The 66,073-nt window shown below is 44.9% G+C and overlaps 4 protein-coding genes across 5 annotated transcripts in view; 2 read left to right on the forward strand and 2 right to left on the reverse strand.

Annotated features, from left to right (window-relative positions):
- Nucleotides 1-372: 372 nt before the first annotated feature.
- Nucleotides 373-3,456, forward strand: LOC118394972 (stonustoxin subunit beta-like). The gene is made up of 3 exons (XM_035788691.2): nucleotides 373-502; nucleotides 733-906; nucleotides 2,960-3,456. Exons 2-3 carry the CDS (start codon nucleotides 801-803, stop codon nucleotides 3,454-3,456), a joined length of 603 nt encoding a protein of 200 aa, XP_035644584.1. The 5' UTR covers nucleotides 373-502; nucleotides 733-800.
- A 112-nt stretch (nucleotides 3,457-3,568) lies between these two features.
- Nucleotides 3,569-16,599, reverse strand: LOC118394970 (nuclear factor of activated T-cells, cytoplasmic 4-like). The gene is made up of 13 exons (XM_035788690.2): nucleotides 15,816-16,599; nucleotides 14,464-14,627; nucleotides 13,060-13,569; nucleotides 12,804-12,979; nucleotides 12,522-12,684; nucleotides 6,268-6,368; nucleotides 6,058-6,159; nucleotides 5,688-5,875; nucleotides 5,402-5,542; nucleotides 5,121-5,176; nucleotides 4,887-5,013; nucleotides 4,039-4,734; nucleotides 3,569-3,878 (listed from the first exon to the last, which is right to left on the reverse strand). The coding sequence occupies exons 1-13, from the start codon at nucleotides 15,994-15,996 to the stop codon at nucleotides 3,808-3,810; spliced, it is 2,676 nt and encodes an 891-aa protein (XP_035644583.1). The 5' UTR covers nucleotides 15,997-16,599; the 3' UTR covers nucleotides 3,569-3,807.
- Nucleotides 16,600-19,031: 2,432 nt separating this feature from the next.
- On the forward strand, nucleotides 19,032-23,339 carry LOC118394973 (leukotriene B4 receptor 1-like). Its single transcript, XM_035788692.2, has 5 exons — nucleotides 19,032-19,267; nucleotides 20,459-21,117; nucleotides 21,379-21,579; nucleotides 21,708-21,751; nucleotides 21,870-23,339. Exons 2-5 carry the CDS (start codon nucleotides 20,476-20,478, stop codon nucleotides 22,132-22,134), a joined length of 1,152 nt encoding a protein of 383 aa, XP_035644585.1. The 5' UTR covers nucleotides 19,032-19,267; nucleotides 20,459-20,475; the 3' UTR covers nucleotides 22,135-23,339.
- Nucleotides 23,340-53,145: 29,806 nt separating this feature from the next.
- Nucleotides 53,146-66,073, reverse strand: part of LOC118394974 (E3 ubiquitin-protein ligase ZNRF1-like) — a 21,166-nt gene continuing 8,238 nt past the window's right edge. Inside the window, exons 4-5 of one of the 2 annotated variants that reach the window (XM_035788693.1) lie at nucleotides 57,735-57,834; nucleotides 53,146-53,413 (exon numbers count right to left, since the gene is read on the reverse strand). In XM_035788693.1, the coding sequence (XP_035644586.1) occupies nucleotides 57,777-57,834 (58 nt within the window). In that variant the 3' untranslated portion in view covers nucleotides 53,146-53,413; nucleotides 57,735-57,776. Of the gene's footprint in view, nucleotides 57,576-57,734; nucleotides 57,835-66,073 lie in introns of both variants that reach the window. The other variant, XM_035788695.2, reaches the window with a different exon arrangement.

Raw genomic sequence — 66,073 nt, forward strand, 5'->3', positions numbered from 1 at the left:
TGTGCTAATTAGATTTCCGCAGGGGCGCAGACATCAATCCTCAGGGAGTTTCATATGGTTACCAATAGACTTGAGAAAGAAGCATATGAGTTGAAGAACATCGTTTATACAACCCTTGTGGAATTCCAAAGTACATTTCTGTCTAAAATCTACAGTAGTAATCTTTTAACATGATAGTCACAGCTTGCCTGTCCTGATCTCTATTTTTATTTTCAATAGAGACGGTTGGAGAGAATTTGTGACCAATCCCAGGAGAAAATCCCAGGTAGAGAGAAGAAGGTTCAGGAGCTGAGGGAGGCTTTGGAATCTCTGTTCACTGAGCCACAATGTAGGGAGGAAACTCTGTTCATCACAGAACGTTCTTGACAAAAGCAAAGGCTTAATCATCGCTGTGACTCTTCTCTGTGTCTCCCACCAGCACTCTGCACAGACAGCAATGGAGGACGTTGAGAGGATCTTTAAAGTGAGGGGGATCGGATTCGCTCCTTAGAGGTGCTGTGAGGTGAGAGAGCCGATCAGAGTCCAGGAGTAGACTGGAGCAAGAGGTAGCTTAGCTGAGGAAGAAAGACTGAGCTGGAGAAGCTTTTGGAGGAATCTGATGTGATCCTGTGTGTGTAAAAGCTTCTCCAGCTCAGTCTTTCTTCCTCAGCTTCCTCAAGTATATTTGATCATAAAACTATATGGTTTTTGATCTGGATTTCGAATTTCTATCATTTTGTATCCTTCGCTCAGTGTTCCCTCTCTAGATATGCCCATTCCTACCCCCCAGTCCTGGGACTACAGATATATCCAGCATCCCGATGGGTCAGACCTGTTGTTTTGGAGCGGTGTCAAAAGCCACCTCTGAACTAACAGAGAGACTGGAAGACGTCTGGAAAGAGAATTGGTTACAGATTCTAAGAGCAGGTCCGACACTGATATGTAAAATATTCAACACCAGCACTTAGAGTGAGCTTCACTTAGAGTGAGCTTCACTTAGAGTGAGCTTCACTTAGAGCTTCACTACCTGCCACCTGGCGGTGGTATATGACCTATTTCATCAAACTGACAAAAATGTGTATTGCTCTTCAATCGTTTTATGAAATGGATTAGTGCATAATTGTTGATAGCCGTTTGTTGTTATTCATTGAGCATTTCCCATATGCAGTCAATACAGTGGAGATTGTCCACACACCAGAGCCCCAGACAAGATTGGAATTCTTACAATGTATCTGTCCTCTCAGAGCAATACTTCAAAAATCTATCTAATATCAAAAATCTATCTCACTCAATTGGGCATCCATTTCTTTCTTTATGGTGACCAGGACACATTGTTGCTAAAGTATACAGTTGTGGCCAAAAGTTTGAAAATGACACAAATATTAATTTTCACAAAGTTTGCTGCTTCAGTGTCTTTAGATATTTTTTGTCAGATGTTACTATGGAATACTGGAATATAATTACAAGCATTTCATAAGTGGCTAATTATTTTATTCACAATTACATGAAGTTGATGCATAGTCAACATTTGCAGTGCTGACTCTTCTTTTTCAAGACCTCTGCAATCTGCCCTGCCATGTTGTCAATTAACTTTTGGGCCACATCCTGACTGATGGCAGCCCATTCTTGCATAATCAATCCTTGGAGTTTGTCAGAATTAGTGGGTTTTTGTTTGTCCACCCGCCTCTTGAGGATTGACCACAAGTTCTCAATGGGATTAAGTTCTGGGGAGTTTCCTGGCCATGGACCCAAAATATCAATGTTTTGTTCCCCGAGTCAATTAGTTATCACTTTTGCCTTACGGCAAGGTGCTCCATCATGCTGGAAAAGGCATTGTTCGTCACCAAACTGTTTCTGGATGGTTGGGAGAAGTTGCTCTCGGAGGATGTCTTGGTACCATTCTTTATTCATGGCTGTGTTCTTAGGCAAAATTGTGAGTGAGCCCACTCCCTTGGCTGAGAAGCAAACCCACACATGAATGGTCTCAGGATGCTTTACTGTTGGAATGACACAGGACTGATGGTAGCACTCACCTTGTCTTCTCCGGACAAGCTTTTTTTCCGGAAAGGGGATTGATCAGAGAAAATGACTTTACCCCAGTCCCCAGCAGTCCAATCCCTGTACCCGTTGCAGAATATCAATTCGTCCCTGATGTTTTTCCTGTAGAGAAGTGGCTTCTTTGCTGCCCTTCTTGACACCAGGCCATCCTCCAAAAGTCTTCACCTCACTGTGCGTGCAGATGCACTCACACCTGCCTGCTGCCATTCCTGAGCAAGCTCTGTACTGGTGGTGCCCCGATCCCGCAGCTGAATCAACTTTAGGAGACGGTCCTGGCGCTTGCTGGACTTTCTTGGGCGCCCTGAAGCCTTTCTTCACAACAATTGAACCGCTCTCCTTGAAGTTCTTGGTGATCCGATAAATGGTTGATTTAGGTGCAGTCTTACTGGCAGCAATATCCTTGCCTGTGAAGCCCTTTTTGTGCAAAGCAATGATGACGGCACATGTTTCCTTGCAGGTAACCATGGTTGACAGAGGAAGAACAATGATTCCAAGCACCACCCTCCTTTTGAAGCTTCCAGTCTGTTATTCAAACTCAATCAGCATGACAGAGTGATCTCCAGCCTTGTCCTCGTCAACACTCACCTGTGTTAACGAGAGAATCACTGACATGATGTCAGCTGGTCCTTTTGTGGCAGGGCTGAAATGCAGTGGAAATATTTTTGGGAGATTCAGTTCATTTGGATGGCAAAGAGGGACTTTGCAATTCATCTGATCACTCTTCATAACATTCTGGGGTATATGCAAATTTCCATCATACAAACTGAGGCAGCAGACTATGTGAAAATGTATATTTGTGTCATTCTCAAAACTTTTGGCCACGACTGTACATTTATGTTATCGCACAAGGTAAGGTCTATTCTACACCAATCACACATCCTAATCATATCTGCTGTTTTCTCCCTCTCCCCTCTATCCACAGATTTCTGTCAGCTCACACTAAACCCAAACACAGGCTTCTACAACATCCACCTGACTGAGGGAGACCAGGAAGTGACAATGAAGGAACCCAAACTGTGCCTCAACCATCCAGAGATGTTCCACATTCTCCAGGTGCTGTGTAAGAATGGTCTGTCTGGGGCCCACTTTAACTGGGAGGTAGAGTGGAGAGGGAAGAAGGCCTACATAGCAGTCTCTTACAACAACGTCAGCAGGATGGGCTTTGGTCCAGAAGCCCAGTTTGGCCTCAATGATAAGTACTGGGGTTTACTTTGCACCAAAGAAGCCTGTAGTTTCCTACATAACAACATAGCGACTAAACTACCTGCCCCTGAGTCCTGTAGTAGGGTAGGGGTGTACCTGGATCACAGGGCTGGAGATCTGTCCTTCTACAGCGTCTCTGAAACAATTACCCTCCTCCATACTGTCCAGACTGTATTCACTCGGGCCACTCAACCAAGGGGCTTTGGGCAGAGCTAAATTTATTTTGCTCCAGTGATAACAGATATTAGACTCCCAGGTGGAGAGAAAGGCAATCTATTCAAGCACACACAAGCACACTAAAGCGATATACACAAACAGACCCATAACAGACATTTACTTGTATAATTTATATTGAAAACAGGTTAAAAACATTAGTCTCCCTTATATAAACTGTAACAGTGACCTTCGATCATACTTACAACCGTGCCCTTTTATTTAATCCCCATTCAGTATTGCCATACTTGAGCAATACATCAGAAACCAAGTGCATAGGAAAAGGTGTGATATGATATCAATAACGCACTTCATACTATAAAAACAGAACAAGACAGGACAGTACGGAGCTTGTCATCCCGGTTGGCTGTCCATCTGTGAGCCCGAATGGAAGGATCTGATGTCTTCTCCTATGAACTCATTCACTGCAGGCAAAAAGACACAGCAACCAGTCAGACATTTATACATGAATTCATGCTGTATACTGTATCAATAAATCTATACAAACAAACATGGTACAAATGTATTGTTACTGTTGTAACGATGCAGACCAACACCAATGAGAACCTCCCATAAACTTCTCACCTTCCTCTAATGTAATGTGGTGAAAGGATGATGAGCTGGCAAATTCCAGGGGGCTCTCCTGCATTTTAGGTCCAGCCTGAGCTTCCCTTTCCCCAGGTCCCCTGCCCTGGTGGTCCCATACCTCATAGTGGGAGTACGGTGGTGGGTAGAAGTCCTGATAAGGGCTAGGGTTGGAAGGGGGCGAGGGGCAAACCTCATGAGGGTACGGGTAGTGGGGGAAGGGAGAGGTAGTCATGGGGGGACGAGGGGAGGAGGAGATGGGGCTGCTGGAGGGGAAGGGACTCAGAGAGGAGGAGTGGGAGGGAGAGGGGGAAGAGGACAGGTATGGGGAGTCCAGCCAAGGGGAGGGGGAGGGAGGCTGGGGGACTCTGGGGTAAAAGGGAGGCAGTAGCTCAGTGAAGCCCAGCTCCAAGTTCTCAAAGCTGGGGTGTCTCTCCGACAGAGAACCTCTGCTCTCCTCCACAGCTTCCGGCTTGTGGCAGTACTCCTGGTAGCTCTGGCCGGGGTAGGGGGGAGAGCAGGCTGAAGGGTAGGGGGGAAGGTGGAAGGCCAGTCCTCCCTCCTCGAGCATGGGATCATTCCCCCGGTGCACACCGCTGTCCACCCTGCTGGGCCCCCTCATGGAGCAGAGTGTCACCCCCTCCAGGGGCAAGGCAGAGGGATGCGACAGCAGAGGGTCCTCCTCTTTAAACATGACTGAGGGTGAAAAATAAGTGGTAATATGTAGTCTGGTCCCTGACCACATAGATAAATACCATGGAGATGAATTGTTCAAAATGAACCAAAAACAACAAAGATAGTTCCAGTCTCAGCTGAGAGGCTGATGGATGAAGTGAGGCGAGACTCACCGGGCAGATACTTGAAACAGTGAGTGCTGCTCCTTTTTCTCTTCCCGTTGGAGACGTAAAGGCACACAGATACTGGGCGGCTCACTGAGAGGTCACTATAGGCTGGAACTCGCACACACAGCAAGCACTGGGGGAGGACAACATGAACAATATACATTACAATTCTCGTACATGTGCATGAACACTTATGCTCGCACACTCAAACACACATACACCTAGAAACATATTATTTACCTCACTACTGTTGTCACGGTCAACATGTGCCTCCTCTTCCCACTGTAGCTTTCCATCTGGTAAATAAGGATATCAATTATACCTTATTTAATGGATGGTGCACATTGAACATTGAAGAATTGTACACAATCATGCTTACACACACACACACACACACACACACACACACACACACACACACACACACACACACACACACACACACACACACACACACACACACACACACACACACACACACACACACACACACACACACACACACACACACGCATCATTACCTGTCCCTCTTTCCATAAAAAGCACTCTGGACATGGGCAGGAAGTTAGACCCACCCAACAGTAGCTCCTCCCCTCCTTCCACAGAGCAGGATGTAAGACTGACCGACTCCACCACTGGCAGCTCCTGAGCAGAGCGCTGGGCTGAGGAGAGAGATTGAGAGGAGAGAGAGAGAGAGAGAGATAGAGAGAGAAAGAGAAGACAGATGATTCGCTAGGATATTGCTAAATACTCAAAGAAAGTGTCAGGACAGGGAGAGTTGACTGTGACTGTTGGCTGGCTACTCACAGCACTCTATAGGAAGGGAGGCGACCTGCAGGGCCAGCACCCGTCCAGGCGGGGCCACGTGAGGGGCCAGGGGGAGGTGGGTACGGAACACGAGGCGCACACGCGTGTTCTTCCTCCCTACGTCCGTCTCTCCTTTCCTCAGCTCGATGTCCGAGTTCCTCAGCTTCAGAATGCCAGCACAGTCAATGCTGAGAGACAGAAAGGCTGTCTTATTCGCCACATAGACACACACTCACACCGTACAAAATACCATCTACACACTTACTTAGTACACACACATATACATACACAGGAAAGCTACTCTTTCTGCCTACTCTGTTACTCCATACAAACCTTTTGTGTCCATTCTCTTTGTTTCTCTGTTACTCACAGCGCAGTCATGTTGGTATCTGGGTTGAGGGGGATGTCCAGTATTTTGGTGCCAGCTTGGACGCTCTCCTGACTGGCAGTGCCCACCATCTTCCCTGTCACCCTGAGGATCAGAAGAAACGCTTTTACAATAAATACAAAAACACACCAAAACACTGAGGAGGCACATACAATCACAGATTCACTGCAGTATTGTCGCACGGTCGCCTACCTGTGAATCTGATAGAAAGGATGAGGCCGGATGGACCTGTCATCAGCTGTTCCCACAAACACCTGCAAAGAGAGTGGCTGTCTCTCTGTGTACCCAGTCAGCTGGGAGAGACAGAAAAGAGAGTTATTGTTTAGATATATACTGAGGGTATAAAACATTAAGAACACCTTCCTAATATTGAGTTGCAACCCCCCTTTTGCCCTCAGAACGGCCTCAGTTCGTCGGGGAATGGACTACAAGGTGTCGAAAGCGTTCTACAGGGATTTTTTTATTTTTTATATTTATTTATTTCACCTTTATTTAACCAGGTAGGCCAGTCGAGAACAAGTTCTCATTTACAACTGCGACCTGGCCAAGATAAAGCAAAGCAGTGCGACACAAACAACAACACAGAGTTACACATGGAATAAACAAGCGTACAGTCAATAACACAATAGAAAAAAAGAAAGTCTATATACAGTGTGTGCAAATGGCATGAAGAGGTTAGGCAATAAATAGGCCATAGTAGCAAAGTAATTACAATTTAGCAGACTAACACTGGAGTGATTGATGAGCAGATGATGGTGTGTAAATAGTGATACTGGTGTACAAAAGAGCAGCAAAGTAAATAAAAACAATATGGGGATGAGGTAGGTAGACTGGGTGGGTTATTTACAGATGGACTATGTGCAGCTGCGGCGATCGGTTAGCTGCTCAGATAGCTGATGCTTAAAGTTAGTGAGGGAAATGTAAGTCTACAGATTCAGCGATTTTTGCAATTTGTTCCAGTCACTGGCAGCAGAGAACTGGAAGGAAAGGCGACCAAAAGAGGTGTTGGCTTTGGGGATGACCAGTGAGATATATCTGCTGGAGCGCATGCTACGGGTGGGTGTTGCTATCGTGACCAGTGAGCTGAGATAAGGCGGAGCTTTTACCGAGCATAGACTTCTAGATGACCTGGGGCCAGTGGGTCTGGCAACGAATATGTAGCGAGGGCCAGCCGACTAGAGCATACAGGTCGCAGTGGTGGGTGGTATAAGGCGCTTTGGTAACAAAACGGATGGCACTGTGATAGACTGCATCCAATTCGCTGAGTAGAGTATTGGAAGCTATTTTGTAGATGACATCGCCGAAGTCGAGGATCGGTAGGATAGTCAGTTTTACTAGGGTAAGTTTGGCGGCGTGAGTGAAGGAGGCTTTGTTGCGAAATAGAAAGCCGATTCTAGATTGGAGATGTTTGATATGAGTCTGGAAGGAGAGTTTACAGTCTAGCCAGACACCTAGGTATGCAGTGGGGCAAAATAGTATTTAGTCAGCCACCAATTGTGCAAGTTCTCCCACTTAAAAAAATGAGAGAGGCCTGTAATTTTCATCATAGGTACACTTCAACTATGACAGACAAAATTAGGGAAAAAAATCCAGAAAATCACATTGTAGGATTTTTTTTAAATGAATTTATTTGCAAATTATGGTGGAAAATAAGTATTTGGTCACCTACAAACAAGCAAGATTTCTGGCTCTCACAGACCTGTAACTTCTTCTTTAAGAGGCTCCTCTGTCCTCCACTCGTTACCTGTATTAATGGCACCTGTTTGAACTTGTTATCAGTATAAAAGACACCTGTCCACAACCTCAACCAGTTACACTCCAAACTTCACTATGGCCAAGACCAAAGAGCTGTCAAAGGACACCAGAAACAAAATTGTAGACCTGCACCAGGCTGGGAAGACTGCATCTGCAATAGGTAAGCAGCTTGGTTTGAAGAAATCAACTGTGGGAGCAATTATTAGGAAAAGGAAGTAACAAAGCCTACCATCAGTAACACACTACGCCGCCAGGGACTCAAATCCTGCAGTGCCAGATGTGTCCCCCTGCTTAAGCCAGTACATGTCCAGGCCCGTCTGAAGTTTGCTAGAGAGCATTTGGATGATCCAGAAGAAGATTGGGAGAATGTCATATGGTCAGATGAAACCAAAATAGAACTTTTTGGTAAAAACTCAACTCGTCGTGTTTGGAGGACAAAGAATGCTGAGTTGCATCCAAAGAACACCATACCTACTGTGAAGCATGGGGGTGGAAACATCATGCTTTGGGTCTGTTTTTCTGCAAAGGGACCAGGACGATTGATCCGTGTAAAGGAAAGAATGAATGGGGCCATGTATCGTGAGATTTTGAGTGAAAACCTCCTTCCATCAGCAAGGGCATTGAAGATGAAACGTGGCTGGGTCTTTCAGCATGACAATGATCCCAAACACACCGCCCGGGCAACGAAGGAGTGGCTTCGTAAGAAGCATTTCAAGGTCCTGGAGTAGCCTAGCCAGTCTCCAGATCTCAACCCCATAGAAGATCTTTGGAGGGAGTTGAAAGTCCGTGTTGCCCAACAACAGCCACAAAACATCACTGCTCTAGAGGAGATCTGCATGGAGGAATGCGCCAAAATACCAGCAACAGTGTGTGAAAACCTTGTTAAGACTTACAGAAAACGTTTGACCTCTGTCATTGCCAACAAAGGGTATATAACAAAGTATTGAGATAAACGTTTGTTATTGACCAAATACTTATTTTGCAAATCAATTTATTAAAAATCCTACAATGTGATTTTCTGGATTTCTTTCTTCTAATTTTGTCTGTCATAGTTGAAGTGTACCTATGATGAAAATTACAGGCCTCTCTCATCTTTTTAAGTGGGAGAACTTGCACAATTGGTGGCTGACTAAATACTTTTTTGCCCCACTGTATGTAGTTGTCCACGTATTCTAGGTCAGAACCGTCCAGAGTTGTGATGCTAGTCGGGCAGGCGGGTGCGGGCAGCGAACGGTTGAAAAGCATGCATTTAGTTTTACCAGCGTTTAATAGCAGTTGGAGGCCACAGAAGGAGTATGGCATTGAAGCTTGTTTGGAGATTAGTTAACAAAGTGTCCAAAGAAGGGCCAGATGTATACAGAATGGTGTCGTCTGCGTAGAGGTGGATCAGGGAATCACCCGCAGCAAAAGCGACATTGTTGATATATACAAAGAAAAGAGTTGGCCCGAGAATTGAACCCTGTGGTACCCCCATAGGGACTGCCAGAGGTCCGGACAACAGGCCCTCCGATTTGGCACACTGAACTCTGTCTGCGAAGTAGGTGAACCAGGCGAGGCAGTAATTTGAGAAACCAAGGCTATTGAGTCTGCCGATAAGAATACGTTGATTGACAGAGTCGAAAGCCTTAGCCAGGTCGATGAAGACGGCTGCACAGTAAGGTTTTTTATCGATGGTGGTTATGATGTCGTTTAGTACCTTGAGCGTGGCTGAGGTGAACCCATGACCAGCTCGGAAACCGGATTGCACAGCGGAGAAGGTACGATGGCATTCGAAATGGTCAGTGATCTGTTTATTAACTTGGCTTTCAAAGACTTTAGAAAGGCAGGGCAGGATGGATATAGGTCTATAACAGTTTGGGTCTAGAATATCAGGGGAATGACCGCGGCAGCTTTCCAATCTTTAGGGATCTTGGACGATACGAAAGAGAGGTTGAACAAACTGGTAATAGGGGTTGCAACAATGGTGGCGGATAATTTTAGAAAGAGAGGTCCAGATTGTCTAGCCCAGCTGATTTGTAGGTTTTGCAGCTCTTTCAGAACATCTGAGATCTGGATTTGGGTGAAGGAGAATCTGGGGAGGCTCGGGCAAGTAGCTGCGGGGTGTCCAGAGCTGTTGGCAGGGGTTGGGGTAGCAAGGAGGAAAGCATGGCCAGCCGTAGAGAAATGCTTATTGAAAATTTAGATTATCATGGATTTATCGGTGGTGACAGTGTTACCTAGCCTCAGTGCAGTGGGCAGCTGGGAGGAGGTGCTCTTGTTCTCCATGGACTTTACAGTGTCCCCAACTTTTTGGAGTGAGAGCTACAGGTTGCAAATTTCTGTTTGAAAAAGCTAGCCTTTGCTTTCCTGACTGACTGTGTGTATTGGTTCCTGACTTCCCTGAACAGTTGCATACTATTCGATGCTATTGCAGTCCGCCACAGGGTGTTTTTTTGCTGGTCAAGGGCAGTCAGGTCTGGAGTGAACCAAGGGCTATATATATATATCTGTTCTTAGTTCTACATTGTTTGAAAGGGGCATGCTTATTTAAGCTGGTGAGAAAATGACTTTTAAAGAACGACCAGGCATCCTCGACTGACGGGATGAGGTCAATATCCTTCCAGGATACCCGGAACTGGTTGATTAGAAAGGCCTGCTCGCAGAAGTGTTTTAGGGAGCATTTAACAGTGATGAGTGGTGGTCGTTTTACCGCGGACCCATAGCGGATGCAGGCAATGAGGCAGTGATCACTGAGATCCTGATTGAAAACAGCAGAGGTGTATTTGGAGGACAAGTTGGTCAGGCTAATATCTATGAGGGTGCCCATGCTTACGGATTTAGGGTTGTACCTGGTGGTTTCCTTGATGATTTGTGTGAGGGCATCTATTGAGGGCATCTATCTTATATTGTAGTACTTCTGGGGTGTTAAGCATATCCCAGTATAGGTTACCTAACAGAACGAACTCTGAAGATAGATGGTGGGCAATCAATTTACATATGGTGTCCAGGGCACAGCTGGGAGCTGAGGGGGGTCTATAACAGGCGGCAACAGTGAGAGACTTATTTCTGGAGAGATTCATTTTTTAAATTAGATGCTTGAACTGTTTGGGCAGAGACCTGGGAAGTATGACAGAACTTTGCAGGCTGTCTCTGCAGTAGATTGCAACTCCTCCCCCTTTGGCAGTTCTATCTTGACGGAAATGTTGTAGTTGGGTATGGAAATCTCAGAATTTTTAGTGGCCTTCCTAAGCCAGGATTCATACACGGCAAGGACATCAGGGTTGGCGGAGTGTGCTAAAGCAGTGAGTAAAACAAACTTAGGGAGGAGGCTTCTGATGTTAACATGCATGAAACCAAGGCTTTTTCGATTACAGAAGTCAACAAATGAGAGTGCCTTGGGACACGCAGGGCCTGGGTTAACCTCCACATCCCCGAAGAACAAAGGAGGAGTAGGATGAGGGTACGGCTAAAGGCTAGCAAAACTGGTTGTCTAGTGCGTTGGGGACAGAGAATAAAAGGAGCAGATTTATGGGCGTGGTAGAAAAGATTCAGGGCATAATGTGCAGACAGGGGTATGGTGGGGTGCGGGTACAGTGGAGGTAAGCCCAGGCACTGAGTGATGATAAGAGAGGTTGCATCTCTGGACATGCTGGTTATACTGGGTGAGGTCACCGCATGTGTGGGAGATGGGACAAAGGAGGTATCTAAGGCATGTTGATTGTGGCTAGGGGCTCCACATTAAACTAAAACAATGATAACTATCCTAAACAACAGTATACAAGGCATATTGACATTTGAGAGAGACATAAAGCGAGGCATAAAGCAATCACAGGTGTTGATTGGGAGAGCTAGCTAAGACAACAACGGGTAAGACAACAACAGCTAATCAGCTAAGACAACAACAACAGGTAAAATGGTGATGAATGGGCTGAGAGGGTCGGTTAACTACACACAGGGCCTGAGTTTGGGGCTAGGGCCGACAGATAAACAAAGGTAAACAAAGTGGAGTACCGTGTTAAATGAACAGTCCATCAGGCATCAGCTATGTAGCCAAGTGATCATAGGATCCAGTGTACAGCAATAGATGGAACAGGGAAGTCGCGGGTAGTCGTTGCTACGCTAGCACGCGGGAGACATGGCGTTTAAAGTTAGCAGGCCGGGGTAAGTAGAAGCGTCTGCTCTGACGTCCAGCAAAGGCCGGTTGAAGGCACAGCTGATGGAATTACATCTGCGGACCAGTCGTGGTGGTACGGCGGTGTGCCGTTTCGACGAAGGGACCGGGCCAGATGGCGAAAGAGGTGCTGGCCCATGTTGACTCCAATGCTTCCCATAGTTGTGTTAAGTTGTCTGGAAGTCCTTTGGGTGGTGGACCATTCTTGATACACATACCTACTACCTAGCTACTACCATACCCCGTTCAAAGGCACTTAAATCTTTTGTCTTGCCCATTCACCCTCTGAATGGCACCCATCCATGTCTCGACTTCTCAAGGCTTAAAAATCCTTCCTTGACCTGTCTCCTCCCCTTCGTCTACACTGATTGAAGTGGATTTAACAAGTGACATCAATAAGGGATCATAGCTTTCACCTGGATTCACCTGGTCAGTCTATGTCATGGAAAGAGCAGGTGTCCTTAATGTTTTGTACACTCAGTTCATACAGTATGTGTTAGTTTGGGATTGAAACCATAATAATATAATTGACTTATTATACCTTAACAACCGGATGTCCCCCTGGTGATGCCTTGACGGCTCCTCTGCTTCCCTCCGTCTCGTAGTGGGCTCGGTGGTGTGGGCGGGGCTGCACCTCGATACGCAGTTCATATTGGTCAAACTGAGTTGGCAGAGGCCAATCAAGTGGTGGCAGAGCATTGGATCTGTAAGAACAATGGACCAGTCAGATGTGTGGGTGGGGCTGAGGGGAACATCCTGGCCATCCAAAGAATAATAATGGCAACACACTATTGAGGGATACTGTATAAACACATTGTGTAACCTGAACAGAGGGCTGTGGGCGCTGGCTCTGGTCCTCCCCCAGCCCAGAGCAGGGGGCACAGACAGGTAGTCCATGCCCATGGAAGGGGCCTCTCTTCTCTGCTGCAGCGGCTCTGGGAGTGGGCAGTGGGAGCTATGGGCTGGAGCCTGCACTTGCTCCACCTCCCTGGGGGAAACCTGGAGGACACAAGCCAGGGACTTCTGGTTGAGCATGAAAACAAACTATGGAACTTAAGATCTACAAACCACCAGCTGACCTGCTCCAGTGACGTCTTCCTGGTCTTCTGTGGGATGCTCAGCTCAAAGCTGCTGTTGGGACCCTGTGACTGAGAGGTGGAGTCTCCTTCCTCCTGGTTACAGGAGTGGTCCTCAGAGTAGCTGCTCCTGCGGGAGGTGCAGGGGGAGGCCAGGGGGGAGTTCCTGCGCTTCTTACCCCCAGGGGAGGTTGGCCGGGAGGAGGGCGACAGGCAGAAATGGGAAGTGACCTCATTGAGATCCTCCTCCTCTACTAGCAGCGAATCACAGCTGGACGCAGGACTGAGCCAGCCGCGAGAAGAGGGGCTGGAGGCAGGGCTTGGGCTCAGGGAGCCAGTGCCGGTGCCGCCGTCGCGGTAGCAGAATGGGTCCAGTAGGGGGAGGTAGAGGCGCTCCCTCTCCCAGCCACCTCCTGTGTCCCAGTAGTTACTTCCTGCTGGGGCAGTGTCATCCTCTGGAGAGATAGTAGTGATCTGGATGCTAGGGCACTCCAACACACGGGACTCTGAGACCTGGGAGAGAGAGAGAGATGGAGAAAACCAGACATACAGACAGACATAACATTGACCCAGTGAGTCCCACTGCAACGCCGGTGCGATTTGGACTTCTAACCCCTTTAACATTGTGCGTTTTGAGCTACAGACCTCTTGTACCAATGAATGTGTCTATTTCTTCTGCATCTGTTGGTAACAACCATTAGTCTGTGTGATTAACCGGGGCTAAGCTAGAGCGGTGTTTGTGAGACAAGGGCAGATCCCAGAAGCGGTCCAGGGACGGGTCTTTTTACAGAAACATCTGTAGAGTCCGAATGGTTAGAGCTACAAACTATTAAACATATCTATGAAAAGCTGAGACTCTCAGAAACATGGACACATTTTGCTCTATGACTCCCACAAGCTACATAGGAGTTGCTGGAAGGTAAGGGGTATTTCTACATAGAAGATCATAGCACATCTGAAGGACATAGCATCTATAATGCCGTAAAAAGCTCACATCGTTGCTGTCACATACTCCACACGGTTGTCACTGACTAGGTGGATATTCATTTCCCACTGAGAAAATCATTTCTGTACTTACAGCATTATTTTGTTACCTTTTTTGTGTTGACATTTTGAAGGCGACAGTTTATGTCAAATGTTTTTTGTGTTGTACTTGTAGCCCTTGTTGTCCTTAGAATGAAATGGTAAAACACTTGGTTGTCTGGCTAAATATAACGGATAGACATGCAGATCAATGAAAGTCATGTAAAATGAAAAGCTGATTTTTGCTGGGGTCTCGGGACTGATAGGGTCAACAATAGAGACATGTACAGTAGGGACCATACTGTAAGGACAGGTATGGCTTCCAGCATCTCTGTCCCACTCTCACTGACCAGGAGAGTAACTGGCCCATCTCTGACCACTCACTTGTACAGATCGCGCTGGAAGACTCTCATAAGTCCCGCTGAACTCCCTCACCAAGGCACGCCTGGGGGGCGGGGAATGCATCCCAGCCCTTTGACTGGCTGAAGAAGACGGTGGGGTAGGGATGCCGATTGGCTGGCCTACATGAGTGGCAGCCAGGTGGCTGTCTGTGACCAAACACAAAAGGTGGAACAAGTGTCAGAAGTCTCTCAGTTACAGTTGACATGGTAAGCTGTATCCTACTGAGTTCACTGTTAAGAGAGTAGAGACCAAATACATTCACGTTGAAGAGTGCAACTACTACTAGAAAAAGTATCCCCTAACTCTCATGAATGGTAATAAAATAAGTAAGGAAATGTCCCTTACTGGTGTTTTAACTGCACATTACACTAAACATTACCCTGCTGTGGTGTGGTGGTGCAGTAGACAGTACCAGGGAGTTAGGGTCACTGTAAAGCACGGTGTCCACCACTGTCCAGTGTCCATTATGGATCACTGGTCAGCCGAGTGCAGCAGTGAAGAGGAACAGTACGCACCGTGGTAACTTCTCTTGTAGTACGTTTAAGGCTAGGGTGTGGTATGACTATTTTATGCCCAGTGTGGGCGGCAAAGAGATGCGTGGGTGGGTGAGAGGGGTGTGTATGAAAGCTGAAAGGGGGGGTTAGAAGAAAAGGGGTGAAGGAGAGGGAGGGAGAAAGTAAAGGAGGGAGAACGGAGGGAGGGAGGTGTGGTGCATGCTCGGTAAACAGAGATTGAGGTTTCAATCCAGATGGCAGCTGTTAACTTCACTCACACGCACAGCTGATTAGAACCACATTGAATGCTGCCCTTACACACACACACACACACACACACACACACACACACACACACACACACACACACACACACACACACACACACACACACACACACACACACACACACACACACACACACACACACACACAGGCAAGCACAAGCATGCAATACACAGCACGCAAACTCCATACACACGAACACACACACATCCCCCACACGCAGACAAGCACACACTAGGCCTACATCCAGACACATAATTTATCTATATCCAGGTAGAGAGAGAGAGAGAGAGAGAGACAGAGAGAGAGATAGAGAGAGAGAGAGGGCAGAGAGAAGAGGAGGCCTCATACTTTACCAATGATGAACATACTCAGATCAAGTCAAACTAAATAATTCTCATGACATACACCACACAGAGACAAATCACTACAGTGTGGATTAGACATCATTTACCATTGACCATCTTCTTTTCCCCTTTCTGTCATTCTCTCTCTGTCAATCTCTCTCTCACTGTCACACACATTCACACACACTATCCAAGAAAGTGTTCTAACCAGTATTGCTCGACGTTGGGAGCGACAGGGAGCTCTCTGTCCTCTCCCCTGCGACTGTGTGCTCCTGGTCCGCGTTGCGCAGCGGGGATGGGCCCCGGAGTTGGCGCGGCGGGTCCTCCTCAAAAACCAACTTGAACTCGAACTCCCCCTCCTCCCAGCCCGAACCCGGAGCGGCCCCCATCCCCTCAGCACGCGGAATAAATCAGAGAGACTGATGAAGAGAGCACCCTCGCTGAAAAGATTGAGATCTACCTAAGTGTGATCCAATAATAATAATACTTTCCTTGGTCCTTTAAAAAAAAAAACATCGACGTTTTCGCAAAATGTATACGTTCAAGGGTAGGTCCAACATTCGTTCTTGTGGTCCAACATTCGTTCTTGTGGTCGTTCTTGCTCAGAAACTCTCTCTGTAACTTTTTACAATGTCTTCCGCCGATAAGACATCTTTTTGGACCACCGATTCATCTATTTCATTCGAAGTTTTGGAGAAGACAAATGTTATGCGTAGGCTAGCCTATATCGTTGAGTTCTTTGAAATTTGTAAACGATCGGACCGTTATCTATCTATTCCACCACAGGCTATCAGTGTTTCATTCTATTGCTCTCTCGCCATCCTTTCTTCTATTCGACCAGAAAAAAAGTGTATCAAATATTTTTGTAGTACTTTACCCTTAATTGCCTTTGGGTGGGTTTCTCAGCACAGTTGGACCGTTACTGGAATTCCATAGGACATTTGGGTTGTCAGTCAAGGAGACCCCCTCCCCTCTCCCCCTGCCTATGTCCATGAGCTGAGGAGGTTTGCTTGCTTTGAGATTTTTTACCAAGTTCTCATAAATAATGAATCAGTTATGTGGCATATACTGTAGATTATTGCATACATTTCCTCTGACAGTTTGACATCACATCCTTGTATTTCCAGGCGTTTTCTGCCTTCTCTCCCTCCCCCATCACCAAACTTTTTAAATGGCATCAACTCGAGTGTAATACAAGTAATGAACTGGCCCTCTTGAGCCAGATGTTTGGCTGGTGGGCTGTTCTTCCCTGCTGTGGCCTCACTGAATGTCCCAGTGCTCTCAGTCACAAGAACGACAATGATGCTTCGCTGTCACTCAGAGAGCATGAAGAGGCCAGGCTGTTTCCTGTGGTGTTTTACATGACAGCCCCCACCCCTCTTCTGTTTTCTTCCCTTTCTCCTCCCATTACCCCTCTCCCCCTTTCTCTTTTCCCTCCTCCAGCTCTCCCAGGCTCACCCCCTCCCTCTCTTCCTCCCTTCCTCGCCTTGCCTTGCGAGATCTGTTTCTGATTATCCTCTGTAGTCTGTCTGCACTCTGTCTGAGACGGGAGACGAAAAGCTTAAATAAACATGCTCCCTCCCTCTCTTTCTCTACCCCCCCTTCTCTCCATCACTCACCCCTCCTCCAGTTCTCACAATCATTATGCTGTACAGGAGTTGGATACTTTTTTATAGTTTCTATAGTTCATACTCTTGGGGATGTGGGTACTGGTATCTTTTATCTTTTATCCAAATTAAGATTAATTAAGATTAAGATTAAATTTGGTGAATGTTGTGGCACAATCAAGATTGAGCATTGCCTAAAGACTGCTTATTATTTAGGGTTATAGTTTAAATTAGGGGGGATTGGGATAATTCAGTAGGATTATGGCCTTCATGGAGTTTTGGCAAGAAATTAAAAAAGAGCTCTTTAGAGTTGATATAATCAGTAGCGTTTTATTTGGGAGGCAAATGAGTGTTACAAATTAGAAGGGTGATATGTGGGTCAAATCCTCAGGCTGGGTTTCAGCTGATGTCAACAGTTGAATGTCATACTCATTGACGGAGGAAGATTATGTGGATATGTTGCCACCATGTGGTAAAAAGGTAGAACAGTCTTTCCATAACATTCCCAGAAAAGGGAATACATACAGGACAGGGGTATTATAATCCTACCCTGGAGGTCCGGAGAACCGGCTGTTTTTTTGTTCTACCTGATAATTAACTGCATCCACCAGGTGTCACAGGTCTAAATTAGTCTCTGATTAGAGGGGAAGAATGAAAAAACTGACTTCGAGTTCCAGATTTGAATTTGAGAGGTATAGGAGATGAAAGAGTGTGGCAGGTAGCCTCGCGGTTAAGAGAGTTGGGCCAGTAACCGAAAGGTCGCTGGTTCTAATCCCTGAGCCATCTAGGTAAAAAAAAAATCTGTTGATGTGCCCTTGAGCAAAGCACTTAACCCTAGTTGCTCTGGATAAGAGAGTTTGCTAAAAACTCATATCATATATTCAGTCTATCCAAACACCAGGGGGAAGGAAGTGTTTATGATAACACATTTATATTTCAACGACAGAGCTAAAATCAGAAAAGAGAGTGGCTGGATGCATGTTTTGGTGGTGAGTGTGTTAGACAGGAACTGACAACTGTCAGTTCTGAAGAAATCAAATGTGTGTGTGATGGTGAGGTCCATGTCTTTATGTACCTGGACAAGGGAGTATCAATTTTCACTCACTCCTTAATTTTCCGTCTCTGCTTCTGCTGTCCTCCTTTTACCTTGGGCCCTACCCCGGAAATAACCAACATTCCTGGGTAAGTGTCAGAGCTCTGTGAGCAAGTGTGTGCATGTGTGTGATTAGTGTCTAATACTCTTTCTGTGTACATGTTTGCGCTTGTGTGGCTTTGGTGGATCATGGTTGTGAAAATTGTATGTTTGCGTCATCAACACACTCTTATAGGTACCCTGGGGATACAGAAATATCCACTGTGATGGAGGAGAATGGGAAATGTTTAAAGATTGTAACAATTTGTACAGCAATTGTTTTTTTAAACAAATTTTGCAAGCATAATAACATAATTGTGATTATATTTCACTAGCAGATGAAGTATCATTTGGGTTTCCGAGTGGCGCAGGGGTCTAAGGCACTGCATCTGAGTACTAGAGGTGTCACTACAGACCCTGGTTTGATTCCAGGCTGTATCACAACTGGCCATGATTGGGAGTCCCATAGTGCGGTGCACATTTGGTCCAGTGTTGTCTGGGTCTGGGCTGGGGTTGGCTGTCATTGTAAATAAGAATTTGTTCTTAACTGACTTGCCTAGTTAAATAAAGGTTTTAAAGGTTTTGAGAGTGAGAGAGAGAGAGAGAGAGAGAGAGAGAGAGAGAGAGAGAGAGAGAGAGAGAGAGAGAGAGAGAGAGAGTGTTAGGACACACCTCTCTTGCCCCTCACAGCATGGGGCAGCACATTTTTTAGGGAAAATATCAGGGAAAGCAGTTGTAAAGAAGAACATAGACTGTCAGAAAGAGAGAGGGATTGGGATACGAGCTGTCAGAAAAGAGAAACAAAAAGAGAGCATAGAAAAATAGAAAATTGATCCCACCACATAATTACATGCCCTACTCAGATCCATTGCTCTTTATCATCATCTTCATCATCCTCTAAATGCTTAATTGGTTAATAAGGTGAGTGGCTGCAAATCTCCTGAACTTTTATCTGGCACATACTGTATTATCATTGTAAGCTCATTGTAATTTTCTGTCTCGCTCTCTCTCTCTCTCTTTCTCTCTCTCTCTCTCCATATCTCTTTTTAATCGTTCCTCATTCTTTTTTCATTCTCTTTTCATTCCTTTACAAAACTTTTACATTTCTTTCCTCTTTTCTTCATGTATTTTCTCATTGCATCAAGTTCCATCTCTCTCTGTCTCCTCTCTCCCCCTCTTCTCCATGTGTTGGTGAGCCCTTCCTGTCTCTGTGTGGTTCTGTGTTCCTTGCTGTTGACCGAACTCTGCCTTGGTTCCTCATGTTTACACATCTCTACACTGATCTGCTTTTGAAAGACACTAAAGCTGCTATAGTGCCGTAGTCTGGAAAGTAGGGTGTGTTTTATGTTCTCACATTCCCAAATAACAGTTGTATTCTTTCCAGCAATTCAACCAGCATATAGTACAATTATAATACAGTACAATTTTAACTGCTTCAATTTAGTCCCCCCCCCCCTTTTTCTTTGTTAAAATAACTGGAAGAGGGGAAACTTGTTACCCTGTTAATAGCCAGTCAAATTAGTGTGATGATTGGCACGATTTCCACTTCTGTGAACCATTATTTGGTGTCCTTCCTCTGCATAGCTTGACAGAAAGTTAGAAACAGAACTTACAGCATGGAGGAAGACAAGTACAATGCCTTTGATGATAGGAGGATAGGATTGTGCCAATGTTGAGTATTGTGAGAGAAAGAGAGAGTCTTTCGAAGGAGCAGTGTTAACATTCGGCATGTTTTAGCATGCCGTCTCAGTGCTCTGCCAGTGTACTGTTGGCCAGGAGGCCTAATGTGAATATTTGCTTGCCTGATTCGGTGGCATCACATTTTATGTGTGCTGCAAAAACATTGTCTACCGCAAGGAGACAAGAGTAATAGGAGATAGAGTGAGCTATGTATCTCCAATCCCAAATCAAACCGTAGTCCAACCCTTTGGCACTTGGATTCAATTGGTGCAAACAATATGTAATATGCAAAACAATACACCTAACTTGGGTTCGAAGATCAAGCTCAATGCCACTTCCCAAATCCAAGCTTCATAAGAACAGGTCGAATTTCACCCAAATAGTACTATGCATGACTCTTTCTCTTTCTCTCTGTTCACCTCTCTCCCTCAGAATCAATAACAATCCCAATGGCCAATGACAGTGACTTCCTTCGTTCTTCCGACTCATCCATCTCCTTCCTTGATGTCTTCAATGACACAGAGATCAAAGATGACATCAATGTCCTGTTCTCGAACAGCACTGTTGAGGATCCCAGCGTTGTGAGTAACAACGCCACCACAGCCATTGGGGCCCTCATCCTGGGCCTGGTCTTCCTCCTCGGTGTTCCAGGGAACCTCTTCATCATCTGGAGTATCCTGGCCCGTGCCCGCCGACGCTCCGTCACCACCATCCTCATCCTCAACCTGGCGTGCGCCGACGGCTCCCTCATGTGCCTCACCATCTTCTTCATCATCTATTTGGCTAGGCGGAACTGGGACTTTGGCACCTACATGTGCAAGGGGGTGTTTTACCTGTGCAACACAAACATGTATGCCTCCATCTTCCTCATCACGCTGATGAGCCTGCACAGGCTGGTGGCAGTGGTTTGGCCCCAGCGGGTAGCGGCCCTGGCCAGCAAGAAGATGGTAGTGCGGGCAATAGTTGTGCTCTGGGTCCTGGTGTTCTTCATGGCTATCCCAGCTCTGGTGTTCAGGGAGCAGAGGGATGATCGTGACGAACTGAACAAAACCCAACGGGTTTGTGCCTCAGATCACGGAATGCCTCAACATGTAAGTTTAAGAGATAAGTGAATATTAAGTTAACAGTGGAGTTAGGTACATAATATATTGTTCTGGTTTAAGTGCATTGTTATTTATGTTAATACAGGTACGGTCATGATATGACTACTAAAATCATAAATCCTAACCAATCCTACATTTTTGCTCGAGATCTTGTTATGACAGACTCATTCATGTTCAAATACGCCTGGTATTCCACTATGCTATCACTACATGTGAGCAGTTAATCGTTACCTCATTTTTCATGTTCAGTTGGTGTTCCAGTACACCTTTGAGACTGTGGTGGGATTCCTGGTTCCGTACGGGATTATAGTGAGCAGCTACGTCTGCATCCTGAGACGCCTCAGACAGACCAAATTCCATCGCAAGGTCCGCAGTGAGAATCTCATCCTGGCCATCGTTGTGATGTTTGCCATCTTCTGGTTGCCCTATCACGTCATCAACATAATACAGGTGTGTGATCATATGGGATTGGTTCATTTTGACGTTTCACTCAGAATGTGGTGAGCAGCACAGGAAGTTGTGCTATTTGACAGTGAAGGGATGAAGGAAACGTTTTGCTCTGTGGTTGCTTCTCCTAGGTGGTGGCTGAGCATTTGAAAGACGATTCAGCAACAAAAAAGAGGTAAGTGCTCACCAACTGACCCAACATTTCCCCTTCCATTTTAATATAACATAAGCACCGCCATACAATGACAGTAAAAAGACTAATGGCAACATGAACTGCATCCCTCCCTCTGCAGACTATATATGATATGGCAGTCCAGTCGTGCTGTGACCTCCGCTCTGGCCTTCATCAGCAGCTGTGCCAACCCTATTCTCTACACATTCGCTGGGAAGTCCTACATCAGAGAGAACGGCATGGCCTTCATGGCTCGCCTCTTTGAAGGGACATCTCTGGACACTGGGATAAGGAAGGGCCAGCAGACAACCAGGGGCAGGGAGGGGAAAAGACTCAAAGAGACATTGTCTTTCAGCAGCACTGGGGGCAATGCTGTGATGAAATGAAAATAGACACTCATATGCAGGGTTGCACTGCACATGCTATCCACTCATCATGACGATGCACTCCTGCACACAGACTTCTTACATTTTTTTTTATTGCTATATAGATCTGCTCCTCTACTTGCATATGGGACCATCTGAAACAATCCCTACAATATTCAGTGCACCTCATGTGAGACACAAGTTTCTCACTAGACCCGACTTCTCTGCCACAATTCTTTTGTAAATGTGTTTGTCAAATGTGCCTTTTTTACTTTTAATTCATTTCTTGTGCCTCTTGAATGTTTGTTGAATTGCACGCGGGCATTCAATGCCCTGCGTTGACAGCCACACACCCAACAACCACAGTACTAGCACACAAACACATATTCTCAACCCCTGCCGCATGGAGAGCATCACTCCAGACACCACACAGCCAGAACACCACACAGCCAGAGCAGCACACAGCCAGAGCAGCACACAGCTGGAGCAGCACCCAGCCAGACCAGCACACAGCCGGAGCAGCACACAGCCAGACACCACCCAGCCAGAGCACCACACAGCTAGAGCACCACCCAGCCAGAGCACCACCCAGCCAGAGCAGCGCACAGCCAGAGCAGCACCCAGCCAGACACCACCCAGCCAGAGCACCACCCAGCCAGAGCAGCGCACAGGCAGAGCACCACACAGACAGAGCAGCACCCAGCCAGAGCAGCACACAGCCAGAGCACCACCTAGCCAGAGCACCACCCAGCCAGAGCACCACCCAGCCAGAGCAGCACACAGCCAGAGCAGCACACAGCCAGAGCAGCACACAGCCAGAGCAGCACACAGCCAGAGCAGCACACAGCGAGAGCAGCACACAGAGGACAGCATTGTCATCCTGTGTGACTCCAACGACAAATATCTTGATGGAAGACGGCTGTTCCCAAAGAGAGGAGTGAGGAAGATCTGGTGCCCAACTATGCAGTCAGCCCTTGGGATCCTGGCAGAGCAGAGACTGAGACCACCGAATCACATAATCTTTCACACAGGGACGAAAAATCTCTGCAAGCAGGGTGGATGTAACCAAGGCTCTGACCAAGATGTTTTATTTTTTATTTGTTTTATTCAGTTTAATTTAGTAAATACTAAATTGTTGGTTAAGGGCTTGTAAGTAAGCATTTCACTGTAAGGTCTACAGCTGTTGTATTCGGTCCATCTGACAAATAAAATGTGATTTGATTTGATGTTGATCTATTAACAATTTTAGAGACATGGTTGAGTCTGAACATTTCTGACACTGAGTTAAAAATCCAGGGTTACATATTATATAGCATTGATAGTGTTACGATAAATAAGTGAGGAGGTGTGGAGTCAGGCGCAGAGAGCAAAAGATGTGGGAAAAAACACGCTTTAATGTCCCGGAAACATAACATGAACAAAAGTAGGAAAACAAATGATCAGAAATATAAACGGACAGCGTGAAACCCAAATACAAACAAAATACACTCAAACAAAGAAGAGAAGAACAAGCCCGCACGAAACAGAAGCGGGCTGAACAAACTATATATAACCCTACCCTAACAACCAAACAAGAAACAGGTGATACCAATCAGACAAAACCAAAGGAACACAGAACAACGGATCGGTGATAGCGAGTAGAACGGCGACGACGACCGCCGAGCGCCACCCGAACAAGAAGGGGAGTCACCTTCGGTAATATTCGTGACAGTACCCCCCCCCCCTGACGCGCAGCTCCCGCAGCGCGCCGACGCCGGCCTCGGGGACGACCCGGGGGCCGAGGCGCTGGGCAATCCGGACGGAGGCGATGGAACTCACTCAACATAGATGGATCTAGAATATCCCTCACCGGAACCCAGCACCTCTCCTCCGGACCGTACCCCTCCCAGTCAACGAGGTACTGCAAGCCCCTCACCCGGCGTCTGGAGTCCAGAATAGCTCGTATCTTGTACGCCGGGGACCCCTCGATGTCCAGAGGGGGCGGAGGAACCTCCGGAACCTCACCTTCCTGCATGGGACCAGCTACCACCGGCCTGAGAAGAGACACACGAAACGAGGGGTTAATACGATAATACGAAGGAAGTAATAATCGATAACAAACCTCGTTTATTCTCCTCAGGACTTTAAATGGCCCTATACACTGCGGACGCAGCTTCCGGCAGGGCAAGCGGAGGGGAAGGTTTCGGGTCGAGAGCCAGACCCTGTCCCCAGGTGCAAACACGGGGGCCTCACTGCGGTGACGGTCAGCGCTCTTCTTCTGCCTTATACTCGCTTGGCGTAATGACTCTTGGACAGCCCTCCAGGTCTCCTTAGAGCGCTGCACCCACTCCTCCACCGCAGGAGCCTCAGTCTGGCTCTGATGCCACGGTGCCAGGACTGGCTGGTACCCCAACACGCACTCAAATGGTGACATGTTGGTAGAAGAGTGGCTTAGTGAGTTCTGGGCTATTTCTGCTCAGGGAATATATCTCGCCCACTCCCCTGGCCGGTCCTGGCAATACGACCGCAGAAACCTACCCACCTCCTGGTTCACTCTCCACCTGCCCATTACTCTCCGGGTGATACCCTGAGGTCAGGCTGACCGAGACCCCCGACGTTCCATAAATGCCCTCCAAACACGGGAGATAAACTGGGGGCCCCGATCAGAAACTATATCCTCGGGCACCCAGGAAGTACCGGAAGACATGGGTGAAAAGAGCTTCCGCAGTCTGTAGGGCCGTAGGGAGACCGGGCAATGGGATAAGACGGCAGGACTTAGAGAACCGATCCACAACGACCAGGATCGTTGTGTTACCCTGATAGGGGGGAAGGTCAGTAAGAAAATCCACCAATAGATGGGTCCACGGCCGTTGTGGAACGGGAAGAGGTTGTAATTTACCTCGTGGCAGGTGTCTAGGAGCCTTACTCTGGGCGCACACCGAACAGGAGGAAACATAGAATCGCACATCCCTCCTCAAAGTGGGCCACCAGTACTTCCTCTCAAGACCTCGCACTGTCCTAAAAATACCTGGGTGACCCGACGAGGGTAGACAATGAGCCCATCGAATCAATTGATCACGAACAGCCAACCTGACACTGTGGAGGCGCAGGTTCCTCCCTTAGCGCCCGCTCGATGTCCGCGTCCACATCCCATACTACTGGTGCCACCAGCTTAACTGCCGGAATGATGGGAGTAGGATCGATGGACCTGTCCTCAGTGTCATAGAGTCTTGACAGCGCGTCGGCCTTAGTGTTGAGGGAACCTGGTCTATGCGAGATAGTGAAATGAAATCTGGTGAAAAACATGGCCCACCTTGCCTGACGAGGATTCAGTCTCCTAGCTGATCGGATATACTCCAGGTTACGGTGGTCAGTCCAGATAAGGAAAGGGTGCTTAGCCCCCTCAAGCCAGTGTCTCCACACCTTCAGGGCCTTAACCATAGCCAACAACTCCCTATCCCCCACATCATAATTCCGCTCCGCTGGCCCGAGTTTCTTCGAAAAAAAGGCACAGGGGCGGAGCTTCGGTGGAGCCCCGAACGCTGTGAGAGCACCGCTCCAACCCCAGCCTCGGATGCGTCCACCTCTACTATAAAGGCCAAAGAAGGGTCCGGATGCGCCAACACCGGCACCTCAGTAAACATCGCCTTCAACTTATGAAAAGCTCCGTTCGCCTCTGCTGACCACTGTAAACGCACCGGCCCCCCCTTGAGCAGTGAGGTAATAGGGGCAGCTACCTGACCAAAACCCCGGATAAACCTCCGGTAGTAATTAGCAAACCCCAAGAACCGCTGCACCTCCTTTACCGTGGTCGGAGTCGACCAATTACGCACGGCCTTTACGCGGTCACCCTCCATTACCAACCCAGAGCTGGAAATGCGATAACCCAGGAAGGAAACTGATTGTTTAGAAAACTCACATTTCTCCGCCTTCACATACAGGTCATGCTCCAGCAGTCGTCTAAGAACCTTGTGCACCAGAGATACATCCGCAGTGTGTGTAGATCAAAATAATGTCAATATACACCACTACACCCTGTCCGTGCAGGTCTCTGAGAATCTCATCCACGAAGGATGGAAATATAGCTGGAGCATTCTTTAAACCGTATGGCATGACGAGGTACTCATAATGGCCAGAAGTAGTGCTAAATGCAGTTTTCCACTCATCTCCATCCCGAATACGCACCAGATTATAAGCACTCCTGAGATCCAGTTTAGTGAAGAACTGCGCTCCGTGAAATGATTCCACTGCCGTAGCAATGAGAAGTAGTGGGTAACTAAAACCCACCGTGATGGAATTTAGACCTCTATAATCAATACACGGACGCAAACCACCATCTTTTTTCTTCACAAAAAAGAAACTCGAAGAGACAGGTGACATGGAGGGCCGAATGTACCCCTGTCCCAGAGCCTCGGTGATATAAGTTTCCATAGCCACCGTCTCCTCCTGGGACAAAGGATACACATGACTCCTGGGGAGTGCAGCGTTACCCTGGAGGTTTATCACGCAATCCCCCTGCCTATGGGGTGGTAATTGGGTCGCCTTCTTTTTACTGAAAATGATAGCCAAATCGTCATACTCAGCTGGAATGCGCACGGTGGAAACCTGGTCTGGACTCTCCACCGTTGTCGCACCAATGGAAACCCCTACACACCTGCCTGAACACTCATCAGACCACCCCTGTAGAGTTCCCTGTTTCCACGAAATCGTAGGATTATGAATAGCTGGCCAGGGAATCCCCAGTACCACTGGAAACGCAGGTGAATCGAGAAGGAACAAACTAATTCGCTCCTTGTGATTCCCCTGCGTAATCATCTCCAACGAAATTGTGTCTTTCCTCACCAGCCCTGACCCTAATGGTCGACTATCTAAAGAGTGCACGGGAAAAGGGGGGTCTACTTTTACTAACGGAATCCTCAACCTCTGAGCGAGTCCGCGATCTATAAAGTTTCCAGCTGCGCCTGAATCTACCAGTGCCTTATGCTGGAGAGAAGGAGAATAATTAAGGAAACAAATTAATAGGAACATGTGACCAACAGGAAACTCTAGGAGAGTGTGGTGCTTACTCACCTTACTCACAAAAATCCAGAAAATCACATTGTATGATTTTTAAGTCATTCATTTGCATTTTATTGCATGACATAAGTATTTGATACATCAGAAAAGCAGAACTTAATATTTGGTACAGAAACCTTTGTTTACAATTACAGAGATCATACGTTTCCTGTAGTTCTTGACCAGGTTTGCACACACTGCAGCAGGGATTTTAGCCCACTCCTCCATATAGACCTTCTCCAGATCCTTCAGGTTTCGGGGCTGTCGCTGGGCAATACGGACTTTCAGCTCCCTCCAAAGATTTTCTATTGGGTTCAGGTCTGGAGACTGGCAAGGCCACTCCAGGACCTTGAGATGCTTCTTACAGATCCACTCCTTAGTTGCCCTGGCTGTGTGTTTCAGGTCATTGTCATTCTGGAAGACCCAGCGACGACCCATCTTCAATGCTCTTACTGAGGGAAGGAGGTTGTTGGCCAAGATCTCGCGATACATCCATCCTCCCCTTAATATGGTGCAGTCGTCCTGTCCCCTTTGCAGAAAAGCATCCCCAAAGAATGATGTTTCCACCTCGATGCTTTACGGTTGGGATGGTGTTCTTGGGGTTGTACTCATCCTTCTTCTTCCCCCAAACACGGCGAGTGGAGTTTAGACCAAAAACCTCTATTTTTGTCTCATCAGACCACATGACCATCTCCCATTCCTCCTCTGGATCATCCAGATGGTCACTGGCAAACTTCAGACAGGCCTGGACATGCGCTGGCTTGAGCAGGGGGACCTTGCGTGCATAGTAGGATTTTAATCCATGACGGCGTAGTGTGTTACTAATGATTTTCTTTGAGACTGTGGTCCCAGCTCTCTTCAGGTCATTGACCAGGTCCTGCCGTGTAGTTATGGGCTGATCCCTCACCTTCCTCATGATCATTGATGCCCCACAAGGTGAGATCTTGCATGGAGCCCCAAAACGAGGGTGGTTGACCGTCATCTTGAACTTCTTCCATTTTCTAATAATTGTGCCAACAGTTGTTGCCTTCTCACCAAGCTGCTTGCCTATTGTCCTGTAGCCCATCCCAGCCTTGTGCAGGTCTACAATTTTATCCCTGATGTCCTTACACAGCTCTCTGGTCTTGGCCATTGTGGAGAGGTTTGATTGAGTGTGTGGACAGTTGACTTTTATACAGGTAACGAGTTCAAACAGGTGCAGTTAATACAGGTAATGAGTGGAGAACAGGAGGGTTTCTTAAAGAAAAACGAACAGGTCTGTGAGAGCCAGAATTCTTACTGGTTGGTAGGTGATCAAATACTTATGTCATGCAATAAAATGCAAATTAATTACTTAAAAATCATACAATGTGATTTTCTGGATTTTTGTTTTAGATTCCGTCTCTCACAGTTGAAGTGTACCTATGATAAAAATTACAGAACTCTACATGCTTTGTAAGTAGGAAAACCTGCAAAATCGGCAGTGTATCAAATACTTGTTCTCCCCACTTTACATCTGAGGAGAAAGCTGAAGTCTCTTCCTATCTATTGACATAAACATATCCTCCATCTGATTCCCTGTTAATCCAATAGATAGCAGTAGGAGAGCATATGACGTCTCTTAGCCAGTTTAAACCAGTTGCGTCTGCTTTGGGTAGTGAGTCACTGTGCCAAAATGGCTGAACAGAATTTCAAGCCTCACATCTTAAAATGACCATAGCAATCTTGGCTTTTAAGAGATGGAGTTTTAAAAAACACAGACACAGAAAGGTGAAGAAACTTCAAACCTCTTTTCCCACTTTTCAAATTGTAAACGATGAGCTAGCTAAAAAGCGCATGTGGATGGAGAAGGAAATGCATTGCTAATGACCATCAGGGTGTACCCTTTCCATGCATACTGTAACGGCTTTCTTCCTGGGAAGGAGAGGCGAACCAAAACGCAGCGTGGTTAGAGTTAATGTTCTTTAATAAGAGACACTTAAACTAACTACAAAACAATAAATGTGAAAACCGAACAGTCTTATCTGGTGCATAGACACATAGACACAAAGACAAGAAACAATCACCCACAAAACCCAACACAACACAGGCTACCTAAATATGGTTCCGAATCAGAGACAATGACTAACACCTGCCTCTGATTGAGAACCATATCAGGCCAAACATAGAACACACAACATAGAATGCCCACCCAGCTCACATCAACAAGGAAAACACAAAGAACCCCCCCCAAGGTGCGGACTCTGACCGCACAACCTAAACCAATAGGGGAGGGTCTGGGTAGGTATCTGTCCGCGGCTCTGGCTCTGGCTCTGGCTCTGACGCTGGACGTGGACCCCACTCCATCATAGTCTTTGTCCACCTCCTTAGCGTCCATTGAGTGGCGACCCTCGCCGCCGACCTTGGCCTAGTAACCCTAACAAAGGGCCCCACTGGACTGAGGGGCAGCTTGGGACTGAGGTAGCTCAGGACTGAGGGGTAGCTCAGGACTGAGAGGTAGCTCAGGCTGGTTGACGGCTCTGGCGGATCCTGGCTGATTGGCGGCTCTGGCGGATCCTGGCTGACTGGCGGCTCTGGCGGATCCTGGCTGACTGGCGGCTCTGGAGGATCCTGGCTGACTGGCGGCTCTGGAGGATCCTGGCTGACTGGCGGCTCTGGAGGATCCTGGCTGACTGGCGGCTCTGGCGGATCCTGGCTGACTGGCGGCTCTGGAGGATCCTGGCTGACTGGCGGCTCTGGCGGATCCTGGCTGACTGGCGGCACTGGCGGATCATGGCTGACTGGCGGATCCTGGCTGACTGGCGGATCCTGGCTGACTGGCGGCTCTGGAGGATCCTGGCTGACTGGCGGCTCTTGAGGATCCTGGCTGACTGGCGGCTCTTGAGGATCCTGGCTGACTGGCGGCTCTGGCGGATCCTGGCTGACTGGCGGCTCTGGCGGATCCTGGCTGACTGGCGGCTCTGGCGGATCCTGGCTGACTGGCGGCTCTGGCGGATCCTGGCTGACTGGCGGCTCTGGCGGATCCTGGCTGACTGGCGGCGCTGGACAGACTGGAGACTCTGGCGGCGCTGGACAGACGGGAGACTCTGGCGGCGCTGGACAGACGGGAGACTCTGGCGGCGCTGGACAGACGGGAGACTCTGGCGGCGCTGGACAGACGGGAGACTCTGGCGGCGCTGGACAGACGGGAGACTCTGGCGGCGCTGGACAGACGGGAGACTCTGGCGGCGCTGGACAGACGGGAGACTCTGGCGGCGCTGGACAGACGGGAGACTCTGGCGACGCTGGACAGACGGGAGAATCTGGCGACGCTGGACAGACGGGAGAATCTGGCGGCTCTGGACAGACGGGAGACTCTGGCGGCTCTGGACAGACGGGAGACTCTGGCGGCTCTGGACAGACGGGAGACTCTGGCGGCGCTGGACAGACGGGAGACTCTGGCGGCGCTGGACAGACGGGAGACTCTGGCGGCGCTGGACAGACGGGAGACTCTGGCGGCTCTGGACAGACGGGAGACTCTGGCGGCTCTGGACAGACGGGAGACTCTGGCGGCTCTGGACAGACGGGAGACTCCGGCGGCTCTGGACAGACGGGAGACTCCGGCGGCTCTGGACAGACGGAAGACTCCGGCGGCTCTGGACAGACGGGCAGCTCAGGCGGCGCTGGGCAGACGGGCAGCTCAGGCGGCGCTGGGCAGATGGGCAGCTCCGGCAACGCTGGAGAGGAGGAAGGCTCTGGCAGCGGTGGACAGAGGAGCTCTGGCGCCTCTGGACTGAGGGGCTCTGGCGCCTCTGGACTGAGGGGTGGAAGCTCTGGCAGCGCCGGACAGGTGGGAGACTCCGGCTGCGCTGGAGAGAAGGAAGGCTCTGGCAGCGCTGGACAGGCGAGGCGCCCTGTAGGCATGGTGCGTGGCGCCGGCACTGGTGGTACTGGGCCGAGGACATGCACCTCAGGACGAGTGCGGGGAGCTGCCACCGGAGGGCTGATCGGGTGGAGGTGGTACTGGTTAGACCGGACCGTGCAGGCGCACTGGAGCTTTTGAGCACCGAGCCCGCTCAACCTTACCTGGTTGAATGCTCCCGGTCGCCCTGCCAGTGCGGCGAGGTGGAATAGCCCGCACTGGGCTGTGCAGGCGAACCGGGGACACCATGCAGAATGTGACACATACTAAATGTTTGCACTTTTGGGGGGTGGGGGTGATTCTTCTGACATTGCCAGCAGTAAGTTTTGAGTTCGATTTTCAAAATGACAAGACCTGTAGCTTTGAAATGCTATGTCACTATAGCTGTAGCCTGTAGCTTTAAAGTTATATGTTTGGTACCACCCAAACTCACCAGGCACTGTACAGGGCCAAAAACAGCCGCTCAGAGTTTAACATAAGGGATATTTTCACATTCATAATTTCAACAGCTTTTTTGTTGGTAGAGTATTAAATTGCCTTAAAATATTGTTACATTTATTTTTGTAAAGTAAGACAACTTTTTTCTGTAAATGTACCTTTGTGAATATTACATTTGGCCAAAAGATTTTTTACAAATGATTTCTATTGTAGGTCAAAGAATCCAAGCAGTAACATCTTCCTAAATATGATAAATTATAAATCTACTGATGTCTTGCCACAGATTCTTTACATGAATACAAATCCAAAATAGATCTAACACTGTCTCTGGGTGGTCGTTACAAAAGGTACAATTTGAGTTTGTCTTTTTCATATAGTGGTTGGCAGAATAATATGTATGAATCATTTAAAAGAAACTTCCTTGATGTTGTTAATAAGTAGGTATGTGTGAGGCAACATCCAAACATTTGTTTCCAACAGATGTTCCAACAGATGTTATCAATAAAAAGATTTCAGTAATGCATGACATGAGGTATAGATAGATTACATCCTGTTGAAACAATGCAATGCAGGTTTACACATCTAGTTTTTCTGGATCTATGTCAAGTAAATGCAAGGGGAAAAAATGGCACAGCACCCATTTTGGGAGGTGGTGTGGATGACCACACACTATAGCAGTAATCTTTTGTTTTTGTATGGACCAAAAGAAAAATACATATTTCCTATTGGTGGTGAGTCAACAGGGGTAATGAAAGGTACGTTCTGAGGGTCAGGTCTGGACACGTTCCTGAATAATAAAGCATCACCCCTGGGAATGGGATCAAAAACGATTGCAAAATCCTTAGGTGTTACAGGTATCTTGTAGAGTGATAAGAATTCCTCATAAATACGTTTTAAAAAACAGCATTTACAAGTTGGCTCACCAATAGGAGATTATTTTGGAACCAACAGGGTTCAAATTTAGGAAGCCTCTAGACTTTTGATCCTTAGTAATGGTTACGCCTAAATATGTAAGTTCTTCTTTCACTGGAATACCACAGTATTTGTATTTGTATTTATTATGGATCCCCATTAGCTGCTGCCAAAGCAGCTACTTTTCCTGGGGTCCAGCAAAATTAAGACAGTTTATACAATTTTAAAAACATTACAATACATTCACAGATTTCACAACACACTGTGTGCCCTCAGGCCCCTACTCCACCACTACCACATATCTACAGTACTAAATCCATGTGTATGTATAGTGCGTATGTTATCGCCTGCGTGTGTCTGTGCCAATGTTTGTGTTGCTTCACAGTCCCCGCTGTTCCATAAGGTGTATTTTTAATCTGTTTTTTAGATCAAATTTTACTGTTTGCGTCAGTTACTTGATGTGGATGTAGTCATGGCTCTATGTAGTACTGTGTGCCTTCCATAGTCTGTTCTGAACTTGGGGACTGTGAAGAGACCTCTTGTGGTATGTCTTGTGGGGCATGCATCGGTGTCAATACCTCTCATAAATAAAAGTAATGCTGAAGTCAATCTCTCCTCCACTTTCAGCCAGGAGAGATTGACAGGCACATGATTAATATTACCTCTGTGTACATCCAAGGGCCAGTCGTGCTGCCCTGTTCTGAGCCAATTGCAAAGTCATTTTTTTGTCATATCGTTGCTGTCCCTCTAATCTCCTGTATTTCTCCTCGTAGTATCGCCGTTCCGCTTTCGCTGCCTCTAACTCCTCCTTAGGACAGCGATACTCTTCCGACTATGTCCAGGGTCCTGCTCCATCTAATACCTCCTCCCAGGTCCATTTCCCCATTAATCGCTGTTCCTCCTTTTCACGCTGCTTGGTCCTGGTTTGGTGGGTTATTCTGTCACGTTCGTCATATTGATGAGACCAAGGCGCAGCGTGATATGCATACATTCTTCTTTTAATGAAGGAAAAACACTAAACAAACTAACAAAGAAACAAAAACGACCGTGCCACTATATCACACAAGTGCTTACAGGCAACTAACTACACATAGACAATAACCCACAAACTATCCAAGGCATATGGCTACCTAAATATGGTCCCCAATCAGAGACAACGATAAACAGCTGCCTCTGATTGAGAACCAATCTAGGCAACCATAGACATAAAAACACCTAGACTGGAAAACCCCCATAAACAAACAAATCCCCTAGACAGGACAAAAACACATATATCACCCTCGTCACACCCTGACCTAAACAAAATAATAAAGAAAACAAAGATAACTAAGGTCAGGGCGTGACAGGTAAACTCGGTCTGTGTAACTATTTAGTTAGGTATTTATCAGTCGTATTGCTTGGGGATGGAAGCTGTTCAAGAGGCTGTCGGTTTCAGACTTGACCCACCAGTCATCTTGCCGTGCGGCAGCAGATAAAATAGTCTACGGCTTGGGTGGTTGGGGTCTTTGACAATGTTCCGGGCCTTCTTTTCACACCGCTGATATAGAGGTCCTGAATGGTAGGGAGCTCGGCCACCGTAAAGTACTGGGCTGTCCACACAACCCTCTGTAGCCCCATGCAATATCAGTGTAGACGAAGGGTTAGGTGACAAATATTAGTAAGGTGGTCCTAATGTTTTGTACACTTAGTATATATAAATCGTATATATTTTTGTGTTTGTATGCATAGATTGTGGGCTGTAGGCTTGAGAGAAGTGGAAATACTGGGTGAAATACACTAGCAAATGAGACATCAAAATGTGTAATAACATACTGCAGTCTTCTGGGGTCATTGGCTGCCTTTTCTTGTTTCTGGGATAAGACAGAGTAATTTCAATGACTATCGTGTGTTTAGATATTAAAAGTACGTGGCTAGGCACAGTCACCTCCAAATTGATTTGCACCCTTGATGAAGATGAGCAAAAAAGACGTGTCACTAAAGACCCTGGTTTGATCCCAGGCTTTGTGGCAGCTGGCCGCAACAGGGAGACCCATGTGGCGGCGCACAATTGGCCCAGCGTTGTCCGGGTTAGGGGACGGTTTGGTCGGCCGGGATGTCCTTGTCCCATCGAGCTCTAGCGACTGCTTGTGGCGGGCCGGGCGCATGCATGTTGACTTCGGTCGCCAGCTGTACGGTGTTTCCTCCAACACATTGGTGCGGCTGGCTTCCGGGTTAAGCGAGCAGTGTGTGAAGAAGCAGTGCATGCTTGGCGGTGTCGAGTTTCGGAAGACGCATAGATCTCTTCCGAGTCCGTATGGGAGTTGAAGAGATGGAACAAGACTGTAACTACCAATTTGGGAGAACAATGGGTAAAAAGTACCCCAAAAAATAATAAGTAATAATAATAATTTACGCGGATAATGGCACCTAGCCTTTTTCTAAAATGTTTTATGAGATTGAAGACCACATTGGGAGAGATCTTAGACCATTCCTCCATATAGAATCTTTCCAGATCCTTGATATCCTTCAGTCTTCACTTATGGACTCTTTAATTTAAACCACAGGCTTTCAATGGGATTCAAGTCCGGAGACTAAGATGGCCATTACAAAAGGTTGATTTTGTGGTCAAAACCATTTCGATGTGGATGTTTATGTGTGCTTGGGGTCTTGCTGGAAGATTAACTTGTATTCAAGTTGTATTCAAGTTTCAGCCTCCTGGCTAAAATGTTCTTGGTAGAGTTCATGATGCTATTGACCTTAAAACCTCTTAAGGATTAGATCATTTTTTTTTATGTTTAAAAATTTGAGTAAAATGACATACTCAAATCTAACTGCCTGTAGCTCAGGACCTGAAGCAAGGACATGCTTATTCTTGATGTAACTTGAAACAGCAGGGGTTCAAACTATAGAACCCAGTTCCTACATTTGAATATGAAAATTGATTTTTATCAAACAAAACTATGATTCATGTTATCTCTGGGACCCTCAGGATGACAAATCAGAGCAGGATTACTGAATGTAAGTACAATATTTACCTTCAGAGGTGAATGTATCAAACCAAGTAACGTGATAAAAGTTTTTTGTTGTTGTGCACTCTCCTCAAACAATAACACGGTATGTTTTCACTGCAATAGCTACTGTAAATTGGACAGTGCAGTTAGATTAACACAAATGTAAGCTTTCCGCACATATAAGACAGGTCTATGGCCGGGAAAGTTGGATGTTACTAACAACGTCATTCTAGCGCACGTTAGCAACAACCACACCGATCGCGTAGAGGTTAATAAGGGCCCCAGGAGCAGTGAAAGCAAAACAGTCCCATAACATCAGTTCCACCACCATATTTTAATGTAGTTATGAGTTTCTTTCTGCATATGCATACTTCTTTCGATACCAATCCCACCCGCTGGTGTGCGAGGCCAAAGAGCTCAACTTTCGTCTCATCTGACCATAGCACTCTGTTCCAATCCAAGTGCCAATGCCGTTGAGCAAACTTCAGATGTTTACATTTGTTGGTTGATGTCAATAGAGGCTTTTTTATTGGCATGGAGGTGGTGTGTAATTGTAGATTTATGAGACTTGGTGTCCCCAAGATGCGACCAAGTTCTGTAATTCTCTTCTGTAATTCTCTGTGGCCCGTGGACTTTTTAATCCTTCCCCAACTACCTTTATTTGGGTCCTCTACCAGGCAAGTTTTCTGCTGTTCCAGGGACTTTAAACTTCTGAAATTGTTGCCCGAATAAAGGTAAGTGGAATATTTGGTCATTTCAGTGGGTTTCTCTACCCATAGCCATATTTATGAAAGTCAACAACCATTTCTCTCTTCATTTGTGAGTAAATATCCTTTCCCATGGTGATGTATGACAAAGGGATTTTACTTGCGTGTTACCTCATTTTTATACACCAGTGAAACAAGAAGCCATGGAAGTCCACAGTACAGTTCCTTAAACTTACAATAATTTATAAAAGTACAATGTTTCAAATCATTTTTATAGGTGCCAATCATTTTAAAAAATGTGTTTTTATTTTTTACCCCCTTTTCTCCCCAATTTCGTGATATCCAATTGTTAGTAGTTACTATCTTGTCTCATCGCTACAACTCCCGTACGGGATTCGGGAGAGACGAAGGTCGAAAGCCATGCGTCCTCCGAAACACAACCCAACCAAGCCGCACTGCTTCTTAACACAGCGCGCATCCAACCCGGAAGCCAGCCGCACCAATGTGTCGGAAACAGCGTGCACAGCACTGCTCCCGGCCCACCACAGGAGTCGCAAGTGCGCGATGAGACAATGATATCCCTACCGACCAAACCCTCCCTAACCCGGACGACGCTAGACCAATTGTGCGTCGCCCCATGGACCTCCCAGTCGCGGCCGGCTGTGACAGAGCCTGGACTCGAACCCAGAGTCTCTAACCAGAAACCGTGGATTGATGGCAGCATTCCCGTGAAACTGAAAGCGCGAACCACTGCTTTTAATCAGGGCAAGGTGACTGGAAACATGACCGAATACAAACAGTGTAACTATTCCCTCCGCAAGGCAATCAAACAAGCTAAGCGTCAGTATAGAGACAAAGTAGAATCTCAATTCAACGGCTCAGACACAAGAGGTATGTGGCAGGGTCTACAGTCAATCACGGATTACAAAAAGAAAACCAGCACTGTCACGGACCAGGATGCCTTGCTCCCAGGCAGACTAAATAACTGTTTTGCCCGCTTTGAGGACAATACAGTGCCACTGACACTGCCCGCAACTAAAATATGCAGACTCTCCTTCACTGCAGCCGACGTGAGGAAAACATTTAAACGTGTCAACCCTCGCAAGGCTGCAGGCCCAGACGGCATCCCCAGCCGCGCCCTCAGAGCATTCGCAGACCAGCTGGCTGGTGTGTTTACGGACATATTCAATCAATCCCTATCCCAGTCTGTTGTTCCCACATGCTTCAAGAGGGCCACCATTGTTCCTGTTCCCAAGAAAGCTAAGGTAACTGAGCTAAACGACTACCGCCCGTAGCACTCACTTCCGTCATCATGAAGTGCTTTGAGAGACTAGTCAAGGACCCTACCTGACACCCTAGACCCACTCCAATTTGCTTACCGCCCAAATAGTTCCACAGACGATGCAATCTCAACCACACTGCACACTGCCCTAACCCATCTGGACAAGAGGAATACCTATGTGAGAATGCTGTTCATCGACTACAGCTCGGCATTCAACACCATAGTGCCCTCCAAGCTCGTCATCAAGCTCGAGACCCTGGGTCTCGACCCTGCCCTGTGCAACTGGGTACTGGACTTCCTGACGGGCCGCCCCCAGGTGGTGAGGGTAGGCAACAACATCTCCACCCTGCTGATCCTCAACACTGGGGCCCCACAAGGGTGCGTTCTGAGCCCTCTCCTGTACTCCCTGTTCACCCACGACTGTGTGGCCACGCACGCCTCCAACTCAATCATCAAGTTTGCGGACGGCACAACTCATCAAGTTTGCGGACGACACAACAGTGGTAGGCGTGATTACCAACAACGACGAGACGGCCTACAGGGAGGAGGTGAGGGCCCTCGGAGTGTGGTGTCAGGAAAATAACCACACTCAACGTCAACAAAACTAAGGAGATGATTGTGGACTTCAGGAAACAGCAGAGGGAACAGCCCCCTATCCACATCGATGGAACAGTAGTGGAGAGGGTAGTAAGTTTTAAGTTCCTCGGCGTACACATCACAGACAAACTGAATTGGTCTACCCACACAGACAGCATCGTGAAGAAGGCGCAGCAGCGCCTCTTCAACCTCAGGAGGCTGAAGAAATTTGGCTTGTCACCAAAAGCACTCACAAACTTCTACAGATGCACAATCGAGAGCATCCTGTCAGGCTGTATCACCGCCTGGTACGGCAACTGCTCCGCCCACAACCGTAAGGCTCTCCAGAGGGTAGTGAGGTCTGCACAACGCATCACCGGGGGCAAACTACCTGCCCTCCAGGACACCTACTCCACCCGATGTCACAGGAAGGCCATAAAGATCATCAAGGACAGCAACCACCCGAGCCACTGCCTGTTCACCCCGCTATCATCCAGAAGGCGAGGTCAGTACAGGTGCATCAAAGCTGGGACCGAGAGACTGAAAATCAGCTTCTATCTCAAGGCCATCAGACTGTTAAACAGCCACCACTAACATTGAGTGGTTGCTGTCAACTCCAACCACTTTAATAATGGGAAATGATGTAAAATATATCACTAGCCACTTTAAACAATGCTACCTAATATAATGTTTACATACCCTACATTATTAATCTCATATGTATACGTATATACTGTACTCTATATCATTTACTGCATCCTTATGTAATACATGTATCACTAGCCACTTTAACTATGCCACTTTGTTTACATACTCATCTCATATGTATATACTGCACTCAATACCATCTACTGTATCTTGCCTATGCCGCTCTGTACCATCACTCATTCATATATCTTTATGTACATATTCTTTATCCCCTTACACTTGTGTCTATAAGGTAGTAGTTTTGGAATTGTTAGCTAGATTACTTGTTGGTTATTACTGCATTGTCGGAACTAGAAGCACAAGCATTTCGCTACACTCGCACTAACATCTGCTAACCATGTGTATGTGACAAATAAAAATTAGATTTGATTTGGTGGCACAGCTAGCACTGAGGTGCCAATAATTTTGACACTTATCTTTTTGATAGTATTTTTTTTTAGCAGTTGTATTAGCTAGTATAAAATAATGTATTTCCCACATTTTGCATAGAATATAGCTCTGTATTTGTATTATTTACTTTATACACAATTATCAAGGGTGCCGATCATTTTGGGGGTGACTGTACTGTATATGTTAAAGAGAATGAGACCTTAAGTTGTGCGTTTCTGGTATCCATAAGTATCTGGAGTCCCTCTTTCGTCTCATTTTCGAACAACACCTTCAACATGAACAGCGTTCAAAGAAAAGAGGTTGGGGTAATTCTCGGTAATATTACTGATTGTATACAGGAGGAGCTGGTCTTTCACCACAGAGTGAGTATGGCATCTCCCCTCTCCTTCTGACTGGCCAATTCTGACAGAGAAAAGTCCCCCACCACCAGGTCAAATTGCACCTGAAAGTATACACAGCATCATCATCACCACTAAAGCCAACACATTGTTAGCTTTTCACATAATCAGACACAAAGACGGGAACTTTTCACTGCCGCCTGGTCAACAAAGGACAGCATAATGACTATGTAATCTCTCAGTCTGTCTGTACATTGACATGAATGACTGGACATGCATGCCCCTAAGAAGGAGATCTGCTATAGTGTTCATTGCCCCGGAGTTGTCCACACACACCATCTCCTTCACCGTATCAGTCCAAAAGGAGTGTGATGCCCTGGGGGAAAGGAGGAAGAATATTAATGTGAGGTCTCACTACACAAACAGACAACTGAAATTATGTTTTTGTTCTGATCCTTACCAGAGAGCTGTTTCTAACACTGAACCGAAGTCCAGGAGATAATGAGGAGAGGAGGGATCTATTTTCTTTATCAGGAAAGAGTGGTGGGATAAAAAAGAGCGAGGTTCATGTAATGCTCTCAATGTTGCCAAGAGGGGATTAGACTGTATGTAGCAGGGCAGTATTAGCCCTTTCAAACCAGGACGAAAAGCCACCAACTATTTTTTCTGCCTTTTCTTAATATCTGAAAGGTATTGCAGGTAACAAAGCCTCTTAAGAAGCTTATTTTCAACCAACCAAGGTAGTCATGAATGCGGTAATATGTCCCGCCAACGCCTTAGTTTAACGCCTCTTACACACCAGTTGCGTCAAACTGTATGGTCCGGCAGAAGTCGGAATGGTTCCGACATCATTTTTAGCCGACACTGTCAGCTACCGTTCACCGGCACGATCAAAGACCCTTGCCCAATCCATGATGAATCCATGTGCTGTGCTGAAATGAATTGAGTAAAGTGTTGAACTTCTTCTGTCCCATTTCTCCGTCTTAGCTAGCCACTGACTACTCTTTAGCTAGCTTGTTAGCAAAGCAGTAGATCCAAAAATAATGTTGTATTACTTTGCCTAGATAATTGTTTGTACACCATTTAGACTTTGGTGTCTATTTCAGACCTTATGGTATTTTTCAAGGATGAGCATAAGCGCATTTAAAAGGGGAGAAGACCCCTATAAGTCTGGCCATGTGGAGAAGTGCAGCTATAGTGAGGGGCAATTTACCAGTCTGGTCAGGGCGAGCATGAGGGATAAAGTGCATTCCTGTGTTGGTGAGTGTATCTATTAAGTTAAGCATCTTAGCAATACAACGTGTTCTATACTGCTGTCAACATTCTACAAGGAAAGAGACACTTAATCCATTTTAAAATCTTCAACCAGATCACCCCGGATACCAGACTTAGATGAGTGACAACTCGGTACGAGAATGTTGTCATTGATGAGAATTAATGTAAAAATCTATTAACAGTCTGAATTGACTTTTTTTTAGACATCCAGCCTGCATTGTAGTTTCATGACCAAAGACCAATCTTCAAAGGCACAGTATGTATTTATTCGGAGTGGTACATGCATTCAAACAGTCTTGATTTATAGGATCCTTCCCACTATAACACTGTAATTTTCACATGAGGAAAACTGCAGTTTTTCCATAAACTTTGAATTGATAACATAGGATTTTATCACTTGACATATGTCAAGTGTTCCTCATTTGAAAATGACAGTTGATTAAATATTCTACAGCTGTAATGTCATCAGTTAAATCAAACTGTATTTATACAGCACGTTTCTTACTACAAATGCATTTGAAGGTGTTCAAAGTCATGCATTGAAAGGCATGTGGCACTTAACATCCTTCCTGTTGGCAGATTCTCTCTACCACATGCGAATGCCTCCGTGGAGCTCAGAAGTGTAGCAATGCAGCCTATTTTGGTTGTTCACAATATCGGCCATACGGATGTGGAATGCGAGTGGAGGAAGCCAGCCGTGCCCAACCAGGTTTAGTCAGTGGAGGACCTGTCCAGATGAGCCCAGAGAGAAGAATCTTCAGTGTCTAAGGATCTGTCTCCGGGGCACGTTCAGTGGGATGGTATGTCTCCTTGAACCTGAGCCAGAACAACTGCTACCCTCACTGTAATCCCTGTCTGTACCAAACATTGTTAAAAAACAACGGCACCTGGGGCATGCAGGCATCCTGGCTGGCATGGTTCTGTCGGTGGAGCAGAAGGAGGCTATATGGCAGACAACAGTTGGACAGCGCACAAACCCCAACTGGCACACCATGACGAGATCGAGGTTGACAGCCAACAATTATGGAGCAGTGGTTAGGGCCAAGCATGTAACTCCGTTGCTGCTAAAAAGGGTGTTGTCCGTAAAGTGGGGGGCATTCAAAATGGCTACCGGGATGGATGTGCAGGAGTCAGAGGTTTGGGTCACAGGGTCTGGGATCCTGGGAGCCTCACTGGATGGTCTGGTGGGCATCACAGCAGTGGCGGAGGGCCCCTGAGACCCTCAACAACTTTTACAGATGCACCAGTGAGAGTATCCTGTCGGGCTGTATCACGGCCTGGAACAGTAACTGCATCGTCCGCAACGGTAGGGCTCTCCAGAGGGTGGTGCGGTCTGCCCAACTCATCACCGGAAGCACATACAGTGGGCGTGGTCATCAGCACTGAGCACTCCGTCCCAAGGCCGACCCGCCCGCCCGTTAGGCAGGATTATCCCACTTGGAGTTTGCCAAAAGGCACCTTAAGGACTCTCAGACCATGATGAAACCAAGATTGAACTCTTTGGCCTGAATGCCAAGCATCACGTCTGGAGGAAACCTGGCACCATTCCTACAGTGAAGCATGGTGGTGGTGGCAGCATCATGCTGTGGGAATGATTTTCAGCAGCAGGGACTGGGAGAATAGTCAGGATCAAGGGAAAGGAGCAAAGTACAGAGAGATCCTTGATGAAAACCTGTTCCAGAGCCCTCTGGACCTTAGACTGGGGCAAAGTTTCACCTTCCAACAGGACAACGAGTCTAAGCCCACCGTCAAGACAACGCAGGAGTGGCTTTGGGACAGCCAGAGCCTGGACTTGAACCCGGTCGAACATCTCTGGAGAGACCTGAAAATAGCTGTGCAGTGATGCTACCCATCCAACCTGACAGATCTTGAGAGGATCCGCAGAGAAGAAGGAGAGGAACTCCCAAAACTCAGGTGTGCCAAGCTTGTGGCATCATACCTGAGAAGACTCAATGCTGTAATTGCTGCCAAAGGTACTTCAACAAAATACTAAGTAAAGGGTCTGAATACTTATTTAAATGGAATATTTCCATTTTTTTATTTAAAATCAGTTAGCAAAAATGTCAAACAGTTTTTGCATTGTCATTATAGGGTATTGTTTGTAGATTGATGGGGGGGACTACAATTTAATAATTTTTAGAATAAGGCTTTAACGTAACAAAACGTGGAAAAAGTCAAGGGGTCTGAATACTTTTCAAATGAACTGGATATACAGAACCAGTCACCGACTCATTCAAGGGTTTTTCTTTATTTTTTTACTATTTTCAACATTGTAGAATAATATTGAAGACATCAAAACTATGAAATAGGACATATGGAATCATGAAGTAAGCAAAACAGTGTTAAACAAATTCAAATATATTTTATATTTGAGATTCTTCAAAGTAGCCACCCTTTGCTTTGATGACAGCTTTGCACACTCTTCGCATTCTCTCAACCAGCTTCATGGGGTAGTCACCTGGAATGCATGTCAATTAACAGGTGTGCCTTAAATTAATTTGTGGGATTTCTTTCCTTCTAAATGTGTTTGATCCAATCAATTGTATTGTGACAATGTATATTCGTATCAGTGGCAACCCATCATTCAGGGCACCTGTTTTGAGCCCCACATTTTTAGCAAAATCAAAATATATATACAGTTGAAGTCGGACGTTTATATACACCTTAGCCAAATACATTTAAACCCCGTTTTTCACAATTCCTGACATTTAGTACTCGTAAATATTCCCTGTCTTAGGTCAGGTAAGAATGTGAAATGTCAGAAAAAAGAAAAGAGAACGATTTATTTCAGCTTTCATTTCTTTCATCACATTCCCAGTGGGTCAGAAGTTTACATGCACTCAAAAGTATTTGGTAGCATTGCCTTTAAATTGTTTAACTTGGGTCAAACATTTTGGGTAGCCTTCCACAAGATTACCACAATAAGTTGGGTGAATTTTGGCCCATTCCTCCTGACAGAGCTGGTGTAACTAAGGCCTCCTTGCTCGCACACGCTTTTTCAGGTCTGCCCACAAATGTTCTATATGATTGAGGTCAGGGCTTTGTGATGGCCACTCCAATAACTTTACTTTGTTGTCCTTAAGCCATTTTGCCACAACTTTGGATGTATGCTTGGGGTCATTGTACATTTGGAAGACCCATTTGCGACCAAGCTTTAACTTCCTGACTGATGTCTTGAGATGTTTCTCAATATATCCACATCATTTTCCTACTTCATGATGCCATCGATTTTGTGAAGTGCACCAGTCCCTCCTGCAGCAAAGCACCCCCACAACATGATGCTGCCACCCCTGTGCTTCAAGGTAGGAATGGTGTTCTTCGGCTTGCAAGCCTCCCCGTTTTTCCTCCAAACATGACGATGGTCATTATGGCCAAACAGTTTTATTTTTGTTTCATCAAACCAGAGGACATTTCTCCAAAAGATAAGATCTTTGTCCCCATGTGCAGTTGCAAACCGTAGTCTGGCTTTTTTATGGTGGCTTTGAAGTAGTGGCTTCTTCCTTGCTGAGCGACCTTTCAGGTTATGTCGATATAGGACTCATTTTGACTGTGGATATAAATAATTTTGTTCCTGTTTCCTCCAGCATCTTCACAAGGTCATTTGCTGTTTATCTGGGATTGATATGCACTTTTCGCAACAAAATACCTTCAGACAGAACACGTCTCTTCCTGAGCGGTATGACGACTGCGTGGTCCCATGGTGTTTATACGTGCGTACACTTGTTTGTACAGATGAACGTGGTACCTTCAGGCATTTGGAAATTGCTCCCAAGGATGAACCAGACTTGTGGAGGTCTACATTTTTTTCTGAGGTCTTGGCTGATTTCTTTTGAGTTTCCCATGATGTCAAGCAAAGAGGCACAGAGTTTGAAGGTAGGCCTTGAACTACATCCACAGGTACACCTCCAATTAACTAAAATTATGTCAGAAGCTTCTAAAGCCATGACATAATTTTCTGGAATTTTCAAAGCTGTTTGAAGGCAGAGTCAACTTAGTGTATGTAAACTTCTGACCCACTGGAATTGTGATACAGTGAATTATAAGTTAAATAATATGTCTGTAAACAATTGTTGGAAAATGACTTGTGTCATGCACAAAGTAGATGTCCTAACCGACTTTCCAAAACTATAGTTTGTTAACAAGAAATTTGTGGTGGTTGAAAAAACGAGTTCTAATGACTCCAACTTAAGAGTATGCAGACTTCAACTGTATATATTGTAGATATATATACACTATCGTTGAAACGTTTGTGATCACTTAGAAATTTCCTTGTATTTAAAAGAAAATCATTTTTTTTGTCCTTTAAAATTACATCAAATTGATCAGAAATACAGTTTAGACATGGTTAATGTTGTAAATGACTAAATGGCAGATTCTTTATGGAACATCTGCATAGGGGTACAGAGGCCCATTAACAGTAACCATCACTCACTCCTGTGTTCCAATGGCACGTTGTTTTAGCTAATACAAGTATGTCATTTTAAAAGGCTAATTGATCATTAGAAAACCCTTATGCAATTATGTTAGCACACCTGAAAACTGTTGTCCTGATTAAAACTTGTTATGGGATAGGGTCCTTTTTTCCCAATTTCCGCCTGACTGACTTCCCCAAAGTAAACTGCCTGTTACTCAGGCCCAGAAGCCAGGATATGCATATAATTGGTACCATTGTATAGAAAACACGCTGAAGTTTGTAGAAATGTTAAAATAATGTATGAGACTATAACTCAATTGTTATGGGAGGAAAACATCCAAAGAAAATTGTTTTTTTTTGAGACCCCATGCTTGTATAATGGAAAGCTATGGGTCATATGCAATTCCAGCTCCCAGAGATTGCAATTCCTATGGCTTCCTATAGATGTCAACAGTCTTTGTTCAAGGTTTCAGGCCTGTTTCTTCCCAAAAGAGGAAGAATTTTGAGTTTTGGTACTGGGAGTCAGAGTTGGAAATCAGTCTGTCCCCGCGCGCCAAAGAGGACACAGACCCGCTAATTTTACTTTCCTATTGAACATACTTCTTTACTTATGAAATATTATAGATTAATTACATTTTAGGGTACCTGATGATTACGTAGAAATGTATTTTGACTTGTTTTAACAAAGTTTAGCGGTAGCTTTTTGAATTCATTTCTCTGCATGTTAAACGAGTGGATTACTCAAATTGATGGCACCAACTAAACAGACGTTTTGGGATATAAAGAAGGATTTTATCTAACAAAACGACCATGCATTTTGTAGCTGGGACCCTTGGGATTGCAAATCAGAGGAAGATTTTCAAGAAGTAAGTGAATATTTAATTACTATTTGTGATTTTACAAAGCCTGTGCTGGTTGAAAAATATTTTGATGTGGGGCGCCGTCCTCAAAGAATTGCATGGCATGCATTCGCTGTAAAGTCTATTGTAAATCGGACAATGCAGTTAGATTAACAAGAATTTAAGCTTTTAAATCAAATCAAATATATTTATTTATGTAGCCCTTCGTACATCAGTTGATATCTCAAAGTGCTGTACAGAAACCCAGCCTAAAACCCCAAACAGCAAGCAATGCAGGTGTAGAAGCACGGTGGCTAGGAAAAACTCCCTAGAAAGGCAAAAACCTAGGAAGAAACCTAGAGAGGAACCAGGCTATGTGGGGTGGCCAGTCCTCTTCTGGCTGTGCCAGGTGGAGATTATAACAGAACATGGCCAAGATGTTCATAAATGACCAGCATGGTCGAATAATAATAAAGCAGAACAGTTGAAACTGGAGCAGCAGCACGGCCAGGTGGACTGGGGACAGCAAGGAGTCATCATGTCAGGTAGTCCTGGGGCATGGTCCTAGGGCTCAGGTCCTCCGAGAGAGAGAAAGAAAGAGAGAAGGAGAGAATTAGAGAACGCACACTTAGACTCACACAGGACACCGAATAGGACAGGAGAAGTACTCCAGATATAACAAACTGACCCTAGCCTCCCGACACAAACTACTGCAGCATAAATACTGGAGGCTGAGACAGGAGGGGTCAGGAGACACTGTGGCCCCATCCGAGGACACCCCGGACAGGGCCAAACAGGAAGGATATAACCCCACTCACTTTGCCAAAGCACAGCCCCCACACCACTAGAGGGATATCTTCAACCACCAACTTACCATCCTGAGACAAGGCTGAGTATAGCCCACAAAGATCTCCGCCATGGCACAACCCAAGGGGGGCGCCAACCCAGACAGGATGACCACATCAGTGAATCAACCCACTCAGGTGACGCACCCTTCCAGGGACGGCATGAGAGAGCCCCAGTAAGCCAGTGACTCAGCCCCTGTAATAGGGTTAGAGGCAGAGAATCCCAGTGGAAAGAGGGGAACCGGCCAGGCAGAGACAGCAAGGGCGGTTCGTTGCTCCAGAGCCTTTCCGTTCACCTTCCCACTCCTGGGCCAGACTACACTCAATCATATGACCCACTGAAGAGATGAGTCTTCAGTAAAGACTTAAAGGTTGAGACCGAGTTTGCGTCTCTCACATGGGTAGGCAGACCGTTCCATAAAAATGGAGCTCTATAGGAGAAAGCCCTGCCTCCAGCTGTTTGCTTAGAAATTCTAGGGACAATTAGGAGGCCTGCGTCTTGTGACCGTAGCGTGCGTGTAGGTATGTACGGCAGGACCAAATCAGAGAGATAGGTAGGTGCAAGCCCATGTAATGCTTTGTAGGTTAGCAGTAAACGATATAAGACACTTGTATGTACCTAGATGTTTAATAACCATCATTTTTATGATTATTTATTTGAATTGCTCGCCATCCAATTTCACCGGAAGTTGTCGATTGGACACTAGCCCTAAGTAGAAGCAATAAAAATGGCCTTCTTTAGACTAGTTGAGTATCTGAAGCATCAGCCTTTGTGGGTTCGATTACAGGCTCAAAATGGGCAGAAACAAAGACTTTCTTCTGAAACATGTCAGTCTATTCTTGTTCTGAGAAATGAAAGCTATTCCAGATTACCTGGCCTCCACAATCACCTGACCTCAACCCAATTGAGATGGTTTGGGATGAGTTGGAACGCAGAGTGAAGGAAAAGCAGCCAACAAGTTCTCAGCATGTGGGAACTCCTTCAAGACTGTTGGAAAAGCATTCCAGATGAAGCTGGTTGAGAGAATGCCAAGAGTGTGCAAAGCTGTAATCAAGTCAAAGTTGACTACTCAAAGGGTGACTAAAAATTAAGAAAAACCCTTGAATGAGTAGGTGTCCAAACTTTTGACTGGTACTGTGTGTACTGTATATACAGTGCATTCGGAAAGTATTCAGACACCTTGACTTTTTCAACATTTTGTTAAATTACTGCCTTATTCTAAAATGAATTAGATTATTTTTTCCCTCATACATCTACACACAATACCCAATAACGACAAAGCAAAAACAGGTGTGTAGAATTTTTTTCAAATGTATATAAAAAACAACAACATAAATACCGTATTTACATAAGTATTCAGTATTGAGACTCGAAATTGAACTCAGGGGCATCCTGTTCCCATTGATCGTTCTGGAGATGTTTCTACAACTTGATTGGATACAGCTTGTTCTGATATTAGCACACAGGTTTTTTTATGTTGTCAAATCTCACCCATAATGTGACTTTCTAATGTAAAAAAAAAAATGAAATGAAGGTTGTTTTTACATAAGCTATTGCTATTCGTGTATCAATGACCACATCTTAAACACAAAACTGATTTTATTGATAACAAATACATGACAAAGTAAATCTGTAAGAGCTTGACAAATATGTAAAAAAAAAAAATTAACTGTGTTCATTGTGAACATGTTCAGGGATTTTGTATGCGTGTTTGGAGAGCTAAAAGCTGCAGCTGGAAATGAGTGTCATGGTACAGTATGAAAATCATCCATGAGTTAATTATTTGCCAGAGCTTCCTATTAGGATGAGCAGGTAGAGGAATATGTTTATGATGGACAGGATCAGGGAAGAAAATACATACTCTTCTGGATCCAGGGCATACTTCTGCCTGCCCATTACCAGCTGGCAGTCAATCACAAGGAGGGAAAAGGTGTCGGGGGAAAGAAAGGGTTTAGGGTTCAATAGATGGGGGTATTCATTCTGGCTACAAGGCTGCATAAACAGAAAGGGCCTAATAAAAGGAGATATAACATTGAGTGAGTTCTGTATCAGTGAGAGCAGGGCTCCCAGAGATCCGTAGACTATCTGCAGCACATGGGAGTGGTAGAAACAGCAGAAGAAGCTGAACATGAGAAGGTCCACTGCCAGCACCAGCAGGATGCCATTGCAAAACGTGAAGTCCACTCGAGTCTGCAGACCAAAGAGAGGAGAGTGATTCACTTTTATTTCTGAATTCCAAAGCGACCCTGGGCAATATGGTATTTGTTGTCCAATAAGCTTGGTCACCTGACCACAAACTGATGTGATATGGTCGATTTGGAATTAGGCATAATACCATGTTTTTAGTGATTTGAAAAGACAGTCAGACCTGGGCTGAGAAGATGATGATGATGAGATGACCACTGTTGCTCCCATGGCGACGACTACAGCAGTGTTGTCGAATGAGGCCACAGTGCCGACCATGTAGGAAAGGCTGAGAGCGACCACTGACTAGAGGCAGTACACACACCATAACACTTAAAATACCACTCACTCAATCCCAAATCTCACATTATCCTATCATTGTGTTTAAGTGGTGATAGAATCAAAGCAAGATCAAAGATGGTTGTTCTCATTAGTCATGCAACTAAGTTCTAGGATAATGTATTTGGCATGAACTAATAGGGAACTGTGAATACAGTAAGATACATTTATAACCATCACCGGTAACTTCACTTTTTAAATAATGTTTGTGAACACATCTAAAAAACAATTGTATACTTTATATCTATATGTGAACAGATACATTTAGAGCTCAATTCAGTCTAAACCACACTTCAGTATTTACTTAGTGACTTTGCATGGGCCAGTTGGTCAGTCGCTGGTCTAGCTAGTTGTGATGGGGTTGTGTTTATGTGTTTGTGAGTGCGCGTGACCCACCAGGGTCCAGGGATGGCTACTGCTAAATGTGCTGCAGCAGATCAGGCAGATGGCCACTGAAGCAAACAGGATGGAGGAGCTGAGGTAAATCAAATGTTATTTGTCACATGCTTCGTAAACAACTGGTGTGAACTTAACAGTACAATGCTTACTTACGGGCCCTTCCCAGCAATGCAGAGAGGAAGAAGTGCAATGCTTACTTACGGGTCCTTTCCAACATTGCAGAGAAGGAAAATGGAGAAATAATATAACAATTGTCCATATGTTGCTCTGCACCACTGCCCTCACCATACTGGAGAAAGTGTTCACACACAATGCTGAAGGTCACCGGCAACTGCAGGGTCACAATACTGAACACCAGGTAGAAAGACAGGATTACCATTAGCCCCTTGGCAGGTATACTTGGGAGGATACCAAGAAACCTAGGGCTCCAAGACCAAATCTCTCTGACATATCAGTACAAACTTTTCTGATATTGTCTCGTGATCAAAAGATGATCCTTTGTGAGTGACAGAACAACAGTCTCATATTATTGGCCAAGACAACACTGGAATATTGTAGTGACTTTGCAGACTTTTCAGTGGTCATGTAACCCAACAAGTCAATTCAACAGACATACATTATTCCAGAAGAAATGTTCAATTTTGCATCTACATTTTATTGTAATTGGCAGTAATACAAGGAAAGACCTGATTAATCCACCAGCATGATAGATTCCCCTCTTTCCTTGCTATTGCAGGATGGGATAGATAGTTACCTGGCTCTCCCACATGGTTGCACTCTCTAGGTGGGAGGAGTTCGAAGTCCACCCATGCCTGTAGTGGGTACAGGACTGGGGGGTAGAGTAGGGCACACTGAGCCTCTGTGGGCGTGGGGTAGTTCTGTGCACCTGTCATTCTGAGCGAGAGCGTAGTGTGAAGAGGAGTGGGTTGGAAGATACTGATGTTTGGAGGAAAATATAGAGGGCTTAGATGATATCAAAAGGCCTGTGAGAAAAGAGATGTGAGATACTAGCCTGGGGGATTCCACTGTCCACATGAGGAACCTGGAATTGAGTAAACCTTCATAAAATAATGTAACAGTTACATGTCAGAACAATGCAACAACATCCTTGCATTTATGACCAATTCAGCATACTGTGTATGTTAATATCACCAAGGAATGTTTTGTATTAGTGTTCTCACTGGCACATTGTTTTGTCTATAGACGTGTGTGAATGCAGATATTTCTTAGTAACTACAGTTCTCAATAACAGGATTCAGTAGGTCAAACCACTGGGATAAACTGAATTCAAAAACATAAATATCTTTCCTTAAAAGATATATATTTTTTCCCTTAAAATATATATTTTTTCTCCATAAAATATTATAATTTGTATTTTATTTTTTACAAATTACAACTGGAAAACTGACCCCAAAAAGATTAAATCCATTATTTTACTATAGCATTCATACACAATTAGATCATGTTTGTGTTGTCCAATTTATTTCATTATTTTGTCCAAACTGGCACATCATCCTCTACCAACTGGAGATTTTTGACAACCCCAAAATGATGTCATCTTAGTTCCTTGAAGTAGTGGAGCAATTGGGAAATGACTAACTGAGCACTTACCTTCTTTATACCTGGGTTTCACTTGTGCTGAACCTCAATTACCGCACTGCACTTCCTGTGTAGTGGAGTGATGATCTAGTGGCTAGCCTACACAGACTGGCACTTTGCTGTTTGACTCAGACTGAGAAACTGGAACATCTACCTTCACCTTTAGCAGCTTGTGCCCGTTTGGGTTATTTCCAGAACTGAAATGTCACTGACAGTGATGGTGAACTAAGGCCTTGTTCACCCTGCAGGCCTTAATGCTCAAATCAATGTTTTTCAAATCCATTTTGGATTACTGATTGTCCAAACAGCAAGTTACAAGTGACCAAATAGAATTTGTGTGTATTCAGACAGCATTCATTTGCTGACAAGGCTACGCTTGTTGTCATAATAATGATGAGTGTGTGCAGTGGGGTAGGCTGACTGGTGGTGGTGCTCAGGGTTCCTATCAGAAGTTATGTAGCAAGCTAAGGTGACAACAATACATGCCATGGATGTTCCCCAGTTGCTTTGAATGCTCAAAATCATAGGGTAAGAACACATTTAAAGCCTCAAAGGACAAGATGATCCAACTTTCAAAACGAGTCCTTTTTGGCTAGTCACAGCAGTCAACTAGCGAGCTAGTCACAGCAGTCAACTAGCTAGCTCGTCACAGCAGTCAACTAGCTAGCTCGTCACAGCAGTCAACTAGCTAGCTCGTCACAGCAGTCAACTAGCTAGCTAGCCACAAAAGTCAACTAGCGAGCTGGGTACTATAGGTGTTCAGCTTTCTAGCACATTCACTAATTTGTTTGTGAACAATTCAGACTTCAGGAAAAATAACAGACTTGAATCGGATATCGGATATGAAAATATATTGGATTAGAATCACTGCAAATGTGAACACGGCTTAAGTGATAGATCATACAGTGCCTTCAGAAAGTATTCATACCCCTTGACCTATTCTACAGTTTGTTGTTAGTCTGAATACAAATGGATTAAATATTTTCTCTCACCCATCTACACACAATATCCCATAATAAAGTGAAAACATGTTTTTAGACATTTTTGCAAATGTATTAAATGAAATACAAAAATCTAATTTCCGTAAGCATTCGCACAAGAGTCTACTTTGTAGAAGCACCATTGGCAGCAATTCCAGCTGTGTGTCTTTCTGGTGACACAGCATTCCACACCTGGATTGTGGAACATTTGTCTATGATTCTTTTTTAAATTCTTCAAGCCCTGTCAAATTGATTGTTGAGCATGGCTACTTAGGAAGGACACCTGTATCGTTGTAGTGACTGGGTGTTTTGATGCTTTTAAAACATATTTTTTAACTCATCTACCAATAGGTGCCCCCTTCTTTGCGAGGATTTGGAAAACCTCCCTGGTCTTTGAGGTGGAATCTGTGTTTGAAATACTCGACTGAGGAACAATACAGGTAATTGTATGTGTGGGGTATAGAGATGAGGTAATTGTATGTGTGGGGTATAGAGATGAGGTAATTGTTCAAAAATACTTGTAAAGGAGAGCCACAGTCGGTGCAACATGTGCAAGAAAGCATTTAGCTCAAAACATCGTTTTATCCGTTTTGTGTTTTATACTTGATATCGCTTCTCACCAAGAAAAGTTTAGTTTTTTATCACCAGAAGACATCTAAAGGATTGAGTAACCAGTACCATATTTTTTTTTAATCCAATTAATGCAGGAAGGAATATAACATTTCACATGGTTGAATTTTTTTTTATTTTTAAGATATGCTAGTTTTCCATGTATGCTAGTCATTTACAGTAGATAACTGTGAATCTGTCACCGCAGTCAAGCACTGCCTATTTGGCAAAAGACCTTTAACAAAAATGCCATAAAACAGTTAACAGTAACCTGAACAAGGACATTGACAAAACAGGGCTCAAAAGTATATTTATTGTAAAAAATACATATAAAACCAATTTTGAGACATACAAAAGACTGGAGCTTAGAAACAGTCAAATGAACAGACAAAGACCAAGCCAGTTTGAATTGCAATACATATTTACACTTTAATAAATAAACGTAATTGTTCTATTATACCAAAGAGAAGGCAGATTGTCCATATCTTGGGATGCAGATATCGCTGTGGTGACAAACATTCTCATTGAATATATCAGCATAACCGTCACAAAGCTCAGCGTCTAGGAGGAACAGAACCCTGTGATTAAACGCCAAGAATGCAATACATAGAAAATATCATCCCTGGAGAATAGCTATGCTTTTGTATTTGTAAAAATTGAGGTATTGCACCACACAGTAAAAAGGGAGAATAGTAATGTAACATTTGGGGCTTCAGATTGTCCAGATTTTTACTGACAACCCCCCCTCCTCCTCCTCAAAGTACACAACATAATTATTCATCATATTCACCACACAAAAAAAGTACATTTAGGGCTTATGATCAATTCCTCTTTTTCACACACATCCCTTCCCACTGTTTCAGTTACACAGACATACATCATTTTGGCGTAATAGTTTCTTTTTTGAAGTGGAAAGAGTAACATGCACAGGGCTGGCAGGGCACGACACGTCGTAGCACCTCAGCGAGTGCAGGATGTGGTGCAACAACTCAGGGAGATCATCCAATAGGAATGCTGAACAGGATTGATCCTCATGCTGGTCTACAGCAGTCCGCCTGTGCTTTGATAAACTCACTGTAGCGTCACCACAGATCCCCGGACTAGACTACACCATAGGAGCCTGGACAGACACAAACCTCTCACCAGGCAAAGGCAGCCAACACAGGCAACGGTAGCTTGTTTAACACATATGGTAATAATACAATGTCTAAAAATCCTCTTATGGGGAAGGGTGGTGGCTTAATACAACAAATCCCCCCCATCAGATGTTAATTGCCTCCAGCGATGGGAATCATGGGATAGGCGAGGCAGATGCCTCATGGCGTAATCATGCCCTAAAATACATCATCCCTCACATTGACATGAACACAGCCAGATGGCCAGACAAGTGCACAGGGCCTGGTCCAATATTCCGGACTACACCCCAGACAGAGCGAGAGAGGCAGGGGGAGACACCACCACATGCCTTCAGCACGACAGGACGGGTTGGTCTCACTGAGACGAGGGCCAAGTCATCGTAGCAGTATGGTTTTTAATCACACTGCTTTAGGAACAAAGTAGCACTATGGTCGTTCCACCTTCGTTCCTAAGGTGGAACGACCATAGTGCTACTTTGTTCCTAAAGCAGAGGAAAGAGGGTAGACATCAACCATCATTGATCGTTCTGAAATCATTTCTGTTAGAAACATAAGATTAGCATTCATGCAACATATTTTTGAAAGCTAACTGATTGCATCCAAATTGGGCATTTTAATTTATAGGATTCATATAATATTTATTCAATATAGTAGCTAACATCTGAATTGGGCCACACTTTCTTCAAACAATGAGTTAGACATGAGGAATCCAAAGGAATGGTCAAAAGCCAGGCACTGACCCCCCACACCAGTCCCAACCCAACAAGTATATACAGTGCCTTTGGAAAGTATTCAGACCCCTTGACTTTTTCCGCATTTTGTTAGGTTACAGCCTTATTCTAAAATTTATGAAAAATGTTTCCCCTCAATCTACACACAATACCCCATAATGACAAAGCAAACATTTTTTGTGGTTGACAGAAATATTCCACTTACACAAGTATTCAGACCATTTACTCAATACTTTGTTGAAGCACCTTTAGCAGTGATTACAGCCTCAAGTCTATTTGGGTATGACACTACAAGCTTGGCACACCTGTATTTGGGAAGCTTCTCTCATTCTTCTCTGCAGATGCTCTGTCAGGTTGGATGGGAAGCATCGCTGCACAGCTATTTTCAGATCTCTCCAGAGATGTTTGATCGGGTTCAAGTCCAGGCTCTGGCTGGGCCACTCAAAGATATTCAGAGACTTGTCCAGAAGCAACTCCAGTATTGTCTTGGCTATGTGCTTAGGGTCATTGTCCTATTGGAAGGTGAACCTTCTCCCCAGTCTGAGGTACTGAGCACTGAAGCAGGTTTTCAACAAGGATCTCTGATGTACTTCGCTCCGTTCATCTTTGCCTTGAACCTGACTGGTCTCCCAGTCCCTGCCGCTGAAAAACATTCCCACAGCATGATCCAGGTTTCCTCCAGATGTGATGCTTGGCATTCAGGTCAAAGAGTTCAATCTTGTTTCTCATGGTCTGAGAGTCTTTAGGTGCCTTTTGGCAAACTCCAAGCAGGCTGTTATGTACCTTTTACTAAAGAAATGCATACATCTGTCCACTCTACCATAAGGGCTTGATTGGTGGAGTGCTGCAGAGATGGTTGTCCTTCTGGAAGCTTCTCCCATCTCCACAGAAAAACTCTGGAGCTCTGTCAGAGTGACCATCGGGTTCTTGGCCACTTCCCTGACCAATGCCCCTCTCCCCGATTGCTCAGTTTGGCCAGGCAGCAAGCTCTAGGAAGAGTCTTGGTGATTCCAAACTTCTTCCATTTAAGAATGATGGAGGCCACTGTGTTCTTGGGGACCTTGAATGCTGCAGACATTCTTTGGTACCCTTCCCCCAGATCTGTGCCTCGACACAATCCTGTCTTGGAACTCTTCGTACAATTCCTTTGACATCATGGCTTGGTTTTTGCTCTGACATGCACGATCAACTGTGGAACCGTGTATAGACAGGTGTGTGCTTTTCCAAATCATGTCCAATTGATTGGAATCCATCTGTGTTAAATTCAATTAAGTAGTAGAAACATCAATGATGATCAATGGAAACAGGCTGCACCTGAGCTCAATTTCCAGTCTTGTAGCAAAGGGTCTGAATACGTTAGTTATCTGTTGACACATTTTCTTTCGCAATTAAAAACAATAATACTGTTTTCGCTATTTCATTAAAGGGTATTGTGTGTATATTTATGAGGATTTTAAAAAATGTAATCCATTTTAGAATAAGGCTGTAACGAAACAAAAATGTGGAAAAAGTCAAGGGGTCTGAATACTTTCCGAAGGCACTGTAGTATCAGTTCTCTGTGACAGACAAGTAGTGTCAGGAACTCTTATCGGTTACTAACTACAGAGAAACAATTTCCGAACAATCTGAGATGTTGGGTGTTATGGCTTGCTGAAATGACATGTAACAACACTAGGGTTAAAACAAATCTCACCCAGAGGGTATAAGGGCACTAAGAACACACACACACACCTGTCATTTACACAGCCAGTGAGAAGTCTGCAGTTCGCCTCTGCTGTCCAGAGTCGGGCGCTGTCATCCAGGACATTGACTGTCCACACCGCTCACACACACACACACAACTGTTGTTACTAAATTAGCAACTGTGGTTCAGTCAAGCACACCTTATCTAAGAAGTGCTCAGCCTTGGGGTAAGAAGTGCTCAGTATGGGCATAACACCAGTACTATGGCCTGGGAAATGCCAACAACCTACTGTAGTTGCGGTAAAAGGCGCTAACACAGTGGGTTCAGCACCAACCAACATCATCCGCTTTTAACTCCACAATCAACTCACATTTCAGGAGAGGGATGGTGGGTGTATCATGGCGACAATAGAAAACCACCTACAATCACTACTACTACAGCAACCCCATCCACAAAATAAAGCCCTGCTTTCCAACATCGGGCTATAAAAAAAACAATGCATTGCAATATTTAAGCATGAACAGTTAACATTTTCAGAGCTGGGTTGTTTTTTTTTTATGGACAGAAACATTTATTCACTGGAACGTGAATCTCTGCCCAATATTGTTTTGCTGCATCATAAGACAAAAATGACCTATCCCATATGGAAAAGTCCACATTAGGGGAAGAGGAATGCATGGGACAACAGAAACACACATTTTTCCTCACCTCCTCGCGTTAAAAAAAGGACTTTCACGGGACTGTCAACCTTGTATGATAATATATCGCTTTACCGTTTTTCTGGAGTGCAGCAGTTTATAGTTTGGGCTTTGTTCACAGAGGAGAGGTGGCTGTCTATTCCAGCTGTAGTTATAGTGGTCTGAGTTGAGCTCAAACGGACTGAACCAGCTCAAATGGACTGAACCAGGTCGAAGAGAAAAAAAGTGGTCTGCGGTCACATCCTTGTGGGGCTGTGTCTGGGTCTGTAAAATTAGGAGGCTTGCCTCTGGTATTTTTCATTGACATCCTTGTGGGGCTGTGTCTGGTTCAGTAAAATTAGGAGGCTTGCCTCTGGTATTTTTCATTGACATCCTTGTGGGGCTGTGTCTGGTTCAGTAAAATTAGGAGGCTTGCCTCTGGTATTTTTCATTGCCATAATATATTTGCTGCAATTATAGAAACATTGCAGTCTCCTGTGGGGGAAAAAAGTACATAAAATATTTATACTTTCCTCACACTTGGAATGTAACTCTTCCTATTTCACATAATATTTTGTCCACACTAACTTCTACCCTGTTGGCTAGTGTGACATCATGGGGTTGGAATAAATGGAGTCATGAACACGTACGTACCCGAGTCAGGTGTGTCCCTGAGCAGGACATGTGACCCATGAGTCAATCAAAAGGGTGTTCGGGACAGCATGGCTTCACCTTGGACCAGGAGTCTATACAGCTGGACAGAGAAAGAGAGAGACAAAGACATGTAATGAGACATACAGAAATGGAATGGCTGTTTTCCCTTTTGATTATCACTTATTCTGGACCATGCAGAACACATGTATTACAGCAGTTTAAGTTCCATAATTCAATCCCATCTGCGTTCCCAGGGTGGGACTTAACCCGGACCATGGTGCAGGCAGCTGACTGACTCACTGTGAGACAGCCAGATTAGAAACACTGGTTGTGGTTACTGTATTTCTTTCAAAATGAGGTTCACACCTTAAAATACCTCTTAGTCAAACAGAGGTGAATGACTTGCGATAAGGTTCGGTCATTCTGGTAAAGAAAATAAGGTTATAGCCGCTCACTGCTTGACGCTCCCGCAAGTGTTCTTCAAAATCAAAAAGCAAATAAAAATGTGAAACTCTTACTTATGGGCCCTTTCCAACAATGCAGAGAGGAAAAATAGAAAAATAAAAAGAGGAATATATAATACCTTGGCTATACATTGAGTATACCAAACATTAATACCAAACATTAGGAACACCTTCCTAATATTGAGTTGCACCCCCCTCCCCCTTTTTGCCCTCAGAACAGCCTCAAGTTGTCTGACATGGACTCTAAAACATGAATAAAGTGTTCCACAGGGATGCTGGCCCATGTACACACGGGAAACTGTTGAGCGTGAAAAACCCAGCAGCGTTGAAGTTCTTGACACTAAAAATATTTTGCCTCCCATACACCCTCTGAATGGCACAAACACACAATCCACGTCTCAATTGTCCCAAGGCTTAAAAATCCTTCTTTAAGCTGTCTCCTTCCCTTCATATACACTGATTGAAGTGGATTTACAAGTGACGTCAATAAGGGATCATAGTTTTCACCTGGATTCACCAGGTCAGTCTGTCATGTACTTAATGTTTTGTATACTCCGTATATGGATGGGGTACTGTATACTGAATAAAAAACTAAAGCAACATGTAAGGTGTTGGTGCCATATTTCATGAGCTGAAATAAAAGATCGCAGAAAATGTTCCATATGCACAAAAAGGTTATTTCTCTCATATTTTCTGCAATAATTAGTGAGCATTTCTCCTTTGCCAAGATATCCATCCATCTGACAGGTGTGGCATATCAAGTGGCTGATTAAACAGCATGATCATTACACAGGTGCACTGTGTGCTGGGGACAATAAATGGCCACTCATATGTGCAGATTTGTCACACAACACAATGCCACAAATGTCTCAAGTTGAAGGTGCAATTGGCATGCTGACTACAGGAACGTCAAACAGAGCTGTTGCTAGAGAATTTCATGTTCCTTTCTCTACCATAAGCCGCCGACAATGTCATTTTAGAGAATTTGGCTGTACGTCCAACCAACTTTACAACCGCAGACCACGTGTAAGCACGCCAGCCCAGGACCTCCACATCCGGCTTCTTCACCTGCGGGATCATCTGAGACCAGCCACCAGGACAGCTGATGATGTCCTAGCTCCCCAGCGGGTGGGCCTGGCTCCCAAGTGGGTGGGCCTATGCCCTCCCTGGCCCATCCATGGAAGCGCTCCTGTGCAGTCATGTGAAATCCATAGATTAGGTCCTAATGAATTTATTTCAATTGACTAATTTCCTTCTATGAACTGTAACTCAGTAAAATTCTTAATTGTTACATTTATATTTTAGTTCAGTATACATACAGGAAGGGGCAAAGTGACAGGAAACAGGATAGATAATTAGTAGTAGCAGCAGCATATGTGAAGATTTAAGAGTTAGAGCAAAGGGGGTCAATGCAGATAGTCCGAGTAGCTATTTGGTTAACTATTTAGCAGACTTATGGCTTGGGGGGGTAGAAGCTGTTCATGGTCCTGTTGGTTCCTGACTTGGTGCATCGGTACCACTTTCCATGCCGTGGCAGAGAAAACTGTCTATGACTTGGATGGTTGGAGTCTTTGATACATTTTAGGATCTTCCTCTGACACCGCCTGGTATAGACTGGATTGCAGGGAGCTCAGCCCCAGTGATGTACACTGCCGTAAGTACTACCCTCTCGCGCTTTGTGGTCAGATGCCAAGCAGTTGCAGAGATGCAGTCAGTCAAGATGCTTTTAACTGTGCAGCTGTATAACCTTTTGATGATCTGAGGGCCATTGACAAATCTTTTCAACCTCTTCACGACTGTGCTGGTGTGGGTGGACCATGTTTAATTCCTTATGCTGGGCATACACTATACAACTTCTAAAATCTCAAACTTGTCCATTCTTTAATTCTGTCCCTTCTCAACCCCAGGTCGTGGGTGCTCACAGTACACGATAATTCCCTAGTTGATCCTGCCGACACGCAAACAGGGAGTTGCTTTATAAGTGTGCAAATTATTATGTGCAGAAAAATTTAAAAAAATGTAAAAAAATTTAAGAGACGGAAGTGAAGAATATAGACCCACAAATGGTTGGGCCGACGTGGACAATCTGGACTTATATTCTCGAGGGAAATGGAGGTGAAAACATTTAATATTGAAAAAGGCAGCTGCATTCTCTCCATGGCTCCACCAATCTGTCATAATTAAGGCTAAACCCTGCTAAACCCTGCTTATTTCTAATTTCTCTCCTTTAAAATCTGATTTTAAACCTAACCTTAACTATACTGATAATTTAAGGTTAAGCAAAAGGTTTAGGTCTTTATGAATTTTTACGATATAGAACATTTTGACTGTGGCAACTAGTGACAACCTGCGCGTTGTTGTTGCTTTCTTCTTCGCCATCATTGTTTGTTTTGGTCTCACATGTTGAGTGGTCCTTGGCTATTAGCTGCAGTCCTTGTCCAATCGCGTTGAGGCACCGCTCATACTACAAGATGGACAACCAACATTTGACACTTCAGAACATTTTCTGGACAACAAAAAGGTTGTTGTCCTGGCACCACACCGCCAGATCATGACCTCTTCCCTATTGGCCGTCTCATTATCGTTGGTGATCAGGCCTACCACAGTCTTGTCGTCAACAAACTTAATGAGGGTGTTGGAGTCGTGTGTGTGGCCATGCAGTCATGGGTGAACAGGAGGGGACTAAGCATGCACCCTGAGGGGCCCCCGTATTGAGAGTCAGCGTGGCGGATGTGTTGTTGCCTACCCATCACCTGGGGGCAGCGCGCCAGGAAGTCCAGGATCCAGTTGCAGAGGGAGGTGTTCAGTCCCAGGGTCCTGAGCTTAGTGATGAGCTTGGAGGGTACTATGGTGTTGAACGCTGAGCAGTAGTCAATGAACAACGTTCTCAATTCTTAAATTATTCAATGGAGCTTTTAGTGATATCAAATGTGGGAGAAAAATGGAGCTTTTAGTGATATGACTTGTGGGAGAAAAACATTACAGGATTTCTTTTCGCAATAAGCAGTGACAAAATAACCATGTAATTTCACATAGAACGGAAGGCATATTACTAAATGAGAGTTCCAAAGAATGCAACTCATGATTGCATCACAACTCTTTGCACAGATCCCCTTTGTCTCCTGGGCCACATGTACAGTGCTTTCAGAAACTATTCACCACTCCTTGACTTTTTCCACATTTTAAGATTGTGTCACTGGCCTATACACATAATGTCAAAGTGGAATTATGTTTTTAGAAATGTTTTCAAATTATTTAAAAATGAAAAGCTGAAATGTCTTCAGTCAATAAGTATTCAACCCCTTTGTTATGGTGAGCCTAAATAAGTTCAGGAGTAAACATTTGCTTAACAAGTCACATAATAAGTTGCATGGACTCACTCTGTGCAATAATAGTGTTTAACATGATTTTTGAATGACTACCTCATCTCTGAACCCCAAACATTTCGATAATTGTAAGGTCACTCAAGCAGTGAATTTCAAACATGTTCAACCACAAAGACCAGGGACACCTATTGGTAAATGGCACAAAAAAAACACAGATGTTGAATACTCCTTTGAGCATGGTGAAGTTATTATTTACACTTTGGATGGTGTATCAATACACCCAGTCACTACAAAGATACAGGCATCCTTCCTAACTCAGTTGCTGGAGAGGAAGGAAACCACTCAGGGGATTTCACCATGAGGCCAATGGTGACTATAAAACAATTAGAGTTTAATGGCTGTGATAGGAGAAAGCTGACAATGGATCAACAATACTAACCTACATGACAAATAAAAGGAAATCTGTACAGATTCAAACAATTCCAAAACATGCATCCTGTTTCTAATAAGGCACTAAAGTAATACTGCCAAAAAGGTGGCAAAGAAATGTACCTTTTGTCCTGAATACAAAGCGTTATGTTTGGGACAAATCCAACACGTCACTGAGTACCACTTCATATTTTCAAGCATACATTTACATTTAAGTCATTTAGCAGACGCTCTTATCCAGAGCGACTTACAAATTGGTGCATTCACCTTATGACATCCAGTGGAACAGCCACTTTACAATAGTGCATCTAAATCTTTTAAGGGTAGTGGCTGCATCATGTTATGAGTATGCTCGTCATCGGCAAGGACTCGGGAGCTTTTTTTTTTAGGATAATAAGAAACGGAATAGAGCTAAGCACAGGCAAAATCCTAGAGGAAAACCTGGTTCAGTCTACTTTCCAACGAACAAATTCACATTTCAGCAGGACAAAAAACACAAGGCCAAATATACACTGGAGTAAGCTTATCAAGATGGTGCCAAAATAGCCAGCGTGAAACAGGGTCAAGAACAATGCATAGAATCTTCACTGTCCAATCACAAAAGCTGCACTTTCACTTACTTTGCATATGCTTGTGATTTGTTCTGCACGCAATGTTGACAAGTACATGTATACTATGGTTCACAAGACTGATTCGCGCCTGTCTCAGTGGACTAATCCATTGCGGAGGCCACGGGGATGGCACAGTCCATCACTAAGACATGTGATACTGAAATTGTATATGGTTATATTATGGAAAAATAAACGGTGCAACACTAAAATCTAATATTTTATAACAAATGCGCTTTCTTCCGCATTGGATAAGTTAGTGGTTCGTGGTTCTGAAACAGTTCAGTGTGCAGTAGAATTGGCGCCTTCCCCTATGTTGCTATGTGCAAAATAGCTAAATTAACCAGCATATTGGGATTGAGAACAATGCGGTGGAGGCAGCAGCGGAGGCGAGGAAAAAGCCCTGGCCTTAGCGTAATTGAATATTGAGGACACAGGAAACCCCAACTTAATTAGGCTTATAATCAATAGCCTAACTGCTAAATGTGCTTGACTTTATAAATCATCCATATATACAGTGCCTTGCGAAAGTATTCGGCCCCCTTGAACTTTGCGACCTCTTGCCACATTTCAGGCTTCAAACAAAGATATAAAACTGTATTTTTTTGTGAAGAATCAACAACAAGTGGGACACAATCATGAAGTGGAATGACATTTATTGGATATTTCAAACTTTTTAACAAATCAAAAACTGAAAGCTTGGGCGTGCAAAATTATTCAGCCCCCTTAAGTTAATACTTTGTAGCGCCACCTTTTGCTGCGATTACAGCTGTAAGTCGCTTGGGGTATGTCTCTATCAGTTTTGCACATCGAGAGACTGAAATTTTTCCCATTCCTCCTTGCAAAACAGCTCGAGCTCCGTGAGGTTGGATGGAGAGCATTTGTGAACAGCAGTTTTCAGTTCTTTCCACAGATTCTCGATTGGATTCAGGTCTGGACCTTGACTTGGCCATTCTAACACCTGGATATGTTTATTTTTGAACCATGCCATTGTAGATTTTGCTTTATGTTTTGGATCATTGTCTTGTTGGAAGACACATCTCCGTCCCAGTCTCAGGTCTTTTGCAGACTCCATCAGGTTTTCTTCCAGAATGGTCCTGTATTTGGCTCCATCCATCTTCCCATCAATTTTAACCATCTTCCCTGTCCCTGCTGAAGAAAAGCAGGCCCAAACCATGATGCTCCCACCACCGTGTTTGACAGTGGGGATGGTATGTTCAGGGTGATGAGCTGTGTTGCTTTTACGCCAAACATAACGTTTTGCATTGTTGCCAAAAAGTACAATTTTGGTTTCATCTGACCAGAGCACCTTCTTCCACATGTTTGGTGTGTCTCCCAGGTGGCTTGTGGCAAACTTTAAACAACACTTTTTATGGATATCTTTAAGAAATGGCTTTCTTCTTGCCACTCTTCCATAAAGGCCAGATTTGTGCAATATACGACTGATTGTTGTCCTATGGACAGAGTCTCCCACCTCAGCTGTAGATCTCTGCAGTTCATCCAGAGTGATCATGGGCCTCTTGGCTGCATATCTGATCAGTCTTCTCCTTGTATGAGCTGAAAGTTTAGAGGGACGGCCAGGTCTTGGTAGATTTGCAGTGGTCTGATACTCCTTCCTTCCATTTCAATATTATCGCTTGCACAGTGCTCCTTGGGATGTTTAAAGCTTGGGAAATATCTTTGTATCCAAATCCGGCTTTAAACTTCACAACAGTATCTCGGACCTGCCTGGTGTGTTCCTTGTTCTTCATGATGCTCTCTGTGCTTTTAACGGACCTCTGAGACTATCACAGTGCAGGTGCATTTATACGGAGACTTGATTACACACAGGTGGATTGTATTTATCATCATTAGTCATTTAGGTCAACATTGAATCATTCAGAGATCCTCACTGAACTTCTGGAGAGAGTTTGCTGCACTGAAAGTAAAGGGGCTGAATAATTTTGCACGCCCAATTTCAGTTTTTGATTTGTTAAAAAAGTTTGAAATATCCAATAAATGTCGTTCCACTTCATGATTGTGTCCCACTTGTTGTTGATTCTTCACAAAAAAATACAGTTTTATATCTTTATGTTTGAAGCCTGAAATGTGGCAAAAGGTCGCAAAGTTCAAGGGGGCCGAATAGTTTCGCAAGGCACTGTATCTACAGAAATAAGACAGATATTGCTTTTGTTGCCTGTTGTTGCCTACTGATTCTGTGAGCACCAAGCCTCATGCTTGGTAGGCAGTCATTGCAAATAAGGATTGGTTCTTAACTGACTTGCCTAGTTAAATAAAGGTTCAAAAAAATAAATGCAACGGCAAAATTTTGGAAAAAGCAATTTCACAGATTCGATTGCTTTATCATTTATTTTGTTGGAACAGACTGGTATTACTTATAAATGTATTGTTTACACTGTTCCAAACAGGCAGAATAATAATATTGTGATCTAACAGCACCTGTTTGTTACACATATGCATGCAGCACTCGCTCCTATACCCTCCTTTTTCTTGATCTCCTTATTGTTATTATTACAATTATTATGATTACCATTATAGTAATAAGTAGTCGTTATCATTGGTAGGCTTTGTATTTGCCTTGTATAACCACCCTCGAGCTGTAGGCCTAAGAGAGGGTACTGTTTGATCTTAAAACCACAACTTACTTAAACCTACAGGCTACTGTATCAATCAGTCATTCATTCGTCCATGCCATCACACAGCATATGCTTTGAAATGCAAATCAAGCATTTTAGTTTTAAAATTAACCAAAGGGCGCTATGAATAATTAGCCTAAATGATACATAAACTGCAATTCACGAACGCATGCAATTGTTTTTAGGTCTGCTGTAATAAAGGCTTTATAGATCTTTTGTCCCCGTTAGAAAAGACTCCTCGGTACACTTAATTTATTTTGTGTTGTTTACACGGTTTCAAATGGTCCAAAAAAATACACACAATACTCACGCAACCCTTGCTCCTATACCTTCCTTTTTCAAATGCCAAATGTCTTCCACAGACCTGACTTCCTCTTTCCCTCCTGAGCAACCAGTAAACATTTGCCTGTTTCCGAGTTTCTCTTTCACTTCCTCCACATACATTTTGCTGTCATGTGTTACTGTGTTTAGAGTTTGCTATAACAAATGTATTGTTGTAATTATGATGGGCTATAGGTCAGGCCCTATTGGTCACATGCATGCGATGCTTACATGTTTCACTTAAAGAGAGCAAGGGTTGAGGGAGTGTTTCTCCAAATTAGGGATTTTGGTAACAGAACTTCTCAGTCAGAAACAAGTAAAAAAACGAAATGGCTGAAATGTTGCAGCTTCAGAACGGACAGCGCAATAAACACTTGCTCTGCTGTGGTTCCTTTTCGCTGCAGTAGACCTAAACCTACTGTCAAGTTACCAGGAGGCTGCATAACAGTGAATTTGCAAAGTCTACTCAGACTGGTCTGTGCTCTTGGTTATAACAGGCGATGAAACAATGCATCAACATTGCTCTCTGCTCGATTGTAACAAATGTACAACTCT

Source organism: Oncorhynchus keta, chromosome 15 (genome assembly GCF_023373465.1).
Source record: "Oncorhynchus keta strain PuntledgeMale-10-30-2019 chromosome 15, Oket_V2, whole genome shotgun sequence".
NCBI classification, from domain to species: domain Eukaryota; kingdom Metazoa; phylum Chordata; class Actinopteri; order Salmoniformes; family Salmonidae; genus Oncorhynchus; species Oncorhynchus keta.

Coding starts and splice junctions, on each gene's coding strand:
- LOC118394972 (XM_035788691.2), top strand. CDS start 801: ATGGGTCAGACCTGTTGTTTTGGAGCGGTGTCAAAAGCCACCTCTGAA. Junction 907..2,959: donor GTTACAGATTCTAAGAGCAG/GTCCGACACTGA, acceptor CTCTATCCACAG/ATTTCTGTCAGCTCACACTA.
- LOC118394970 (XM_035788690.2), bottom strand. CDS start 15,996: ATGGGGGCCGCTCCGGGTTCGGGCTGGGAGGAGGGGGAGTTCGAGTTC. Junction 6,369..12,521: donor GGGGACATCCGGTTGTTAAG/GTATAATAAGTC, acceptor TGTCTCTCCCAG/CTGACTGGGTACACAGAGAG. Junction 5,543..5,687: donor CTCCCTTCCTATAGAGTGCT/GTGAGTAGCCAG, acceptor CTCTCTCCTCAG/CCCAGCGCTCTGCTCAGGAG.
- LOC118394973 (XM_035788692.2), top strand. CDS start 20,476: ATGGCCAATGACAGTGACTTCCTTCGTTCTTCCGACTCATCCATCTCC. Junction 21,118..21,378: donor ATCACGGAATGCCTCAACAT/GTAAGTTTAAGA, acceptor TTTCATGTTCAG/TTGGTGTTCCAGTACACCTT. Junction 21,580..21,707: donor ACGTCATCAACATAATACAG/GTGTGTGATCAT, acceptor TGCTTCTCCTAG/GTGGTGGCTGAGCATTTGAA.